The 60,948-nt window shown below is 33.9% G+C and overlaps 1 protein-coding gene and 2 pseudogenes across 1 annotated transcript; 1 reads left to right on the forward strand and 2 right to left on the reverse strand.

Moving 5' to 3' along the window:
• Window positions 1–18,695: 18,695 nt before the first annotated feature.
• Window positions 18,696–19,872, forward strand: LOC120214081 (annotated as a pseudogene).
• A 9,965-nt stretch (window positions 19,873–29,837) lies between these two features.
• On the reverse strand, window positions 29,838–30,932 carry LOC120214005 (annotated as a pseudogene).
• Window positions 30,933–41,854: 10,922 nt separating this feature from the next.
• Window positions 41,855–42,908, reverse strand: LOC120214006 (laccase-4-like). Its single transcript, XM_039212018.1, has 3 exons — window positions 42,686–42,908; window positions 41,916–42,595; window positions 41,855–41,869 (listed from the first exon to the last, which is right to left on the reverse strand). Exons 1-3 carry the CDS (start codon window positions 42,906–42,908, stop codon window positions 41,855–41,857), a joined length of 918 nt encoding a protein of 305 aa, XP_039067949.1.
• Between the last annotated feature and the right edge of the window lie 18,040 nt (window positions 42,909–60,948).

Consider the following 60,948-nt stretch of genomic DNA (forward strand, 5'->3'; position numbering starts at 1 on the left):
TCGAGTGTGGGAAATTTGTAAATACCCTTAGTGGACTAAAATTACCAAATTGCCCTTAGTTATGAACAGTGTCAAAAAAGAGATATGAAAATATCTTTGAAAGTGTAATACCTTAAGAAAATGCATAATAGATCAATGATTGCTAGTCAAACGTGATAAGAAGCTTGAAATACCCTCGAATGGGTAAATGGCCCAAATTGCCCCTAGGTCATAAAACGTGATATGAAAAGTCTGAGAACAAACAGAAAGAGCTGTTAAGACTCGGGTAATTAATTAAGTACTCCTTCCATAAGCTTTAAGCATCTAGTATACTTGTGAATAGGGTAAACTAATAGAATACCCCTAGGGTATTGAGATTTCTAAATTACCCTTATGGGCCTAAGTGAACGAAATAACCTACACAAGTAAGAATTTAGTTCCATATGGTTTTAATAATGATGTAACACATTTACAATTTCTTCATACCAGTTGTGAGTCATTAGAATGCACATAGCTAAGGAGATTGAATGGTAAAACTTAGATGAGTGTCTATGGTAAATTCATGCATATGGGTGTATTAGGCATGCTTAAAGACATGTTATGACCCTTTACTTCATACATAAGACTTTAAGAATGATTGGAGACCTTAGTAGGACTTGGGGTTGGTTTTAGAGTCTTTTTGTGTAATTCTGGGTATTAATCTTGATACCGAAAGAATAATATCGATATTGTTCTTCTGATGGGTCAAAAATTAGGGGTTATGGGGGCTATGTATCGAGACCAGCATGGTGGTCTCGAGGCTGGGGAAATTTTACAAATTTAAATAGATGATTTTGGTATCGATACTCACGGGGAGTATCGAAACCAGTATGGTGATCTCGAGACCAAGGTATCTTAGAAATTTTACAATCTTGGACAAGTTGATTATGGTGTTTAGAGATGGCATTAAAACTACAAGTAACAACATTAACTACAAGTGAGAACTAATAACGATGCTTAATTACAACTAGTAACAACATTAACTAGGGTGACATAAACTAGCCTTGGTTGATGCTCAGGAAACGACAATGACACCCGAGTTACTCTAGTTGATGATAATAGCCACGAAGTATAGTTTTCCTGGATATCTTTAGGTAGGGCGCAAGGCCCTTAGGACTAGATATGACGCAAGGCCTCGATAGCATGATGTCTACCCTAGATAATGTGCGTCTACGAGTATATTCACTTTATTCATTGCACTCGATAGCATGAGCATATGATAATATTTAGTAGCATGACGTCATGGCTAGAGAATAGTATAGGTATACTTATGGCGAGGCATTTAGTGGTAAACTAAGGAAAGCATGAGAAACATATCATTATGATAGTTGGTGTACTTGAGATAATGTTTTAGTAGAAATAATGGCATAATAGTATTACTTCTCTGATTGTACCTGTTTGCATGCTTATTATATGAATGCATGTAGTATAGTAGAGGTGTTGTGTGGCGCGGGGCTTTCGTGCTCAGCTTTTGGAATGTGTTTTCATTCGCAGTTTTCAAGTTCATGAGTGTGATGGGACAATGATATCATCAGAGGACTTTCAGTGGAGTACCAGAGTACAATGATGAAGGCTTAGAGGGCAAATAAATGTCATGTTTTGAAATGAGTCAACTTGTAACATTTTAAACATTTATCTAATTTATTGAGTTTTTAAATTTGGGACCCGTTTTTGTAAACGATTTATGGTTTTATAATTTATATAAATGTTTCAAAATGAGTATGTTTTCAATGAAAAAAGAAAAGCCACTTCGGTGACTCCATGTGATGCTGGAGTCTTTGTGATTTGGGTGTCACAGGCAAACCAATCCATGAATTTTGGGACCAAATGACCACCATCAATGACGGTAGACGATGGTTGAAATGAAAAATGAAGTGGTGGGCAATGACGGCAACCATCTACCTTATTTGCAGAGTAGAGAGAAAATGAGAAGAAAGAAGATGACTCAAAACGATATCGTTTTGGTGTATATTTGAGTTTTTCAAAACGACGTCGTTTTAATGCTTGTGCCATGTCATAACACCGTTAAAAAGTTAACGATAGAGTGAGCAAAATGATTTAATCCGTAAAATTCAATGAGTAGATTAAAAAAATTAAAAGTACGATAAGTAAAACAAGAGAGAATAAAGTTTAACGATAAAAGTTGTAATTTACCCTTGGGAAAAAGAAAAGAAGGGAAATCTTTCACTTATCTCTCCTTCAGACTTCGTACACATTTTCTGTTTTTTTCTTACATTATCTTCTCTCCCGTGTAAAAAAATTGATTAATTATTTTCTAATGAAGCACGATTTCCATTTAAATTGGGAGTAAACCGTCAACGAAATTAATTTATTCGTATTAACAAAACTCAACCTAATCTAAAACCAACCCGATTCGCACATAAGCTGGTCATAACTGTCACAAGTTGTGTGGAGTGGAGTTTCTTTGGTTTGAGTGTTGGCCACGTATGGGAATCACGTTCCCAACATGTATGGTTTTACGTTAGCAGCAGCTTGGCCCATTGCAACCCACTGAATGCGGTTTCCAAGCAGGAAAGGATTGGACCCTCACAAATCCGACAGAGACAGACGGTGTCACAGGAACACCGAATATCCAGGCATGTCGCATAGTGTTTATCTATTCTAAATTGGCTGCTGTCGACAAAACAGGCTTTTCGTTTTCCTCTCCAAATAATCCCAATAACCCAGAACTCGGTTTGATACCTAGGTTAAAGATCAAATATCCTTTTATCTTCTAGCTTGAAAAATTCTCTTTTTATCCTATTCGATGAAAATATATATTAAGCTTTTTGAGGTCTGTTTATTAAAGGGATCAAATATGCTTGTCTTCTAGTTTGTACTTTGTTTCGGTTGTAGATGGTACTCGTGTTTATTACAAGTTTAAGGATCTCTGGTAATTGCATGCTTCTTTTGACCCAATCGAATTTTGATTGTGGTTTGTTATGGTAACCACCGGCGGGATAACGGTTTTTATTTATCTATATTATTATAAAACTTAACTCGTGAACCTGTTTAAAATGATTACAATATCATTTTTTTATTAATGATAATTAATATTATTATAAATGTATTTTTAATGTTCATATTTTATATTACTTTTAAAAAGTAATTAAAATTCATTACTTAATAATCAAGATAATTATTTGATACATTGATGATAAATATTTTTTTCTCAAATATGAGAAATATTATGAAAAATGTATTAAATTATTAATATTTTCTTTCATCCATATTATAAGTGTGGCAGCTAAAAACCCAAAACAATTGAAATTTATTAAATTAGTCATATTTTTTAATTATTATTATCCTTTATACTCCTATATAATTTTTTGGATGTTCCTATATAATTTTTAAATATATACATTTGATAAAATTTATAGAGAAAATAACCTCAGTGACCAAAAATGCCTTATAATATACGATTTTAACCAACTTTTTTTGGATTTGCCAAAATGACCAACTAAATCGCAATGCGATCGATAATTCGCAACGCGATCTCCGGTATCGCAAATCAGTTTCCAGATTCGCAACGCGATTCTGACTATCGCATTGCAATTTTCCGACTATCGCAATGCGAATATGTAAATCGCAATGCGAGTATGACTATCGCAACGCGAATATGTAAATCGCAATGTGATTATGACTATCGCAATGCAATTCTGACTATCGCAACGCGATTCTGACTGTCGCAATGCGATTTTCAAAGCGCCATTATTATCGCAACGCGTATTTTTTTTCAAATTCCAAACACGAATATTAATATATCGGAACACTGAACTGTCCATAGTATATCCCTTAATCGTAACTCATAACATAAAACCCTAAATCACAACTCAGTCCCATCTCCATCTCTCACTCTCTAAGGCGACATCCGTCCCCATCTCCGACGAAATCAGTCCCCATCTCCGGCGAAATCCGTCTATCTCCATCTCTCAGAGCCACATTCACAATCATTCACGGTCAGAAATGGAAAATCAACCAAATCAACCACCGAGGGTTAGTTTTTTTTAATTATTTTTTTTTTGAAAATTTTGCACTATTATTAGGTTTTTCATATTGAAATTGATGATAAGTTTACTGGTAATTTCAATAATAGATTAACCATTTCATTTAGATTGCTTATTAAATTCATTCGATTGCTGCCAATACTGCTAAACTGTTTAGTCTTTAAACCCTGTGAATTTAGTATTTGTCTTTGTTTTGTCTTTTGGTTGAAGTAATGCAATCCATTCAAGTTTCAATTTTAGTATTTGAAACCGAGAATCGCAACGCGAAATGAAAATCGCAACGACAGAATCGCAATGTGATTTTAGTTTCGCGTTGTGATTTTTGTTTCGCGTTGCGATAGTCAAATTCGCGTTACGATAGTCATTTTCGTGTTGCGATTTTCATTTTCGTGTTGCGATTTTAAGTTTCAGAAACTATTCTTCTTCTGCAAATTGAAACTTGAATGAATTGTATTACTTCATCAAAAAAACAAAGACAAATACTAAATTCACAGTGTTGCAAATTTAAGTTTGAAGAATAAACTACTACTCTTTATGTTTATTGTTCTTGGTATATCTTCACAGTGTAGTTTTTGGTATATCTAACTTGGTATGTTTATTGTTTTTGTAGAACTTTTATTCGGCTAAATTGACCTTAAGAAATAAATTAAGCCTGGCCAAAACAATTGCGTCGAAGCTTTCACCTGCACAAAGAAAAATATTTGAGGATACTTGCTTCGGGCCATGGCTGAAAGTACAACATCCGGGTGGAGATGCTATGTTGACCCATCTGTTTCTTCAAACCATGATTAGCGATCTACCATAGACTATACAACGTCGTGATAAAGAGATATGGTTTGATTTTCCACCGGCGTATACGTGTTTTGGGCGGGAGGAGTTTTGCTTAATCACCGGTCTACGCTTCGGACACGATGATGTAGGTCGGTACACTAGACATATTACCCGCCTATCATGGTTATCTCAGGTTTTTCCTAAGCTGTCAATGGAGAAGCCGAATTTACATGTGGAAGACTTGACGAAATTATTGAATAAGAAAGATGGTTTTACTCGGATGGATGATGTCGATGTTGTCTGAGTATGCCTTCTAATACTTTTGCATGCCGGCTTTTTAGGCAGAGAGGCCAGAAAACCTATTCCTAATGATCTAATTAAATTGGTAGAGGACCTAAATGCATGGAACCTATTTCCGTGGGGTTCGTATCTATGGAAAGCTACATGGAATAAGTTGTCGTCTGCCTTTGATGATCGAAAAAGTTTGCGTGGTGATGGTTCCAAATACACTTTGTCAGGCTTTATTTGGACCTTTAAGGTAAGAATTTTTATATAATGTTTCCAAAATTATAATTAATTATTATTTAACAATTACTAATGTTTGTTATTATATTGTTTGTAGATTTGGATATTTGAGGTCTTTCCCGCCATGCAGATATATGCATTAAAAACTGCTAATGATATTCCTAGGGCTATTTCCTGGAAGAGGAAATGGACCTTACAGCAATGGGAAGATTTACTACCGTATACGACAATAAATAATGTAAGTTAACACAAATACTACCATATGTTTATAAACAAGTTATTACTAGTACACGTTTAACTTTGTTTGAGCTTTTATATTGTTAGGAGTCCTACACTCCATTACAGAGGATGACACCCACGGAAGCTGAGCTTGCCACTGATTGGTGGCAAGCTAGTAAGCGTTTTTTTGATGGCACAGATGATGAGCAGCCTCCACTTCGAGAGCCATCACCTCACTCAGAGCCATCACCTGATCGACCCGACTATACACCTCCACAACGAGAGCCATCACCTATTCTGTCATATCATCGAGCCTCTTCTCCACCATCACCTCATGATAGACGACCGGCAAAGATGCCACGACGTTTATCTCCCTGTTCTCCACCTCCACCTCCACGGGATGAGTTAGGGGAGTTACGTGATGAGGTCAATGCCTTGCGTGAGGAGGTCGGTACTTTATGCGATGACAATGGTGCATGGCGTGTTGAGGTGTCTACTTTACGTGGTGAGGTAGCCGCTCTACGTGAGATGGTAGCATCGTTGCAGAATGAGGTTCATACTCTACATAACGAGGTAAGTTTAATATTTTTCATATTTAACTTGATGATAAATTTACTCGTAATTTCACTTAGATTAACCATTTCACTTAGATTAACCATTTCACTTAGATTGCTTAGTAAATTCATTCGGTTGCTGCCAATACTGCTAAACTGTTTATTCTTTAACACTGTGAAGTTAGTATTTGTCTTTGTCTTTTGGTTGAAGTAATGCAATCCATTCAAGTTTCAATTTGCAGAAGAAGAATAGTTTACTTTCGCAACGCGGAAATGACTATCGCAATGCGAAAATGACTATCACAACGCGAATTTGACTATCGCAACAAGAGAATCGCAATGCGAAATGAAAATCACATTGCGATTCTCTCGTTGCGATAGTCAAATTCGCGTTGCGATAGTCATTTTTGCATTGCGATAGTCATTCGTGTTACGATTTTAAGTTTCAGATTCTATTCTTCTTCTGCAAATTGAAACTTGAATGAATTGCATTACTTCAACCAAAAGACAAAGACAAATACTAACTTCACAGTGTTGAAAATTTAAGTTTCAAGAATAAACTACTACTCTTTATGTTGTCATTGAACCTGCACTAAACCTATATGTTGTGCTTTTAAATGTTTATATAAGTGATTACTTCTGGAATGTTATCTGATGCATTTTGTGAACAATGATAGAATAATGACTTGGGTGAATACCGTGCAAGTTTGAAATATATTTGTCTTTGTTTTCACTGTTTAATATCATGTTTGCTTATTTACTGATTTATGTATTAATTTATTTTTAGCGGCCCGCTAAGGTGGATGCTCTATGTCGGGTTTTTCTTGCAAGACGGAGTTCACGCATCAGACGGCGTGCACGTGCCATTAAGTCTCCCTTCACCCCAATAGTGCAAAGAATCCGTAAGAAAAAGCCCGACTCACCTATCATCGTTCAAGAGGCCTCCCCTATCGTTCAAGAAGCCCCTATCATCCCTCAAGAGTCCCCTCCCACCGTTCATGAGGCCACTGTCATCGTTAAAGAGGTCCCTCCCAACATTCTAGAGCCCGATTCACACGGCATAATATATCGAATTATTGAGAAACCCCCTCACGTGCCGGACATGATGGATGACTGTTGGCTTTCGTATAAGTTACCGGCCAGTACCATTCCGGCAGATGAAGTGGAGAGGAAACAACTACCGGAAACAATTCTGGATAATACCCTTTGGGCTAAGACCGCAGTTGATTTTTATCTACATGAGCGGAGCCAAGGGTGTTACGCTGACATATACAAACTCAACGATGATATGCATTTGTTGATTGAACGGTCTTGGTGGGGTGTGTTATTAGGGGTTGAAGACAATGGCTATTTCGATGGGGGTTAAGTCTTGTATTTCTTCTTATATTTCATTTTGATTAATTTTTTTTTAAATTTATGTAATTCACTAATATATGTCTTTTTTTGTAAAACAGCATATTGATGCATGGGTGTCACGTCTTCTAATAGTAAGGGCTTTGAAGAAAAAAAAAACGTGATATACAATTATGCCGACGTCTTTTCACGTAGTTCACTTGAAGAATTAACGACAGGAATCATATGTGTTGGCTAATGGACAAGCTAAACTTTATCATGCATGGTGGGAGGTCGATAAGGTTAGTATTTATTTTTTTTAAATATTTTAAAGGTGTTCATAAATAAGTGCGCAATTTGAATTATTACTTATGATTCCAGGTGTTTGTCCCTGTTTTGGAACGTACTCATTGGCTTCTCGTCGAGCTTCAGCTCCCATCCCTGAAGACAATAGTATATGACAGCATTATAAATTACATATCATTGTCTGATTTGAGAGATATTATTAAGGGATGGAGCTCTCATTTGGCTAAATTCTTAGATGCGATTAATTATTGGACTTATTCTGGAAACAAGAAGCTAAAGAAGTTCAATGTTACAGTTATCAGAGACGAGACCGCGCCACAAAAAATGTCGAAAGCCAAAGGGGATTGTGGTCCTCTCGTATGCATGTGCTTGGAGCGTTTGACGACAAGAAGTACACAGTTTCTACCTCCCACCGATAGAGATAGAGGTGCAGTAGGCTTGTGGTTTTGGCATTTTATGGCTAGAGCGATATATTCGAGACGCTGCCTACCTGCATCCGCGTTATGAAAGTGTCTATAAACAATTTGTAAGTCAAATGCAAGTGTTGTTAAGTACCTAGAATTCAATAATAATTTTTTGTTTGTTGGTTTTAGATGTGTAGAAAGTGTTATTTAAGCAAATGTTTGGTTTCTGTAGGTTAATCCTGAAGTGTGCTGCGTGAAATTGATGAGCATAAACAACTGTCTGGGGTACACTTTTTTTTATTGTAATTGATTCTTAAAAGTCTGACTTGTTTAATTGATGAGAAAAATAATATAATAAAAGTTGATTTGTTTAATTGATGTGTAAATAATTCTTATTTGTTTAATTGATGTGTAAATAATTCTTATTTGTGCTTGTTTAATTGATTAAAAGTTGATTATTGATGTGTAAATAATTCTTATTTGTGCTTGTTTAATTGATTGAAATGTAAAAGTTGATTTGTTTATTTCAATCTGCATCATATTTGCATTGCGATAGTCTAATACACTTTGCGATTTTCTCGTTGCGATAGTCAAATTCCCGTTGTGATAATCAAATTTGCGTTGCGATAGTCAAATTCGAGTTGCGATAGTCATATTCGCGTTGCGATAGTCATTTTCGCATTGCGATAGTCATTTTTGCATTGCGATTATCCCGTTGCGATAGTCAAATTCGTGTTGCGATAGTCATTTTTGCATTGCGATTATCCCGTTGTGATATTCAAATTCATGTTGTGATAGTCATATTCGCGTTGCGATAGTCAAATGAATGTGTAATAAGTGATAACAACTGAACAAATCATAGCAATGTTCAAACTCAAGTTACTAATATACATGGGCCTAACTGAAAATGTTAAAAGTTTACAAAATAAAATACACATAATACAACGTTTGCATTTAAAAATCACCTAAGTTAATAGTCCCAAAAGGTTAAGCCGGTTGTGATTGGGATTTTGATTTTGATTGCGATTTTGATTGCCTTTTGCTTGACACCATATGAGCTTTGGATTTTGATGATGATCCATATTTTGGTAGAGGAAAAGATGATTGTGATGGCACTGGTGATCCACATGTCAACCTTGTATGACCATTTTCCTTGCACCGACTACATGTCGATCTCTTCTTCTCTTCACCCTTAGACGGTATACGATCGTGACTTTTTGGTCGGACAGGTAGCCTTCTATCCATGGCTGGTGGCAAAACTGTTTGTAAGTCATCTGGTATGTCCTCACTCAGAAGAATGTGGAATAGGGTAGATAATCTCGACATAAGTTTGTCGATATACTTCTGTAGTGTAGCAATCCATAGCATATGCGCTTGAATCATCTTGGTTTAGATGAAGATCAACTTTTATAACATGGCCACACGGATAACCAGATGTTTGACATTTCATACAACTACACGTCTTTGCATTTAGATCGACAAGCCCATTTAAGTTATTATCCAGTACTTTAAACAAAGTGTTTGAACATGGTTCAACTCTCCATGACGTTGACTTCACAACACGTTTCGTTATCTTTTTTTCAGTCCATGGTGTAACACGATGTTCCAATGTTCCTGTAAATTTAAATAAATAATACTTAGTAAAATATATGATAAGTCACGAATTTAAAGAAATAATACCTGCATGGTTTCTTTTCTTGTAGTACCACTGTTGAATATAGGCTCGAAAAAACTCCATTAACATAGTAATGGGTAATTTCCGGGAATGACGACTTAGAGCGTTGATTGATTCTGCACTATTAGACGTCATGAAACCATATCTTGCTCCAAGTTGATGTACTCTTGACCATGTTTCAAACCCGACATCTTCTAGTATTTGAGCATACTGAGGCAAAACACGTCTTAAACAATTTATATGCTTATTAAAATCCACTTCCTGATAAGCTTTTACAGCCTTCTAGTATGTCCATTTTTGATTTTTTATACCAAAAGACCTTGATTTTAGATTTCTATATAAATGAACACCACAAAGTCCATGAAAAGCATATGGGAAACACCTTCTAACAGCGTTGTCAATTGAGTTTACCCTATCGGATATGATTGTCAGATTGCTAATAGGACCTATGCAATCCCTAAGATGCCCCATAAACCATGTCCATGAATCAGAGGTTTTAGATTTGCCAACCCCGTAAGCTATTGGCAGTATCCCATTATTAGCATCCATGGCTACTGCTAATAAGTTTACTCCAAGGTATCGACCATTTAAATGTGCTCCGTCAACTATAATAACTGGGCGCATGCAAGTAATAAACGAACGAATCTACAAAATCATATACACAAGAAATATAATCATTTAAATGTGAAATGCATGTAACTAACAAAAATGAGTCAACAAAATTATATTGATTTACTAACCGCAGCACCAATGGCGATAAACAGCAACTCAAAGCGTCCATCTCTATCTGTTTTGATATGAGTTACCGACCCAGGATTTTTCAGCTTTAAATTATGACAATAAGCCGGCAGTTGGGCAAACGATGCTTCTGGCAACCCCCTCAACAATTACAAGGCATAACATTTGGCTCTCCAAGCTTGAGAATATGATATACTAATCTTGAACCGAGCATTCATGTCAGTCATAATTTCACTTCCCCGATATACCCTTCCATTCAAAAACATTAACTCAGCCAGAAAACCACCCAACACCTTTTTGTTTGCCTGTCTATGGTGAGGAAAAACTTGGGTTCTTGAACATGTATGTTTATCAATAAAAGTCCTAACTTGAAACATTTCACAATCTTTTATCCTCTTTGCAATCATACTCCACGTACAGTTTTTGTCAATCATACACCTTGTTTCGAAACGATCTTTGCTTGATTTGTTAACTTTTAGTTGATAGTCATCTTCCACACATTTTGTATACAAAGCTATCTTCAAGTCTTCCTTTGTATCAAAACAATCATCTTTCTTGATACGAATAATTTTTGTGTAACAATCAACTGTTATTTTTACCAACTCTTCTTCCGGTATCTGAAGTAATTCTGGCATATTCCAGTTATACTCCGGTGGCATTTTCTTCGGGGACTTTTCTTCGGTGATTTCTTCTTCTTCTTTTTCTTCTTTAGGGTTATATGAATTACAGAATGGATGTTCAACATGTTCATTCACAGTCGTAACTTCCTCCTCATTATCATCAACAACATCTTCCTCGGCAGCGGCTGTTTCATCATCAAAATTCGGGTATTGATCAATATCAAAATCGTTACACGCAGGGTCTGTTTCTTCTTATGAAACATCATCAAAATCCGAGTATTGACCAAGATCAAAGTCTGGGTATTGACCAAAATCAAATTTCGAATACCGACTAGTACTCACATTTTTTTCTGTTGGCCATCATCGTCTAACTGGTTAATACGAAAATCAGAATTTGGTGCTGAAAGTTGATTGGGATTTGGATTAGGGAAAGGTTGTGGGTTTTGAGATTGTGTTTGGTATTGGAAATGTGGTGAAACAAAATTTGCTTGGTGATGAAATTGTGGTGGAACCATTAAATTTTGAGCACCATAAACTGGGGTTGAAAAACTTAGTTGATTACTACCCGCTACTGACCCAACTTCACTATTCTAGGTTCAACAACATACAATGTAACATCATCTTGCGAAACACTAATGTAAGCAATGAATCGTTCAACATCTTCATTGTCGGTTAACAAATAAACTTTACCTTTTCTCTGATAAGATAGCCTAAATCCACTTAAGGGCTCTAAATTCAATTTATTTGCAACACGTAACATTAGAGTTTCATAAGTTAACTTTTTTAATGATAGTTTTAGTTGAAGATTCATGGGTAAAGGCATATATTGTAAAACACCATGAACATTCTCCCATGACCCTCCTAAACACAAATCTATCCAAACATGATCAACATTAGATGATTTCATTATTGTAAATTAATTTACTAAACAAACGAGCTGCGAAACTAAAACCTGTTGCCGGATGGGGAAGGATGTCGTTAGATATAAGAACGGATGTCGCCGGAGAAAGTGATAGATGGAGATGGAATGAGTTGCGATTTAGGAATTTAGGTTATGAGTTGCTTCTGCTGCGTAGTTATATACCCAAAACATTTGTGTTGCGAAACTAAAACCTGTTGCGAATTTGAAATTCAGCATTGCGACAGTCAGAATCGAGTTGCGATAGTCAGAATCACATTGCGATAGTCATAATCGCATTGCGATTTACATATTCGCGTTGCGATAGTCATACTCGCATTGCGATTTACATATTCGCATTGCGATAGTCGGAAAATCGCAACGCGAATTTGGAAAATCGCAATGCGATAGTCAGAATCGCGTTGCGAATCTGGAAACTGATTTGCGATACCGGAGATCGCGTTGCGAATTATCGATCGCATTGCGATTTAGTTGGTCATTTTGGCAAATCCAAAAAAAATTGGTTAAAATCGTATATTATAAGGCATTTTTGGTCACTGAGGCTATTTTTTCAAATTTATATATACATTTGATAAAATTTATATATACATTTTATAATATATACTATTTTACATAATTATATAGGAAAATTATACAATGCTCGACGAAACATTTGAGTACTACTAACGATGGACACTGTTAATTTAAAATAATGATGCTAATCGTTAGTACTTTAGTAGTACTTAGCGGTATTGGTCGAATATGACAAACTCATACAATTATATATCTTTCGCCCATACTATAAATATGACAAAATCTAGTAACTAACTAATTATTCACACCGACAAAAGGTCAAGTAGATGGACCAAATGCAAGCCTTGACACTAAGATTTAACATATTATTTTCCATGGGATTGGGCCTTTCTTTTAATAGACAAACGGAAGTAACCCATCAGGCATCATCTCCGAGCTAAAACTTTTGTGCGGAAGCGGAAGGGATGACAAACTCTAGCCATGTGATACATTTCAAATTACAAGTTTCAATTTAAGTTATTTTTATTCGTTTAGGGTTGAGTCATTTCTTGTTTAACTTATTTTGGGGTTTGAATGATTCATATTTATCGATTTATTTTTTTATAGATAAAATCATTTTGAAATCAGATCACCTCAAATTATCTGGTTGAATCATTTTAACTTTCATCTCATTCTGAATCCGTTCCGACTTTTAGATTAAAATTTGATCTCGACTAGACCTGATTTGAATATATTAATATTTTAAAATAATTAAAATGATATATTTGATAATAATATATTTATAATCATTCATTATATTTTAAATAGTTAAAATAATATATTTTATCATAATTAAACAACATATTTTAATAATATAAAAATGAAAATTCTTAAAATCTTAAATCTATTATATATATAAAAAGATAAATTAATAATTTATAACGAGTCGGGTTGGTGATTTTTACCTTAAATTCAGCTCCATCTGACTTTGAAATTATATATTATATATTTCGTCCATCCCGAACCCTAAAATTTCAACAACAACAAAAATCCTATAATACCGGATAAAACAATGAGAATGATGCTTCGGACATCGTAGTTATGTAATCTTCCTTGGCAGAACAAACCTATGTTTTCAAACATGATTTTTAGATTCGAATCTATTTTTACCAGATTTAAATTTTAATGTTAAAAATGCATGAAAGACAATCTGGAGTAAATCCGTTTAATCTTCAAGTCTCGAGACGGTATTATATATAGAAGTGTAGTGTGATGAGCTTTATCGTTTTTCTCAAGTTTTCCCTTAGAGCTAGAAACCATGACTCACCAGCATGATTATATAGGGTAAACTACTTTAAATGCCACTATCCTTTATGCTTCAGATCGTTTATGTCACTGATGTTTTAATTTTATCAATTTTAACATCAATGTTTATGTTTAAATGTAATTATGTCACTCCACAGTTAATCCATTAATGGCACGATCATATGGTATCTCTGTGCCATGACAATGATGATGTGACCCCCTTACTAAAACAACGTCGTTTTGACGCAACTGCTTTGATGTGTCTTATGAATTGCTTTACTAGGTACCCTATTCAATATGTATGTGGCATTCCTGGATGTATACATCCACAATGAAACAGGTATAGCACTATCATTCATCATACTTCTCACCATTTCCATTAATGTACGATTACGCCTTTCCACTATACCATTTTGATGTGTCGATTCGGACATTGTATAACGCACACAAATACTCTTAGACTCAAGGAGTTTTTTAAATGGGCCTGGAATTTGTCCAATTTTCGATGTCTTTCCATAATGTTCACTGACTCTATCGGAACGTATTACCTTAACCTTTCTATTTAACTGCATCTCAACCTCTGTAATGAATGTCTCAAGGACATCAACTGATTGAGTTCTTTCATATAATAAATATAGATAACAATACCTAGAGTAATCATCAATGAAGGTGATAAAATACCTCTCACCACCCTAAGACGATACATCGAAAGGACCACAAATATCTGTGTATTAAATCAAGTAATCCATTACTCCTTGTGACAGCCTGTTTTGATACATGTTTGGTTTGCTTACCCTTAACATAATCCACACAAGTATTATTCCAATCGGTAAAATCCAATTGAGATAAAACTCCACTTTTTAATTAGCCTTAAAATCCCTTATTTGGATATATGACCAAGTCCTTTATGCCACAAGTCAGCAGAAGATTCATTGAGTGTATTCCTTTTCATACCAACATCACATTCAACATCAACATTAAATAGGGAATTAATAAAGAAAATTTAGATTGAAACAATATAAAGTATCCTACAATAAATTAGTACCGCAAAGGTTTGTTCCACGATACAATGAAAAAAACCCATGTCCAATCCTAAAATCAAATCATAAAACATCCAACCTAGAAACCAAAATAAGTTTTTTAGAGCAATATGAAACATATAGACACTTCTCTAGATCAAGGCAATAGCCCGTATCTAACATAATTCTATATGTCCTTACACCTTCAATTTTAGCCTTAATCCTGTTTCCCATAAATAGAAAGCTTTCACTTTTCGACATTCGGTGGATATTTAGGTAATCTGCATAACATTAGAAACATGAGTGGTTGCACCAGTATCAAGCCACCAAGTGTAACATCCCGAAATCCGGGTCAGTGACTAAAATGAGAATTTTTGAAATTTGTGGATCAATTTAGGAAAAATTGAAAAGTTCAAAGATTTAAATAAGAATATTTTCATATTAGATTAAAGGGTAAATATGAAATGATTAAAAGGGTAGTATGGTAATTTAGCTTGGAGGATATTTTTATCTCCATATTTAGGGAGATAACACGTGGGAAAGAGGAAAAAGCTCCAGAAGCTTATCTTCTTTCTTTCTTCTTCTTCCTCTCGTGGCTCCAGCTCCCAAAGGTAAGTTGATTTTAATTGGTTAATTTCTTGAATTTATAGGTTGGGTTGGAGTAATTGGGTGTTATATAAGCTTAAGTAAAGCTTATATAAGTTTAAAACACCAAGAAGAGAGAATTGGAAAGGAATTTCTATTAAGAGTTTAGAAATGAACTTTTGATATAGAGAGGTTTTTGAAGTAATAATGATGAATTTGACTTGTCAAGGGTATAATTAAGAAGTTAGAGGTGAAAGAAATGAATTTAAAACACATGAAAATTTTGATGAAATTCTTTTATTCAAGAATTATGGTTAGTTATGAGGAATGATAAAGTGTTATAGTGTTATAAGAAGGTTTAATTATGTATAGATATGTTTTAAGGCATAAAAAGGGCTTAACCAGTAAAATTTTGGGGCAAAGTGTTAAATTTTTGGGTTGAAAATGGTCATTCTGGGCCTAATGTATCAGTACCCTTAGGAGAGGTACCGATACCTTATGAGGTGAACAGGCATAATTGTATGAGTGTGTATCGGTACACTAAGGAGTTTATCGGTACACTCAAAACATCAAATGTTATTTGTGTATCGGTACACTGAGTAGTATATCGATACCCTCAAACATCGAATGCAATTTGTGTATCGGTACATTGAGGAGTGTATCGATACATTGAGGAGTGTATCGATACCCCAGTTATGAAATGAAAAATAGGGTTCTTCCATATCAAGTTATTATGATTCAATATAATTGAGATGAGATTTATATTGATTCTAGATTGTTTGTGTAGTGATTGAACATAAGTGAATTTCCAGTTAGCTTGGTAATTCGAATATCAACATTCATTAAATTTGGTATTCGTGTAGATATCGATCGAAAGCAAAGTTCAGATAGGTCGTCAGAGTAAGATAAGCAAGAAAGAATAAGAGATTGGAAGTGATCATTGTGACCAGGTGAGTACATGATATTAAGTGTATGTTATGTTAGGGAATTAAGACTTGCGATGAGTCTAATTCCGATATTATGTGATATGAGTACTGAAGCATAAACATGTAGTGATATGATGCTAGATGTATTGTATATGAGTAAATGCATATGTCAAATTATCGAATGCATCTTTATATGTGAAAGTGATATGACTCATATGTGTTTATATTAGAATGTTACATGATATGCTATGTATATTAAATGAGTGATGTGAATACATGTTAGTGTAATAAGCTAGATTAAATGTTATAATTGAATGAAGTGGTTATATGAGAACATGTATATGTGTGAATATATGTTATGAGATAAGAATCATGACTATGAGCTATATGGAAAAGAATACAAGTAAAAGTGAAAAGCTATGTGATATGTGATAAAAATATATGAAACTCCAAGTGAGTATTACACGATATATGTGATAAGAAGCCTTGAGCTTATATATGTATAAGATATGATAATATAATAAGAATGCCCATGTTATGTGTATGAGAGCAAGGGGTATAGTTGGCATGACAAGAGTCGAGGGTTCTACGTGGTCATTCGAGACATATGTGATATGTGTTATAAGTGGTCCTTCGGGACATAGTGGTCCTACGGGACAAATTCTACGCGCCCCTAGTGGGAATTATACGAGTTGTGGTGATAGCATAGTACACAACCTCTATGTACTCACATACTTTAAGGTCCCGTTTGGTTCACGGTATAATTTATTCCTGGAGGAATGTTTTTTCCCGGAATAATATACCCACGTTTGGATGGAAGCACATTACCAAGTGCCAGGAATGAATTAAGACCAACAATGATTTTTTTATTGTTTTCCCATGAATATATATCCCTCTTCTTCCTTAGTTATTTCATTATTCCCATCTTCAATGTCTAAAATAACCTTCTCCCTACTTCATTTTGGCTATTGGGATTCTCTGAAATTGCCGCCGCGTGATTTTCGTCCGCCTTCCGTCACGGCTCCCCCTGCTTCGATCGATAGTATTTTGGTGTTAAAAGATTCGACTTTGTGTTCTCCTCTTTATATGGTTGAAGGGGATGCCAAAATATGGGCATCGTCTTTGATTTCTGTGGAAGTCGAGAACTCTCTGTCTTCAAGGGGGATTTCAACGGGAAGACCGAACCCAGTACGCGTTTGAAGATTTAATAGAAATTTCCTGATTACGAAGTACTAATAGGTCAGGTGGAATTCTCTCTTTTCATTTCCTTTGTGTTTACTTTTCTGTAGATCGTTTCAATTCTATGTTCTTTTTTCGATTATGAAGAAACGTAAATTCTTTTATTATATTATGAGATGAAGTTTGTTAGTGTTATGATTTGTTTCTGAACCTTTTTTGCTTCTTTTTCTTTAGATCTTTTTAATTATCCTATATTAGTTTATTTCGGAAGAAACATAATTTATTCTGAGAAAATTTTGTAGTTGAGGATTCTTAGTTTTAGGTTGTCATTTTTTAGGCTTAAGTTACTAACAAAGAACCATCAATTTGTCGAGAGTTTTTACTTCTGTTCGGATTTAAGGATCTAATACTGGGAAAGGTTATATATATAATTGGTTTATTTACTTTCAGTTTTGTTTGAGGATATCTTTTTGATAGTTTTATTAGATCTGGCTTTAGTTTACGTGTTTTTGACTTCGGACGTTAAAGAATTGTTTTTAAATATGCGTGTTTCAGTTTTTTCTTCGATGACCTTGAAGGAAATGAAGGAGATTAAGGAGATCTTCGCTTGCTACCTTGACTTGATTGTTTTCGAACATGTCTCCATATTTTACTGTTTCACCAGATCTTTTGCATATATTGTCATGATTTTGGTGTAAAATAATTGGTCTTTACCGCGATCAATCATTTTTTTAATCCAAAAAATTCGGCTTATCTAATTGGTAATGAATTTTGATGTTTATGAGGTATTTTGGTGGTTAGATCTGTTGGGTATAGTTTTGAAGAAAGGTTCAACTTAATTTGCCTTCTCATTAGAAACGAGATGGAGGTTTCCAAAGGAATGCTTTTGTTGTTGTGTGATGTGTCCTGGAACTAATGGTTTGTTGTTGTTATGGAGATTACGACTTTAAGGCTTCTGTTCTTGTAATTATAAAGATGAATATTTATAGAAACTTATGGGTGTTTTTGTCTATTATAACCCATGGAATTATTAATGTTATTTGAGTTTGAGTTCTGATGATTGAATTTGTTCTTTTATTTTTTGTAGTTAAATACGTCAAGATGAGTCATCCTTGGGAACCAAATCGCCCTTTCTTCCATGTTGGAAATCTTTTCCGTATGATATCGCCCAAGGGTTCTCGGTTGTCTCCAAGACTTCTTTTTTTTATTGAACACTTTTGAGGCCACCTTATCAGAGAGGCTGGAAAAACTTGTGCCTAAAGATAAGGGTGACATCCTCAACTTGTCATGGATGAAAATAACAATGTAGTTACTTTCTGAGATTCATAGCGACATAAAGAACCTGATAACTGACCTCCCTGTGACTGATTGGGATGAAAAATGGATGGATGTATACATGAATATCAGTGTGAAGCTTCTTGATATTAGTAATTCTTTTACCTCTGAGTTTACACGGCTCAACCAAGGCCATCTCATACTTCAGTATGTCTTGTATAAGTTGGAGTCCGACTCCCCAGAGCAGTTCACTCGGGCCTCTTCCTCACTTAATAACTGGAAAGAGCACATTAGCTCCAAAAACCTCATAATTGAAACTTGTCGGCCAATCTTGGACAACCTTGTGGAATCACTAAACTTGCCAAAAGTTAAGAATTCTTCAAAAGGAAATGTGTTGATGCGAGCTATGTATGGAGCTAAGGTGGCAACTACATATATATGCAGTGTCTTTGTTGCTGCTTTCTCTTGTTCTTCCAAGCATTTGGTAGACTTAATTGTCCCTAATACACTACCATGGGCACAATTTTTTCAGTTGTCCAAACTTCCTTGAATGTAGAAATTAGAAATATATTTTCTTCCAGAAAATTTATAGTTCTAATAGAAATGGAGGTCGCTGATGCATGTATCAAGAAATTGTCTCCTTTTCTCCAAATTGTAGTGGGTCCTAGTGAAAGGGAGTAATTCAAGAATTCTGTTTCGGATTTGAGAACGACTGAAGAGAAACTGAACAAGGGCTGGATAATCTTTCAAATGAAGTAGAAATCTTTTTTCAAAATAGTTTTGACAGGGCGTGATACATTGCTTTGTAATCTAAGAAAAGTCGGTGATGCTGCCCCCAATTCGATGATAGAAAAAATGTAAAAGAGCAACTTGTGAGGTGAATCATATGAATGTAATAAAGTTAAACCGTTCTATATACAGATGGTTTAGGTCTGAGGCCTTTTGTTCTCTAACCAGTCGACATATACAACCGTTGGGTTATGCTGGTATTTAGTTGTAATGTGGTGTATTATGATAGTAGTCACTTGGTTGTAAATGTATCCTTGTCGTCTTATATTATAAGTTATATAAAAGGCTCATATTTATTTGCAAATGTTCAGTACTTGCTATAAATTTCCATTCGCCTTGGATTTTTCCTATAGTTAGACATGCATATTGTATGACAATGGATAATTGTTATAAATTCTTAGTCATTTATTTATTCTCAATTTGTAATATCTATGATCCTGCCACAATTTCTTTGAATGTTTAGAACATCTACTCTCTGTATGATCAAGGGATATAATGCAGGAATGACAATACAAACAACTATGGTATGAATTTTTATATAAATAATTTTTATTTAAATAATTAGAATTTCACTTGTTAAAAAATATAGAACAATGTCACTTTGGTAAAATATACATTTCAATAATCTTTTATTCCTTCAACCAAACACAATAATCTTACATTACTGCCAAAAAACCAAAAACAGTAATGTGTTAGGTAATGTTACATTCTGGTAACCTATTCCCACTGGTAATCTTATATTTCATGAACCAAACACACCCTAAGTTCTCAGAAGTGTGCATGGGCTTTAAAAAGAATAAATAATTTGTTATGATGATATATGTGCTTCTCATGAAATGGTATATGTGATATGTGACATGTATAAGTGATAAGTTAGGATCATATGATAATAATGATAACCAATGTATATGTCTAATTGTGATATGAGATGCAATGTGTTTGGGTATGATATGTTCATGTTAAGTATATGCTTATATGATAAAAATAAATTAATGATAATAAAATAAGTAATGATAAGCATATTAATGATATATGTATATGTGTGTATTGGTTATATGAAAGGATATATGTTTTTTATATGATATGATAGTATTAATTGTTTATGCATTGACATGAGTAGAGTAATATTACATGGTTTTCATGTCTCACTAAGTCTATGACTTAGTGTGTAAGTGTCTTACACGTAGGTGTGGATAAGTTAGAAGATCAAGCTTTGGATCAGTAGAGCAGCATATCTCCGCTCAAAGTTTAGATCAGAAATATTTGTAAAGTATGTTATGTAAATTAGTATGTTGGCATGTAAACCAAGTTATTATGAATGTACGCTCTGATGGAGTTTGATAATGTTTTAAACTTATTTATGTAAAATATTAACTTTATAGAAAATAAGTTTTAATTTTTATATGGGTTTTTTTATAAAAAAACATACTTTGACTAGTCAATGTGACATCTTGAATTCGTATCCGGGTCACATAAGGGTTGGGGGTGTTACATTTAATGGTATCAGAGATAAGGTTTAGCCGATTCTAAGCTTAAACCGAAGTCAAAAGTGTTTTGAAAAAGTATACATGCCAATAAAAAGTGAAAGTTTCTGATATGATAGAGTCATGATTATGCTGTTTTCTAATAAGGTTATATGGTTATGTAATAGATGTCTGATCGTGAGAGTCCTCACAGTGAAAGGAAAAGTAATAGACCTGAGGGTAGTAGCAATTCACCTGCCCTGGCCAGGCATGGTGAAGAGCGAACACCTCCAGTAGTACCAGTGAGAGATCAAGGGTTATTTTTCAAAACGTTAAACGTTGTTTTGTCGCGTTTTCAACCCTTTGCGTCCTCAACTCCTCAAATAAATATAGCTAATGAATTGAAAGGTTTAAGAGCACCTGAGTTTAAAGGTGAAGTTGAGGAAGATCCGATTGTTGCGGATCTTTGGTTGAATGATGTCAAGATTATGTTGAATAGGCTCCACTGTTCTGATGTGGAGAAATTAGATAGAATAGTTTCTCTGTTAAGGGGTCAAGCAAGAATATGGTAGACAAATGTCACCATGAGATTAAGAAGTGATCAAGTGACCTGGTTATTCTTCTTGGAAGAATTCAAGCGTAAGTACATTGGTGATCAATATATCAAGCAAATGAAACAAGAATTTCTGAATTTAAAATAAGGGAATTATACCGTGTATGAATATGAATATGAGTTTAATAAGTTAAGTCGTTTTGCTGCTGAACTTGTTTCGACTGAGAAGGAAGTGTGTGACTGGTTTGTGGAGGGTTTACACCCTAGTCTAAGAGAGTTATTGATAGCCTTGAATTTGTCATCGTTTTAAGAAGTGGTTAATCGAGCTAAAGGTCTAGAGAGAACTCAGAACGAAAGATTTAAATAACAAAAAGCTCAAAAGTCTATGAGAATGGGTTCTTCGCCGAGTTCCTGACCATCAAAGAAAAATAGAGAATGGGGTTCTCGAACTCATGATATATTGGAATAAGATGATTTTACTGATAGAAGATCAAATCTCAGTCAAGTCAGACAATGTTCATATTATGGAAAGAATCATACAGGGGTATGTAGAGTAATTTCATGAGCCTATTTTAGATGCAGTGATGTTGGACATTTTATGTGAGATTGTCCACTTATGACTAAAGAAACAATATAGAGAGAAAGATCTATTGTGATATCTCAAAGAAATAGAGGTAGAGGTCGTAGAAGAAATCAATTGGAGTCATTCACTCCACATGAGATGCAACCAACTGTACAAGTTTATAATTTAAGGATCGATGAAGATGTTGAAGATCCAGAGATTCTTGCAGGTAAATCTCAATATTATGGTAAAGTAGTCGATTTTAATAGAGTTGAGAATCAGTATAGTATTTGGTAAGTGGCAATTAGAAAGACAATTGAAAGATTTGATTTGAAGCAATAAGTAATGAATTGTTGAGAATTAATAGAATATGGTTTCCAAATGAATAAGTTGTGTTGAGGTTGTTTATAGTATGAGTAAAAGATATATGTATTGAGTAACGAAAGGGGACTATATATAAGGTTAATAGTAAGGGTAAGCTAAGAATCGTTGAGTATTGTAAAGGATTACTTCAAGTGAAAATTCGAGGAGGAATTTTCTTAAAGGGGGAGATTTGTAACATCCCAAAATCTGGGTCAGTGACTAAAATGAGAATTTTTGAAATTTGCGGATTAATTTAGGAAAAATTGAAAAGTTTAATGATTTAAATAAGAATATTTCTATATTGGATTAAAGGGTAAATTTGAAATGATTAAAAGGGTAGTATGGTAATTTAGCTTGGAGGATATTTTTATCTCTCTATAGGGAGATAACATGTGGGAGAGAGAAAAAAGCTCCAGAAGCTTATCTTCTTTCTTGCTTCTTCTTCTTCTCGTGGCTCCAGCTCCCAAAGGTAAATTGATTTTAAATGGTTAATTTCTTGAATTTATAGGTTGGGTTGGAGTAATTGGGTGTTATATAAGCTTAAGGAAAGCTTATATAAGTTTAAAACACCAAGAAGAGAGAATTGGAAAGCTCCAGAAGCTTATCTTCTTTCTTTCTTCTTATTCTTCTCGTGGCTCCAGCTCTCAAAGGTAAGTTGATTTTAAATGAACCTCTATGTACTCGCATACCTTAAGTTCTCAGAAGTGTGCATAGGCTTTAAAAAGAATAAATAATTTGATATGATGATATGTGTGTTTCTCATGAAATGGTATATGTGATATATGACATTTATAAGTGATAAGTTATGTTCATATGATAATAATGATAACCAGTGTATATGTGTAATTGTGATATGAGATGCAATGTGTTTGGGTATGATATGTTCATGTTAAGTATATGATTATATGATAAAAAAGGAATTAATGATAATAAAATAAGTAATGATAAGCATGTTAATGATATATGTATATGTGTGTATTGGTTATATGAAATGATATATGTTTTTTATATGATATGATAGTATTAATTGTTTATGCATTGACATGAGTAGAGTAATATTACACGGTTTTCATGTCTCACTAAGTCTATGACTTAGCACGTAAGTGTCACGTAGGTGTGAATAAGTCAGAAGATCAAGCTTTGGATCAGTAGAGCAGCATATCTCCGCTTAAAGTTTAGATCAGAAATATTTGTAAAGTATGTTTTGTTATGTAAATTAGTATGTTGACATGTAAACCAAGTTATTATGAATGTACGCTCTGATAGAGTTTGATAATGTTTTAAACTTGTTTATATAAAATATTAACTTTATAGAAAGGAAGTTTTAATTTTTCTATGGTTTTTTTTATAAAAGAACATGCTTTGACTAGTTAATGTGACACATCGGATTCGTATCCGGGTCGGATACGGGTTGGGGTGTTCATTTAATGGTATCAGAGCTAAGGTTTAGCCGATTCTAGACTTAAACCGAAGTCAAAAGTGTTTTAAAAAAGTATATATGCCAACAAAAAGTGAAAGTTTCTGATCTGATAGAGTCATGAGTATGCTGTTTTCTAATAAGGTTATATGGTTATGTAATAGATGTTTGATCGTGAGAGTCCTCGCAGTGAAAGGAGAAGTAATAGACCTGATGGTAGTAGCAATTCACCTGCCCTGGCCAGGGATGATGAAGAGCGAATACCTCCAGTAGTACCAGTGAGATATCAAGGGTTATTTTTCGGAACGTTAAACGTTGTTTTGTCGCGTTTTCAACTCTTTGCTCCCTCAGCTCCTCAAATGAATATAGCTAAGGAATTGAAAGGTTTAGGAGCACATGATTTTAAAGGTGAAGTTGAGGAAGATCCGGTTACTACGGATCTTTAGTTGAATGATGTTAAGATTATGTTGAATGGGCTCCACTGTTTTGATGTGGAGAAATTAGATGGAATAGTTTCTTAGTTAAAGGGTCAAGCTAGAATATGGTGGACAAATGTCACCATGAGATTAAGAAGTGATCAAGTGACCTGGTTATTCTTCTTGGAAGAATTCAAGCGTAAGTACATTGGTGATCAATATATCAGGCAAATTAAAAAAGAATTTTTGAATTTGAAACAAGGGAATTATACAGTGTATGGATATGAATGTGAGTTTAATAAGTTAAGTCGTTTTGCTGCTGAACTTGTTCCGACTGATAAGGATGTGTGTGACTGGTTTGTGGAGGGTTTGTACCCTAGTCTAAGAGAGTTGTTGATAGCCTTGAATTTCTCATCGTTTCAAGAACTGGTTAATCGAGCTAAAGCTCTAGGGAAAGCTCATAATGAAAGATTTAAAGAATAGAAAGTTCAGAAGTCTAAGAGAATTGGTGCTTCATCGAGTTGCTGAACATCAAAGAAAAATAGAGAATGGGATTCTCCAACTCAGGATATGTTGGAATCAGATGTTTTTACTAATAGAAGATCAAATCTCAGTCAAGTCAGGCAATGTTCATATTGTGGAAAGAATCATACAGGGGTATATAGAGTAATTTCAGGAGCCTGTTTTAGATGCGGTGATGTTGGACATTTTATTCGAGAATGTCCAATTATGAATGAGGAGACAGTACAGAGAGAAAGATCTATTGTGGTATCTCAAAGAAATAGAGGTAGAGGTTGTAAAAGAAATCAATCGGAGTCATTCACTCCACATAAGATGCAACCAACTGCACAAGTTTATAATTTAAGGATCGATGAAGATCTTGAAGATCCAAAGATTCTTGCAGGTAAATCTCAATATTATGGTAAATTAGTTGATTTTAATATATTTGAGAATCAGTATAGTATTTGGTAAGTGGCAATTAGAAAGACAATTGAAAGATTTGATTTGAAGCAATAAGTAATGAATTGTTGAGAATTAATAGATTATGGTTTCCAAATGAATAAGTTGTGTTGAGGCTGTTTATAGTATGAGTAAAAGAGAGATGTATTGAGTAACGAAAGAGGACTGTATATAAGGTTAATAGTAAGGGTAAGCTAAGAATCGTTGAGTATTGAAAAGGATTGCTTCAAGTGAAAATTCGAGGATAAATTTTCTTAAAGGGGTATATTTGTAACATCCCGAAATCCAGGTCAGTGACTAAAATGAGAATTTTTGAAATTTAGGGATCAATTTAAGAAAAATTGAAAATTTCAAGGATTTAAATAGGAATATTTCCATATTGGATTAAAGGGTAAATATGAAACGATTAAAAGGGTAGTATGGTAATTTTGCTTGGAGGATATTTTTATCTCGCTATTTAGGGAGATAACACTTAAAAGAGAGAAAAAAGCTCCAGAAGCTTATCTTCTTTCTTTCTTCTTCTTCTTCTCGTGGCTCCAGCTCCCAAAGGTAAGTTGATTTTAATTGGTTAATTTCTTGAATTTATAGGTTGGGTTGGAGTAATTGGGTGTTATATTATCATAAGGAAAGCTTATATAAGTTTAAAACACCATATTTTTATTCAAAGTATATGGAAACATTATGTATACCTCTCTTTTCAAACCATAATTTTCTCTTTGGGCAATTAGTCTTCTTGTGCCCAGGTTTATTGCAAAAGAAATATTTCAGTATTTTTTCAGCCCCTCATTTCTCTTTACCGGGTTGTACCTTAAATGACTGTATTCCCTAGTTCTTTCATTTCTTACTTGGAGCTTTGCCGCCACTAGAACTAGCGTTTGAATTTCCACAATAGGAAAAGTTGGCTTAGGGAAGTTTGACCTTAAGGTCTTCCCTTTGCCTTGCCTTATCTTGCAAGAGCATGGCTTAGTATCCGAAAAAGACCATTTTTCCTTAAGTTGGTTGTATGTTCTCCGAAATTGCTTTGAATTTAGACCACAATTCAAACTATAACATATACCAAAACATTGCATTTAATTTCACCTTTGGGCTAAATCTAAACACAACCAACAATCATCAAAACATGTATCATTCTTATAACACATATAAGGTCAATCATTAAATTTACTTTAACATACAAGTCATCTTTGGATGTATCTTATATATTAATTAAACAAAATTCATAACTTACTTCAATTGTTATTAACCATGAGTAAGATCTACATTTGGGTACTCGTATAACTACATGTTCATAACTATAAATGTTTATTATTCTTAAATGTCATTTATGATGCTACATCAAATAAACATTTATAAACATAATATAAATCATTTAATGAATTTCGAGTGGGCCACTTTGGTGACTAACACACTCACTAAAATATTAAAGATTTAAATTATGATCCAAAATTGTTTGATGTGATCCTACACTTGCCTCGGCAACTTAACTTACCACGACAACTACTTTCCTCGACAACTTCACTCACCATCAAACCAGGATCATATCATTGTTCTCTATCAATTAACAATCAATCTAACGTCAATATCATAATCAATTATAAATTTGTAACTTCAATTAATCTTCAATAAGAAATACCCAAATTTCTTATGAAACCTTTAATAAGAAAAAAATATTCAAATTTCTTATGAAACCTAAATTGATGATCTAATTCCTATCAAAATCTGGCTCTGATATCAAATGTTAAAATCAAAATGATCTTGCATGCAGAAGCGATTAACACATAAGGATATTGATAGTGTAATTAAATCAACCAAATCAAGCTCATGGCATAGTTATTAAGAATTACAGTAAAAGAAATGAAGACTTACTTGATGATTCCATTATAATAGTTGAATATCCCAAAAGCAAGAAATAACAAATGTTATCCAATCCCAATACTGTATAATCCTCAATTCACCTTGTGATGATATCAAGACTTGTTCGATTCTTGATGAAAGAATAAGAACCCAAAAAATAGAGAGTGTTCTTGTTTTCTTTTAAGAGAGAAAGAGAGAGCCTTAAAAACTGTCTACTACGTTAGATTTTTAAAAAACTAACCGAAAGGAAAAATGACCGAAAGATCCCTTTACTTTTCAGTGACATATAACACCACTCAAACTTATATTTTCACGGTAAACCAAAATTCAAAATTTTCAAAATAAAGTCATAATTATTTTAAATTTAATTTATATAATGTAAAATTTTAAATTTTATGTGTTTTTTGAATTGTTGGATTAATTGGATTTAATGGTTAAAATAAAAACTTTTAAAATGAAGGTAATTCATTTTATAAAAATCTTTATTTACTAATGTTGATCTCAATCATTCATTTACTAATGTTGATCTCAATCATTCATTTTCATTCATCTAACGATTCAAAAAACGTGTACAACTTTTACTCATCTAACGACTAAAAAATTTCGTAAAACCTAATAATTTTACACCGTGCCAATGGATCTCCTCTTTCTATGAGTTATGATTCATTTACACATTATAAAAATATTTTTAAAATTTTACATAATTTTTTAAAATGTTAAATTAACTGAGTTTAATATAAAATTAAAATACTTAAATTTAAGATAATTTATTCTTTTACATAAAAATCTTCTTATTTGTTTTTATTAATTTTAACTATTTATTTTCATTGCTACAGAAATTCAAAAAATATGTAAAATTTATTGGATAAACGAATCTTACATCTCTATATATTTACATTATTATAGCAGTTATGGGCCAATAGTATTATTTATTAATTGATCGACTACGGTGGATCATTTTTCTAAATAAATGTTCACTCTATATCTTCTTTTAATATATGCTTTGTATATATGGCAACCACAAGGAAATATTCTCTAGGTATCTTTGCCCCTATAATGATAGGAGATTCTTAACAAAAATTCCTCAGTTTCTTCTTTCAAACATAAATTAAACAGAATTAGATCAGCTAGTTGGGTTGTTTAGTTCAAGTAGAAGTTTCGAGTACAAATTTGTAAGATTAACACAAATTTATTGTATTATAATCCTATTCGATTCGAATTTTTATAATTATTTTTTATAGTATAAAGCGGACAAAGTGCTTCACCTATGCAACTTGCATGAAACTAGAAAAGTAATGCTTTTCGAAAAGAAGAAAGTGCACAGTTTTGTTACTGGTAAGAGAAAAAAGCTTATTGAACTTTATATATGCACCATGTGGGTCGAATGGGGCCTCAAAACTATACGTGCATTGTTACAATCAATTTGGTGGCACCGGCCATGAAGGTTTACCGAAGCAGCATCAATAATAACAATTTAGTGACAGCAACAAGCAGCAAAGGCAACAGCCAAAGAAATGAAAACTATTAGTAATGGCACAAGGGAAAAAAAGAAGAAGAAAAAAGTATATTTGCAGAAAAAAGCATCAATGGGAACTCTTGCTTTGCTGTTCATATTTTTACCACAATTTTGAGCATTAGCAGAAGTTTTTTAGGGTTAAAGGTCATTTGAGGATTCCTCACTGCACTAACGGGGGAGATTCTTTAAGTGGGTTTAACCAAAATGAAAAGCCATGATCCTTCTACTTTTTTCAAGCCATGGAATTTACTTTATTTTTTTTTATCGAGAATATTGACCTAAAATTTAAAACAGATGATAAAATAAATAATTTGACATGTAGGAAATCACATATACTCTTTCTGATGAATTAAGAATTATTGTACTTTGTTCAAACATCCTCTCCAAATTGTGTCTCCGCTGCTGATTCTCTACTTCTTAAGACCTCTGGAGTTCCATTCAACTGCGAGGTCTATTCATTTTATTAACTTATAAATAGTTATCATCATCCTAAATCTGATACCAAGACCAAAAATATGTATATAGATCTATGTGAAGCACAGATGGGGGCTTTATCTTTTTTTTTTTGAAATTCTCTTAGAATATTATTCATCGTCTTTTTTAACTTGTTTATTCTCTCTTTCATATTTATAAAATTATCGGGACGATTCTCTATTCAATTTAAAAGATAATCTCATTTCTTATGCCAACAAGATTCTATTCCATCATGATAGTAGAAGAAGAAAGATGCCCTAATTGCCGGGGGTCAGGATTCTAAGCAAAAGCCTAAGAATAGGAAAAGGGGTAGTAAATATCAATATTTAAATCCGAACTAAGTATAACTACGTAAAATATGGCCGCATAAATCAAATTAAACACAATGTTTCAAGAATGAATTGAGAAGTACGAAGGGTGTCACATATGCTGTTCTTATGAACTAAGATCACTCAATTGTCGAGGGTCAAGAACCATACAATTTATGGGTATTGAACCAAAGAAGTATGAATTCTTGGAGTCCTTTTTATCAACCTTTTTTTTAGTTCAATGGATACAGAATGTGAATAATAAAACATAAAAACACCATTATGATCTCCTTTTAAACTAATAATAAACTATGATAGGGACATATTGCATCTTCAAGGTTATTCACGTGGCAAGGAGATGGAGGAATCCCGCAGAAAGGGGAGAAAACAATAGCTGCTCTTTCATTTCCTCGGTTCCTCTCGAAATCAAATAGCTCTTTAGTTGTTACCGGAGACAAAGGCTTGTAATGATCCAGGGAAGAAGCGGTGTATCACCGGGGATGTTAACCATCGTGATATCGTGGATGCTTGACCGTCTCTTATCCTTCCTTCCGGTGAGTTGCCTGATGAAGTATTTCTGAGCGTGACTTGCCACCTGAGTCGGTGTTCTAGATGTCACGAAATTACGTGAAATACTCCTCCAGTCCCCTCTACCATACTTTTTAAGTCCCATTAGAAATTGCCTGTCATTAATCATGCAAATGATACATCATGAGATGCCTAAAGGAGCATGAGTAAACCATTGAAAGCGCAGCGGTTACCTGTGCTCGTCTTCGGTCCATGGAACCCCTTTCTTCCTTTCTTGATCGGAAGATGGAGTCGCAGTCCCTCTTTTTCCACCTGGAGTGTAATCCAATGAAAATGAACAGCTGATATATCCAGGAACTGGTATCAGTCCTGCCTCGATATCACTGACATCCTCTTCCAATTCTCTGTACTGTTTGATTACATCCGCCACTGTTTTCCCAGGAATCATGGCGGCTACCTTAAACCACCGGTCGGGGGTGTCTTTATCGTACAAAGCCAGAGCATTTTCGAAACACTTATTCTCTTGTTGAGTCCATTTTATATCTCTGCTCTCTTGGAACAACCAGTTGGGAGCATGTAAATATGAGGCTGGTGACAGAATATGGAGTCCCCTAATCATCTGTTCAAAGAGAAAGAGAACCAAGAAAGATGGCAGAGGAATGAATGTTGTCAAAGCAATTAAATGGAACTGGAGGACCCTTGCTTTTGACCTAAGATTAAAGTGAGGAATCTTGAATGTCGTGTTTTTATTTTGTGCTCGTGAGTTTGTCCTGTGTTTGTTTAACAGTTTTTTTAGCAGTTGTGGTTGTCCTGTGTTACGGGGTTATGGCGTGTTGTTTTCGGCGTTGGTCTTCCATTAAGAAGGTTTTTAATGAGTTCCTGTCTCCCTCGTTTATCTTTAATAAAATATACTTTGCTGAGAAAAAAAAATAAACTAACCTTCCGAAACCACAGGACGGAAAAGAAATTGTTTGAGCTTAGCTTTACTGCTTATGTTGTAGGGTCACAAAGGTGCCGAGTTTTGATTGGTGAGAATAGAGATTGTGTGCACTGATGCTGCAAAAGCAAAAGCCATTCGGAATCGGCATTTGGCTTTGGTTAGTGAACGGAAGTGGGGCTGACAGTGACAGCCAGTGGCGAATGTATATGGATGTAACGTGTTCACCCTGATATTTTCTGAAATTTAAATTTTTATTTAAAATTTGAAGTTTTTTCTTTTAATATATGTGTATTTATATATCCTAAAATTTTATCGTATCTATTTAAATATAAAAATTTTATATTATTAATATATATATACTCACCTTAAAAATTTTTCTAGATCCACCTCTAATAACAGCTGTGGAGTGTTTTTGACATTTTAGTAGTGACACACGTGAGATGTTTTATCGTAAATGTTGCTTTTGTTTCTAAATAAAAACTTTATTAAATCCAAGCCTTTAGGGACAAAATTTTACCGTCCCTTGTGCATGGTGCATGCCTATTAGCATATTACATCACATCCGATTAAGCAACTTCATTGATAAAAAGAATGTTATTTTTCTTAAAAAATTTAAGCTTGAGCATCTAGGTATATAAGATGTATGTATGTTGTGACTAAGCCTCCTAGAGGATATCCTATATTCCCATTATTTAGGAAAAAAAGTAGTTTACTATGTTAAGAAAAAATGAAAAAAATTGAAATTTTTATATACCCATTATTTTTAATAAAAAGTTATTAAAATTTTAGATCCTATTCTTAAATTTTTATATCTATCACTATAAAAAACTAGAGAAAATTTAAACATGATATAGTTCAAAGATTCCTAATGTACATAAATTCATTCTTAAACTTGATTAAATCTTTAGAATTAACTAAACATAAGTTAAGTTGCTAATAAATGTAACATCATATATCCGGGTTAGACGACTGATTGGATACATAATGTCATAAAACTAAACGTTAAGCTTCAGCATACCATATCATCAACCTTGAAACTATAATTTCTATGCATAAAACAATATTAATACCAAAAGACGAATTAAAGAGTTACATGCTCGACTTAAGCAAAGAAACTTGACCAACGAGATCGTCACAAGACGGTTCATAATAAGTGAGAGGTGACGTTGAAGGGAAAACCTATTGGAAAACTAGAGCGTTAGTGTACACACGTGTTTGCTCATTTTCGCGGTGAAGTGAGAGAATTTTAGATCTTTTTTTTCTTTTACGCATTTAGAATTTTGGATGGTGAGTGTCGAAGGATGATGGTGAATTTTGAATAAAAATTTGGGATTAATTAATTGTTTGTTATTAACATTTTATTTAGTTGTTTGAAATTTAAATAAAAGCTTTCGATACATTACAAACTTTTTTATGTATGTTCATGATAAAAAATAATGATTTTAAATTAGATACCAGCTATTGATATAAGCTCATAACATCTGACATAAAATCTTATGCATGTTTCTGTTTTTATGATGATAATATTGTTTTCTTGTTTCAATTTAGATGTTTTTAATTTAAATAAAAGTTTCCGATACATTACAAAAATTTAAGAAATAGTAACAGCAGCAACAATGCTTAATCAAATGTTATTGAAACAAGCTTGAGTAAACTCTTACATTATTTACCCAAGAAACAAATTTAATCTCACCTCATCACTTTGCATGTTTAAATATCTCAGTGGCCACCTTAACATTTTGGATAATCACTTGGAGGTGGAATAAGTGACTCATTAGGTTCTTTTCCATTATCCACCAAGAATGCCATCTTCAATCCCCATGTCGTATGAATTTCCAAATGGCAATGCATGAACCAAACTCCTACAAATTTTCCAAACAAATCAACAGATTTAGTGTATTAATGAATATGGGAAAGGTTTTGTGAATTCATTGGAACATCGTTCTTTACCTCGGTTATCTGCACGGAATCTTATAGCTACCCATCCACCAGATAGTACCCCAATTGTGTTCCTTTCGACCGGATCGACGAGATTGAAGTTTGGAGGATTGGTTTTCGGATTATAGTTTAAGAGTCCCCTACCGACGGCAAAGAAATTGAATCCATGCAAGTGGATGGGGTGTGTCGTAACCGTCCTTCGTTTAGGCATCGGAATTGGGCTTTGACTTGAAAAATGTGGATTGGAGTCGCCACCGACCATTTTAAAACGAATTTAGGTGGGTCGGGCACTATCTTACCTGATCTGTGTTTTTACCAGAAATGTGTCGGGTTCGAGAGTCGGTTACGGTCTAGGAAGGATTAGCACCCTTGAACCGCCCTTTCGGTATCAATTAATTTGCCGGTTGTCTTAGTTGCGAAAATTCGAAATTAAAATTTAACAGGCCCGATTCAAATTACTTACAATTGATTGATTTGAATACCCTTAAAAGATAAAAACGTTAGATTCGTAGCGGAGTATAAAATCGAATTAGGATAGAAAGTGTGCAAACGTGAGAATAACAAATAAAACAAGAAAAAATGGAAAATAACAAAACACGTAAAAAAATAATAAAATAATAATAATAAAAATAAACAAAATGAATAAAATGTAAAAAAAAGACACATATAAAGGGGGAAAATTAATGGAGTAAAAAAAAAGTAAAAGAAATTAAAAAGGAATAAAAATAATGTGTACTATAAAATAGTATTTACTGAAACAAATAAAAATAATAAATATATAATACTAAGTAAAACAAGTAAAAAATAAAGATATACATGATATTAAGAAAAAAATAAAATAAAGTAAAAATATAATATATATAAATAAATAAAAACAAAATAGAATATTAAGAAAATATATATAAAAAACGTATAAAATATAATATTAAGAAAAAATATATATAGCAAATGGAGAAAAAATTAATACATCTATACATATATATATATATATAATGATATAAGATATATATAATAAAAATAATATAATATAAATAAATAAATAAAAGAGGAATATAATAAATAAAAAAAAATATAATTAAATATATATATATAGGAGACGAAATTAATATAAAAGTAAATTAAAGGGTAAATTTCAAGGTAAATTAAAGATTAAGATTGACTTAGGGGGAATATTAAATACTTTTAAAAAAAATGAACATGCCTCGGGAGTAGATCTAGGTTTGAAACTTCGAAACCCCACCCCTTTTTGGTCATCGGCGCAACCCACGCTTTAGGTTATTCAAACCAAATCTCAAGAAAAATAATATGCACATGCGAGAAATGAACGATTCAATGTAAAAAATGCTACCTTTATTCCTTTTCGAATCGTTTACAATAGCTTTGCCTTTGTATTTTTTCGTGCTTTTCTGTATCTTGTATGTAAATCCATGTCTTACAAATGGGGAGGATTACATGTATTTATAGTGAAAAAACTAACTATTTTTAGAATCCTATTAACAATAGAATCCTAATGCTACTAGACTTGCTCGGTTGTTGCACGTTTGTTGGTGTGGTTGTTGCTTTAAAAGATATGGTGGTGGAAAAGTCCTCTTAGAGATGAACTCTTGCTAGTTCTATCTTTTAAGAAAATGGGTGTCTACAGCTGCCCCTCTTTGTCCTTTTTCATGGAACGAAAAATAAGACAAAGATAAAAAGACACAAATTTTCGTTCAGTGGAGTTGAAGAATAACTCCCTGTCGAATTGAGTTACGGATGGCTCCTCCGTCGCGAAGTTGAGTCTATCTTGAAATGATTTGAATCAGAATGTGGCTTCTCGTTGTAGTCCACTTTGGTCTTCTTCTCGGTTTAAAGACCTTGGCTAAAAATTCGACTGGAAAGTAATCCTTTGACTCCACAATGTGGTTGATATGCTATTGAGCTGAATGAAACCGAACTCGAAAAGTCTTCGTTGACAGATAGCTTTTCTCGACTTAAGTTATGCTGACGGAAAAAAGGCTTCTTGCTACTAAGGCACAGCTAACCCAAATCTTCTTCTCGGCTTGAAAACCTCGATTACAGCCGGACAATAGTGTGATTGAGGTGTCATCGAGCTGAATGGAATCAAACTCGACAATTTTCGTTGACAGATAGCTCTTCTTGCCTTGAGCTATGCTGTAATTTTGATTTACCTCTGAGTTGAATGTAATCGAACTCGAAGGTCTTTGGTGATAGATAACCCTTCTTTGAGTTGGATATCCTTCGTCATGAAGTTAAAATCCAATCTAGAGATGGATGCTGCTTGTGTGCACGATTCCCCTTCGTCGTGAAGTTGAAACCGTGGGTGGCCCCTTCGTCATGAAGTTGATCCTGGTAATTGGATATCCTTCATCGTGAAGTTGAAATCCAAGTGGGTAGTATTGTTCCGAGTCCAATATCCTCCATCGTGAAGTTAAAATTAGCTATGGAACTGGGAAATTGTTTGTTGACCGCCAGCCGCCCCTTCGTTGTGAAGTTGAGCTTGTGTTGTCTCAAGTTCAATATCCTTCGCTGTGAAGTTGAAATTGACTCTGAATAAAACTGAAAAGTTGTTTGTTAACAATCAGTCGCCCTTTCGTTGTGAAGTTGAGCTTGTGTTATCTTGAGTCCAATATCCCTCGCTGTGAAGTTGAAATTGGCTCTGAAACTGGGAAGCCCCTTCGTCGTGAAGTTGAGCCTCAAATGGCATGATATCCTCCGTCGTGGAGTTGAAATAATGGATGTGTAGGTACGATATCCTCCGTCGTGGAGTTGAAATCGTGGATGGCTCCTTCATCGTGAAGTTGAGCCTTGACTTGAATATCCTTCGTCGTGAAGTTAAAATCCAAGTATTGTATGTTGCGGGTGGACACGATTCACTTTGCCGTGAAGTTGAAACCGTGGATGACCCCTTTATTGTGAAGTTTGGCTTCGAGTTAGATATTCTCCGTCGTGAAGTTGAAATATACTCTCGAGCAAATTGTGTCGCTTTGAGTTCAATATCCTTCGCCGTGAAGTTGAAATTAACTCTAGCTAAAACCTGAAAAAGTTATGCATATATGTGATGCTATGGATGCAATGCTCTTAGGTGTGCCTAAAATGCATATGCAACATATGTTATCTTGGGGCTCTGGAGAGAAATCTCGATCTCCGGTTACTTGTCTGGAATCTTGATTCTTGAATCTTCAAGTTCTGATCCATGATCTTGAATTCTTCAAATGTTCAAATCTGATGTGCACGTTCTATTTTTGATTTGAGAAATGCTTCTCGACCATTTCATGTATGTGTCTGAGCTGAGTGTAACGGTTCAAGTTGTTTCGAAAGAGATAGAATTCGTTTCAAGGGAAACGATCTCAAAGATATCTGTTGTTTCATGAAAACAGTCTCAAGGGAAACAAAATTTTGTTTTAAGGGAAATAAATTTGAAGATTTTGTGTTTCAAGAGAAACTGTCTCAAGAGAGACGAAATTTGTTTCAAGAGAAACTGTCTCAAGAGAGACAAAACTTAGTTCCAAAAGAAACTGTCTCAAGGGAGATGAAATTTGTTTCAAATAAAACATATTCAAATAATTTGTTTCAAGGGAAACTGTCTCAAGAGAGACAAAATTTGTTTCAAGGGAAACTGTCTTAAGAGAGACGAAATTTATTTCAAGGGAAATGTTTTCAATGTTTATATTTCAAGAGAAACTGTCTCAAGGGAGACAAAATTTTGTTTCAAGGGAAACTATCTCAAGCGAGATAAAATCTTCTTTTTAAAAACAATCTTGAGTGAAATGAAATGCCTTCTTTCGAGTGAAACAGTCTCAAATGAGACAAAGTCTGTTTTAAGAAAAGCAATCTCAAGTGAGATAATCATTTTGCATTAAATGAGACTGTCTCAAGCGAGACAAAATTTATATTGGAAATTTTGAATCTGAAGATGAATGTCGATCTTTCAATCTGTCAAGTTGGTTGAAGTGTGACTTCTTGCTGCTGCTGAGTTAAGCAACCACCATCGATTTTTACAAACTCTTTTGAATCAAGTATCTTTCGCCTTGAAGTTGAAACTTGACTATAAAGCTGCAAAACTTATGTATGTGAAAAAATGATAAATATGATGCTCTAAAATATATGCATAATGAATGAGTTCTTGTTTTATTCCTTGGACAGAATCTCATTTTTTGCCTGTTGGTTCCTACATGTGGAGGAAAAGCCTTCGGAAGATCTGATCGTTCGCATCAGGATTTTGAATCCCCGGAGATGCCCCAATATTCAATGTTGAATCTCCAAAAATGCCCCAACATTAAAAGTGCCCCTATTGTTCCTCATTTCTTGCTTCAACATTAATTCTAAGCATGAGATTACTTTCTGAGAGCCACATGTCATTTACCAAGATCCACTCTAGAGAGATTGTCTTGTTTGAAAAAATGTTTCTCTTTTATTTTCAAAGTTCTAAAAATATCAATTAAAAGAGTTTCGAAAAATGTTTAATCAGAAGTTTTGAAAATATTGCCCCTTTCACAGTTTTACAATTGAGACGAATCATAAAACTAGAGTTCATTGGATATCAAAGAATTAATTACAATGTTAATCATTCAATAAATTATAGCTATTTGACACGTGCCAAGATCAAAGCTATTTTTGGGAAATGGTTAAGTAAGGAAAGGATAAAAAGTCTCAGATTATTGTGTTTGGTCAAAGGTTTATTTTTTGTTTATTTGATGCTCAAAGATTTGATGGGGTACCTTGTATGCTCCTCTACTGGAAGTGTTCTTCGACTCCCAACTTTCATGGTCATGCTCGAATTGTGCGATGCCTTATCAAGGAATTTGTGTGATCGCCTCAGCTGCCCAATTTTTGTATTCGAGCCACTTTTTCAGATTTTCAACTCGAATCCTCCTTTGGTTTCAAGACGTCATTCGTAATTTACGTCTTAACCCCCCTTTGTTATTTTTCTCTATCATACATTAATTACACTATTTTTTGCAAATAACGATTAGTCCTGATGGGCGGGATGAAATATGAAGATAGTCTCTTCTGTTTAGAAATCCATGTATGATTAGAAGGGACTTTTAAGGCACGTAACGTAGGTCATGGTTCATGGTTATGAAAGAAATGGATAAAAGTCTCAAACAAGTGTTTAAGGGTGATTGAACCAAGGATGAATTCATTCTGATATATTCAATCATATCTTGCTCAATTTGAATCTGCTCGTATGTGTGTCTCTCTTGATACTCTATGATCTTCGAGTGGAGTGATTCAGTAATTCAGAAATGATTGTCCTTGATCAATCTCATTTGATGCTCTATGATCTTCGAGTGAAGTGGTTCAGTGATTTGATCAATCTCATAGTTTGAATCTCGATGCGTCGTTTGAATCGAGAGAATCTTTGCATATGCATATTGTCTTCTTTTTTCTTCAATTTTCCTTTTGTTTTTTCTCTTTTTATTTTCTCTTTGATTTTTTCTCTTTTTTCTCTTTTTGTTCCGATTGAATCTTTGCACTTGGAATTTGGTTCACCTTTCGGTATCTCATCTGAATCAATGTCTTCACTCATGTGAGCAAATTTTCTCCACTTTGCCCCCAGTGTGGAGGGTGATCCTTGGTTAGGGTTGAATAAGAAGAAAAATATTATAGGCTCAAAAGGGGACACAAGGGATATATATTTTCTCCTGTTGTGAAGGGATGAAGAAAGAAAGTAATCTATCATTTAATACATGGAAGTCCTCACAGAAGAGGTATCCCCAGGGAGATAGATTTTCAGGATTAATTTTATTCACATGAAAACAATGTAATTAATGCATGGTAGAATTATTTCGAGTGAATTCTTCTTTCTGCTTCTTGCCCCCAACATGTCTTAATGTTCAGGCTCCCTACGAGATGCCCCATGTTGTGTCTTATAAGAATGCTCATGTTCAAATGAACAACTCAATGCCTTGGGTTTTAATGGTATAAAAATGTCAATTTTGAGTCTAAAAAGACAATGATGTGACTTTATTGACTCAAAGAAAGGTATGGGTATATAAAAAAGATAAAGGCATTGTTAAAAAAATTCAAAGAGAGGTCATGTCAAAATTTGGTCTTTTTGGTAATGACCGTTAGTTATTTTGGGTAAAGAATCAAGGTATTTTATTTTAGGGTTTGAGACAGGATAAGAAAGGTCTAACCTTGTCATGTGTCAAAAATCCATAATTCTTGAAGAATTAAAAGAATCCTTAATTCATTTAATATTTGAAAAACTAAAGATTAAGATTTGTTCAATTGCTCCACCTTAGAATCGTTTAAAAGATTAAGTGAACATGAAAGATCAAAGACGTGTTCAAACAAAACAATCCTCTAAGTGCAAATGATATATGCAATGCCCCTTCTTCGGATGTCCGTGCCCCTGAACCCATCAGGTTTTGGATCTCGTGCTTCAGCGCCTTATAGTTCTCAAAGAAATGTTTGGAGCATCCTATGTGGCAACTGCAAACAGCTTCAACATCGTAGCCCTTAGGATATGTGGACTATTTTCTCAGATCATCTTGGCAGGCTTAGTCGTACAACCAGCTGATCGAGCTCATTCGTTATGATTTCAGTTTTTTCTTTTGATGATACAATCTTTCTTCCATGTGGCGTCATGTGGTTAAAACCACTTCATCGAATTCTCCATGAAGAAATTTCATGTTTATGAAAATGCTTAAAAATGAAATGTAGATGAAAAATGCAAAATGCATGAAATGTTCGAGGCATGATGCATATGATAATAATAATGAAAATAAAATAATGAAAATAAAAGATCCTACCCCACATGCTTTAATTCCTACCCGGACATGATCTCTATCCCGCATGCTAATTCCACACAAATCCTAACCGCATATTTGTCTAGTTTGCATGCTTTGAACAGAAAATAAAGCATGAAACAAAGCAGCCTAGGGTTTGGAATGAGATTTTGGGGTGGGCTCTAATTCTCCATAGCCTCCTAGTTTAGGTTCTAAAAAATGGGACCCGAGTTCTCCTTGCCGGTGCCCCCTTGCGCTTACCAGACCCTTAGTCTTAAGCCCATTACAAGCTTATGTGGACTAAGTTAAACTCGAGAGGAAACATTCCTTTATGCCCGCACGGTGAATAAATTCACACGAAGACATAAGGTATATGAATCTCGAAGGCTACTTGCTAGGCCTGCATGGTGAATAAATTCACATGAAGGCGTCGCTTTTACCCCCACTTAAAAGGGTTCGGAGCTCGGATATAGAGCTAGAGATGGAAACTTTTTCAAAAATCTGAAATCATTGAAAAAACGTCAGTACAACTATTTCCTTGAAAAAAGTAATCAAAGATAAATAATTGGAATCGAATAAAAAAATTAAAATTTAAACTTGTAATTTTCGCTAAAAAAACAACCAACAATTAATTTTGGCATGACTCACTTACCTGTCCCCAGTGGAGTCGCCAAGCTGTCGTAACCGTCTTTCGGTTGGGCCCCAGAATTGGGCTTCGACTTGAAAATGTGGATTGGAGTCACCACCGATCATTTTGAAACGAATTTAGGTGGGTCGGACACCATCTTACCTGATCTGCGTTTTTACCAGAAATGTGTCGGGTTCGAGAGTCGGTTACGGTCAAAGAAGGATTAGCACCCTTGAACCGCCCTTTCGGTACCAATTAATTTGTCGGTTGTCATAGTTGCTAAAATTCAAAATTAAAATTAAAATTTAACAGACCTGATTCAAATTACTTATAATTGATTGATTTGAATACCCTTAAAAGATAAAAACGTTAGATTCATAGCGGATTATAAAATCGAATTATGATAGCAAGTGTGCAAACGTGAGAATAATAAATAAAACAAGAAAAAATAGAAAATAACAAAATACGTAAAAAAAATAATAATAAAATAATAATAAAAATAAACAAAATGAATAAAATGTTAAAAAAAATACACATATAAAGGGGAAAAATTAATGGAATAAAAAAAGTAAAAGAAATTAAAAAGGAATAAAAATAATGTGTACTATAAAGTAGTATTTATTGAAACAAATAAAAATAATAAATATATAATACTAAGTAAAACAAGTAAAAAATAAAGATATACATGATATTAAGAAAAAAATAAAATAAAGTAAAAAATATATATATAAATAAAAAAATAGAATATTAAGAAAATATGTATATATAAACGTATAAAATATAATATTAAGAAAAAATATATATACATAGCAAATAGATAAAAAATAATACATCTATACATATATATATATATATATATATATATATATATATATATGATATAAGATATATAACAAAATAATATAATATACAAAAAAGAGAAATATAGTAAATAAATAAAAAATATAATTAAAAATATATATATAAGAGACGAAATTAATATAAAAGTAAAATTAAAGGGTAAATTTCAAGGTAAATTAAAGATAAAGATTGACTTAGGGGGGAATATTAAATACTTTTAAAAAAATGAACATGCCTCAGGAGTAGATCTAGGTTTGAAACTTCGAAACCCCACCCCTTTTTGGTCATCGGCACAACCCACGCTTTAGGTTATTCGAACCAAATCTCAAAAAAAATAATATGCACATGCGGGAAATGAACGATTCAATGTAAAAAAAATGCTACCTTTTATTTCTTTTTCGAATCGTTTACAATAGCTTTGCCTTTGTATTTTTTCGTGCTTTCCTCTGTATCTTGTATGTAAATCCGTGTCTTACAAATGGGGAGGATTACATGTTTTTATAGTGAAAAAAACTAACTATTTTTAGAATCCTATTAACAATAGAATCCTAATGCAACTAGACTCGTTGCTCGGTTGTTGCACGTTTGTTGGTGTGGTTGTTGCTTTAAAAGATATGGCGGTGGAAGAGTCATCTTAGGAGATGAACTCCTGCTAGTTCTATCTTTTAAGAAAATGGGTGTCTATAGGGTGGTTCTTAGGGGCTAAGATCCCGGTATCTTGCAAAACAAGTTGTACTGTCGAGTTATAAGCCAGTCTGAAGACCTTTGTTTCATTTGTGGTCTGTAGATTACTTGGTGGAGTTCCAGTGTAGTTAAACATGTGTGGCGGGTTACCGGGGAAGTCAGCGGTGAAAACACCACTGATGTTGAAGTAATGTGCTTGAAGCAAGGCCGTGGTGGGCATGATGAACGTCATGTTGTTGATAGCGGCTACTGCACGACTTCCGATACCAGCTTTGCAAGTCGGACAAGGGTTGATCCCAAGTCCAATGGTGAAGAAAAGATTGTGATCGATGGTTTGCGGGACTAATGCAGGGTATTTCTTGGAATTGAGGGCACGTAGAGAGTTTGTAAAGCTGTTGGCGATTGGTATTACGTTTTGCGGTGGCGGGGTAGTGAGAGTTGTGGAGGTGTTGGCGAGTGTGTCCGAGTAGTGCAAGGTTGCTGTTGCGGTAAAGTTATCAACTGCGATAGGAGAGTCCATAAAAGGGGAGGCTACGACCAAGTATTTACCGGACTTTTGATCGGCCGAGACAAGGACATTAGTGGTTTGGCCTGGGGCAATTATGATCGTATCAATTTTGAATGGTTTAACATATGTGGAATCGACTTCACCGACGGTGAGCTTGTCACCGGCAATCTTGAAAAAGAGTTTTTCATTGAGTGCAACATTGATGAGGCGTAGCATATAGGTCTTTCCATTTTTAACCGGCAATGTGAAGCCTCATGCATATGATCAGAATAGAGATTCACATCAGAGATCACAGTTTCAATTAATGTTTTCGGAATTACGGAAAAAGGAAAAGGGAGTACCATGGGAAGGACAATTGGAGATCAATCCGGGATGACTATTTATGGTGTGAGCATCCGAGACATTCGGTGCCAGTCCAGACTTGAGTGCTTCGTTGATGACATCTTCAGTATCGGATTTCCACCACTCACCTAGAACAACAACAACTTCGTCGTCTGGTTTCGGGAACGGATAACAATCGCCCCATGGACAGTGGAACGTAGCCAGAGAATATGCACATGCCATAACAATGTGCCTCTTTGTCCTGTGACGGTAAAGTTATACACATAACTTTGCCCTGTTTGGATTGGACATTGTGTAATATATGCCGAACCATCTGCCCATCCTGTTCGAAGCTGCCTTATACCATGCCTGCACAATTAAGTGGAAAAAAATGTAGAATGTCAATGCACCTTTCGGTGCAATTAAGGCACCGAAAGTAGGTGCATAATTTTTTATTTTTTGTATGGATAAATTACAAACTCTAGTCACTAAACTTTAGGGTATTTATAAGATTAAGTCCTTAAGATTTAGCTATAAATACCCTATCCCATTTAGCTTCAAAACCATCCCAAAGCATTCTAGCTTTCTTCCAATACTAGAGAGATTTTAGAGAGTTTCTTGAGAGTTGTTTTCTCCTTTTTATCTAGAGAGAATTATCATTGTTTTCTCCTTGGTAGATCGAGAGAGGTTGTAATTCCTATTTTCTCATAGTGAAATTCTTCTACCGTTGCCCGTGGTTTTACCCTAAATTTTTTTAGGGGTTTTCCACGTAAATTTTGTGTCTTCTTTATCTTCATTTTTATTTTCTCAAATTATCAGTTGCGATTTTGCTCTATCCGATAGCCGTCTTCCGCAACAATTGGTATCCGAGCTAGATTAGAGTGTGTAATATATGCTTATTGTCTTTATGGTTGCCACCAAAAGGTGGATCCTCGAACATAAGAAAATAAGAAGTTATTACCCATTCTTTGAAGGTTCTAGAGAACTATTCACGATAGTGAAATAGTGGGAGCTATCCGTAGAAGAAGCTATGACAATGAAATTTGATATTGAAAAATTCAATGGGAGAAATTTTTCATTGTGGAAATTGAAGATAAAGGCCATCCTAAGGAAAGACGGGTGTCTAGGGCTATCAATGAAAGGCCGGTGGATTTCGCAGATGACATCAAATGGAACGAGATGGACGGGAATGCTATGGCAAACTTTCATCTAGCATTAGCAGATGAAGTATTGTCAAGCATCGAGGAGAAGAAGACAGCTAAGGAGATATGGGATCATCTCACCAAATTGTACGAGGCCACATCGTTGCACAATAAAATTTTCCTTAAGAGGAAATTGTACACTCTCCGTATGCCAGAATCTACTTCAGTGACAGAGCACTTAAATACGTTGAACACTTTATTTTCTCAACTTACATCCTTAAGCTGTAAAATAGGAGAACAAGAACGTGCTGAACTTCTACTTCAAAGTCTACCGGATTCGTATGATCAACTCATCATCAACTTGACAAACAATAATGTCACCAGTCTAGTCTTCGATGACGTTGCAGCTGCTGTTCTACAAGAAGAAATCGGTGCAAGAAAAAGGACAGACAAGTAAATCTGCAACAAGCAGAAGCGTTGACAATGATGAGAGGGAGATCAACAGAACGTGGCCAAAGCAGTAGTCACAAACATGGTAGATCGAAGTCAAGGAGCAAGAAGAATTTAAAGTGCTACAACTGTGGAAAGAAGGGTCACTTGAAGAAGGATTGTTGGAGTCTAAATAAAAACTCCAATTCATAAGGCAATACCGCAAACACTTCAGATGATGGAGATGCTCTATGCTGTGAAACGTCAACCACCGTGGAAGGTAGAAAAAGATTTGTAGATATATGGCTCATTGATTCGGGAGCGACATATCACATGACCTCAAGAAGAGAATGGTTCCATCATTATGAACATGTCTCAGGAGGATCTGTGTATAGTTGCAATGATCATGCCTTAGAGATCATTGGTGTGGGAACCATCAAATTAAAGATGTATGATGGAACAATTAAAGTTGTTCGAGATGTGCGGCACGTGAAAGGCCTGAAGAAAAATTTATTATCCTACGGATTGTTGGATAATAATGCAAGCAAGATTGAAACACGGAAAAGAATCATGAAGGTGTTCCGTGGAGCGCTTGTGGTGCTGAAAGGCGAAAAAATAGCTGCAAACTTGTACATGCTGAAGGGAGAGACTTTGGTAGAAGCAGAAGCCTCTGTTGCCTCATGTAGTTTAGATTTGGCAATGCTATGGCATCAGAAACTTGGACACATGTCAGAACAAGGAATGAAAGTTCTTGTGGAGCAAAAGCTACTTCCAGGCTTAACAAAGGTATCAATTACTTTGTGTGAGCATTGCATAACAAGTAAGCAGCACCGATTGAAATTCAACACGTCAAATTCTAGAGGCAAAAATGTTCTAGAATTAGTTCATTCTGACGTATGGCAAACACCATTTACATTCCTAGGTGGAGCAAAATACTTTGTCTCATTTATTGATGACTACTCTAGGAGATGTTGGGTGTATCCTATTAAGAAGAAGTCAGATGTGTTTTCAACTTTCAAAATCTTCAAAGCGCGGGTGGAACTTGATTCTGGAAATAAGATCAAGTGTTTCAGAACCGATAATGGAGGAGAATACACAAGCGAAGAATTTGATGACTTTTTGCAGGATAGAAGGCATCACAAGACAGTTCACAGTGGCAAACACTCCTCAACAAAATGGAGTGGCAGAGCGGATGAACAGAACCTTGTTAGAAATAACAAGAGCAATGTTGAGGGAAGCAGGCCTAGAAAAATCATTATGGGCAGAAGCAGTCAATACCGCCTGTTATTTGGTGAATCGAGCTCCATCAACTGCAATAGAGCTGAAGACACCAATGGAGATGTGGACTGGTAAACCAGCTGATTATTCAAACCTCCATATATTTAGAAGTATTGTATACGTGATGTACAACTCCCAAGAAATCTCAAAGCTGGATCCAAAATCCAGGAAATGCAAATTCTTGGGGTATGCTGATGGAGTAAAAGGGTATCGCTTGTGGGATCCCACTGCCCGAAAAGTGATCATTAGCAGGGATGTTATCTTTGTAGAAGAAAAACTACAAAGAAAAGAAGATGATGATAGCGCTGAAAAGTCAAAGACTACGCAGATACATGTGGAAAAAGAGTTTGAACAAGGAGATTCTTCTGAAGCAGAACCAACACATGATGAACAAGAACCAGAGAGTTCTGAAGCTCCAATAAATCGTCAATCAGATCGTGTGAGAAGATGTCCCAATTGGCACTCAGATTATGTTATAGAAGGTAATATTGTATATTGTCTTTTAACAGAGGACGGTGAGCCATCAACATACCAGGAGGCAATAAACAGCTCAGATGCTTCACTATGGATGATGTCGATGCAAGAAGAAATAGAAGCCCTTCATAAAAATAATGCATGGGACCTTGTGCCACTACCACAAGGAATGAAGCCAATTGGTAACAAATGGGTCTTCAAAATCAAGCGAAATGGTGGAGATCAAGTTGAGAGGTATCGTGCAAGACTGGTGGTCAAAGGATATGCTCAGAAAGAAGGTATTGATTTCAATGAAATATTTTCTCCTGTGATTCGACTAACAACAGTTCGAGTAGTATTGGCAATGTGTGCTACATTTAATTTACATTTGGAACAGCTAGATGTTAAAACAGCTTTTCTTCATGGAAATATTGAAGAAGAGATTTATATGCTCCAGCCTGAAGGTTTTGAAGATGAAGAAAATAAGAACTTGGTTTGCAGGTTGAACAAATCTCTGTATGGTCTAAAGCAGGCGCCGAGGTGTTGATATAAGAGATTTGATTCCTTCATTATGTGCCTTGGATACAACAGACTTAATGCAGACCCTTGTGCTTATTTCAAGAGGTATGGTGATAACGATTTTGTTATATTGATGTTGTATGTGGATGACATGGTTGTTGCAGGACCCAAAAAAGATCATATTGAAGAATTGAAGGCACAACTGGCTAGGGAATTTGAAATGAAGGACTTGGGATCAGCAAACAAGATTCTAGGGATGCAAATTCACCGAGACAGAAGTAATAGGAAGATTTGGCTTTCACAAAAGAATTACTTGAAGAAAATCTTGTCACGATTTAGCATGCAAGATTGTAAGCCAATTTCTACCCCTCTTCCTATTAACTTCAAATTATCCTCCAGTATGAGTCCTAGCAGTGAAGAAGAGAGGATGAAGATGTCTCGAGTACCGTATGCATCAGCAGTGGGAAGTTTAATGTTCGCTATGATATGCACAAGACCAGACATTGCACAAGCAGTGGGAGTGGTTAGTCGGTACATGGCGAATCCAGGCAAAGAGCATTGGAATACAGTAAAGATGATCTTGAGATACATCAAAGGGACCTCAAATGTTGCATTATGTTACGGAGGATCAAACTTACTAATCAATGGGTATGTAGATTCCGACTATGCAGGGGATTTGGATAAAAGCAAATCTACTACAGGATATGTGTTCAAAGTTGCTGGTGGAGCTGTAAGCTGGGTTTCAAAATTGCAGTCAGTTATGGCTACATCCACAACAGAGGCAGAATATGTAGCAGCTACACAAGCCAGTAAAGAAGCAATTTGGTTGAAGATGCTACTGGAGGAGCTTGGGCACAATCAAGAGTATGTCTCTCTGTTTTGTGATAGTCAAAGTGCCTTGCATCTAGCAAAGAATCCAACATTTCATTCAAGGACAAAGCATATACGAGTTTAGTACCATTTCATTCGTGAAAAGGTGGAAGAAGGGACGATAGATATGAAGAAGATCCATACCAAATACAACATAGCAGATTTCATGACGAAGGCGATCAATGCCAATAAATTTACTTGGTGTCGATCCTCTTGTGGCCTGTCAGAAACGTAAGCAACATGATGGTACAAGGTAGAAAGAATGGTGTGAAGATATGATTGTTCCAATCAAATCTTCAAGTGGGAGATTGTAGAATGTCAAAGCACCTTTCGGTGCAATTAAGGCACCGAAAGTAGGTGTATAATTTTTTATTTTTTGTATGGATAAATTACAAACTCTAGTCACTAAACTTTAGGGTATTTACAAGATTAAGTCCTTAAGATTTAGCTATAAATACCCTATCCCATTTAGCTTCAAAACCATCCCAAAGTATTCTAGCTTTCTTCCAATACTAGAGAGATTTTAGAGAGTTTCTTGAGAGTTGTTTTCTCCTTTTTATCTAGAGAGAATTATCATTGTTTTCTCCTTGGTAGATCGAGAGAGGTTTTAATTCCTATTTTCTCATAGTGAAATTCTTCTACCGTTGCCCGTGGTTTTTACCCTAAATTTTTTAGGGGTTTTCCACGTAAATTTTGTGTCTTCTTTATCTTCATTTTTATTTTCTCAAATTATCAGTTGCGATTTTGCTCTATCCGATAGCCGTCTTCCGCAACAAAAAAAAGAACAAATAGTTGTGTTTAATTTATGAAATGTGATTATTTGGGTCGTAACCAATGTATAGAAACATTGTATTTGAAATGATTAACGACTTTGACAAGCACTGTATTGTCCTCTCGAGCGTATAAAGTCGATCCCGGGAATTCGTCATTGACGGTCACAATCGGTTTACTCGAACATAATCTAGTCGTATTCTTCATTTCCACCTTCGCATGTTACGTAAATTAATCATAAAATCCGAACAAACACAATTTGGTCGAAAATCAAAATATGTACTTACATTGAACTTGTAGTGTCGAACAACAGAGTCAACAAGAACAGGAAACAAGAAGGCGACAGGTACTAAAATCCGTACCCCAAGAGTTCATTGTCTCTCATTTTCTATTCTCCTCGTCCGCTCGATTTGTTTTTTCTTTTGTTATTTGTTTAATCACTCGGTTCCACTCATGAATGATTCGGCAACACACGCACGCACACCATTTTAGAGGGTGATAGAGAGCAATTGATGCCATGTCGTTTTTCTTTGGTTAGGTGGATGAATGTGCATATCCTTTAGAAACAAAGAATTGTCGAGAAATAACATGATTCCACCCATGCTTTCTTGCGATTCACATAAAACTATTTTTAGGATCAATTCTTAACTGGAAGTTAAGTCATTAAAACTCTTAATCATATTTGCCAATTACTTAGAAATCTAATAAAAAATTCGTAAAAAATCCATAAAAATATCATTTCCTTAACATTATTCCATGTACCAAGTGATCTTTTTTAATACAATTTGGAAGACTTGATAGTTCTATCAGTTACTAGTACAAGTAAGTGAATGGAACTTATTTAAAAAGTAACACTTAAATATCAGTTTTTGCTTATGGAATTTATTTTCCTAAAAGGAAAAAGGCATAGAAGAAAAGTGAATGGAAGGTATAAAGACAGAAACCTCAGTTTAATAAGTATTAAACAATATATATGATTAAAATGAAAATAGAAAAAAAAATACGCGGCCTAATGACATGTTGTTTAGAGGTTTTAGACAAGATTAAGCTCCACGAAAGTGAAAATTTATGGGAAATTAAGTTTGGTTTTGGTGGTGATATTTTTGGTTGACCATTCATGCTTTGTTGTGGCACTAGGATGGAAGTTAGGTGTAGGGTCCAAAAACACCATCAAGCACACCAATGGAGATTGTGGCATTTCAGCTGAAATCAAATTTCACCAGCCCTTGGTTGCACCCTAGAATTTAAACGTTCAAACCCTGATTGTGATTACTTTTTTACATGCTTTACACGTACTAAATTTTTAGCATTTATTAAATACGGCGTACTATTGTCAAGTCTAAAATTATCGATTTCACAGCAGTAAATTCGATAATTGGAAAGAAGGATGAATCTTGTAATGAACAAAAGAGGAACAAGAGAATCACAAGGAATTTCTTTGATTCATGGGACATCTTTGTTATTTGATGGGAATTTATTGGAATGATTTAACCTTATGTATCATGTTGATGAGATCGAATGAATTGTGACAGGTGTAAGCGGTTTATCCCTTCTGATTTGAATAAGAGTCATAATCAATAATAATCGACCGTTGGTTGGTGTCAAAGTACACCATAACCAAGAGGTACCAATAATTCTACTCATTAATATAATTATTGTTCTAGCATTGACGAAGAGTTAAATGTTGAAGATGAATCATCTTCTAAATTAGAAAAATAATAATGAACAATCATATGAAAAAGGACATATGAATCATGTTAGAAATGAAAGTTACCTCAAAAGATCGAGTGTAAAGAAATCAATAATGATAGAAGTTAAATCAATGGTCCAACCTTAGTGATCGATAAAACATGTGAGATAGATATAAAAATTAATAATTTTTTTGGACTAATCATAACTCAAAATTTTCTAGTAGTATTGTTTTTTCTGCATGAATTTGTAGATTCATTACAATAGGCTCAACTAAATCACTTCACCTATAACAATGATATTTTTATATTGACGATCATTTTCTTTCTTAAATTTTAGATTCGATGATGAATCTTTTTGAGGATTAAAAAGATTATACAAACTAAATGATCATTCGATATATTAGTGAAACAATTTATTCAAGTTAAAACATCCGAAAACTAACGACACTTCTTCAAATCATAAGCTCTATTAATATTTTTCTCTTCTTTTTCTTCCCTTTTCTTTCCACTCAATTAACTATATTTGTGGATATTTCTTTTAATGCCATTACCAGTGCATTGAACATTAACCTTTTCAAGAATCATATATTATTAATGCATCAGATATTATTGTTTCTAATATAGGAGAAGAACAAATGATAGCTTCATAGTTATGTTTGTAGAGTTTTTTTAAAAAAAAAACTATTGTTAAGACACATTATAACCTCAAGTTTTTTAACTTTATTGAAAATCAATTCTAAAGGTGCACCCACTAAATGTGACTGCATTCGGAAAAAAGACAAATCCAAGTAAAAATTGTAGATCCCTGACCAATTGACTATATAGTTTTCAAAACATGCTAATGATTAACGAAAATGGAAGAAATTCACACCAAGATGTTAGATGCGTTAGGCTCCAAATACCGATGAAATAAAAAGCATGAGAGTGGGATGATGGTATCTTATGAGGCAAGACAATAAAAGGTTGAGAAATGGCTTTCAAGATGGGAACCATACAAATTAAGTGTATAATGGCTTATTTGAAAGCCAAGACCTAAAGCAAGCAAAGATCAACTCTCATTATCCAATTTCTTCTGCCTTCCTCTCTCCTTCCGAAGCCAATTGGGTTATAAGTTGGTGGATTGCTGGTTTGATGCCAAATAGCCAATTAAAGCCAGAGGTTAGCTACCAGATTATGATCGTCTCCTTTGGCAATGAGTTCGATTCACGTTTACTTGACAAATTGCCTTCCATGCCGATTAAAGACAAGGTTGTGTAAGAGTAGCTTGCTCGGTCTATGATCATAGCATGCTATGTGCGTTAAAGAATGACTATTTGCAAATAATCTGTCAAATAGTAATAATAACTAACAAAGTGGTGACTCAAATATTTTTTGGGTGGACGTGTATATATATATATATATATATATATATATATATATATATATTAATAACATCATTTTTTATACGAATAAATACAAATAAAATCAATAAAACAAATATTTATTTGGAGAAATATTTGTATATATAATATATATAAGGCGGGAATAGTTCATACAATGTAATTTTTTTTATTCCACATCTTTTAAGATAATTATACGAGTTAAACTAGAGGATGAGATTAATAATATGAAATGAGAAGATATTCTGTGGAAAAAAGAAGAAGATAATCTTATCGTCTATTTTCACTCATCAAATATACTTAGTGTAATTTTTTTTTGTTTCTCATCTTTTTAATGTCGTTTAATGAGTGATAGATGGTTGAGATAGTCTTTTTTTTGCAGTAAATATCTTCACATTTTCTACTATTAATCCCAGTTGTCTACTTTCACTTATCTAATCATCTTTAAAAATGCTCTAAATTTCAAAGTGAAAAAATTCAACCAAACGCGGATAAATGGCGGAGTGACTATGACTCTAATAAGTTAATCAAATACATTATCATCTAATTGGTGATGCGCATGAATGGATTAACAAGATTCTCAATGTCTATGTCTACTATTCAGCAAAACCACAACCAAGAGAACGAGCTTGGCAAAATCAACAAGGAAAGAAGGCCCTGTTGAGTTTGAATCTAGTTCGACTTTGTGAAATGAATTGAGAGATGTAGGATAACTGGGAGCTCTCGGGAAAACTTGAAATACCACTACTTTTATTTATTATGTGAATCGAAAGCAAGGCACGACCCCTCTTTTTGGATCCCAAGACAGACTTCGATCGTTCGATTCGAGCGGAAGACATTGTCAAGCGAGGAATTTAGCTGCGACAACACATTTGTTAAAAGATGACACGGGTGTCCCTCAAAAACCCCTAGCCACAAGGATAACGATGGAGGAAAACTCTCCTACACGACGATGCTGGCAATTCCCTCAAAGAATGAGAAAATAACGCTGGAAACCTTCATGGAGGAAGATCTCGTATTCTAAGATGGGATGTATCCATAGACGTTAATGGATCTTACCCAAAAATTCAATTCTCAAACAGGATGCACGATATAATCAATCGGAACATGAGACAAACAGTGATAATTCGACTCTTGAGGAAAAATATTAGGTACAAAGCCCTTGTTAACAGAATCCATGTTATGTGGAACTTGATCGGAAATCTCAACCTTATCGATCTTGAAGCTAATTAATATCTAATCAAATTTGAAAATGTCGACACCGTTTTTCTCCCGGGCGGGAAAATACCGATACTGACTTGGGGTTTTCTCTTTGAAAATCGTTTCGAAATCGTGAGAAGTCGCAACCAATCATTTAAGGTGAGATTTGAACACCGTAAAAAACCGGGTGATTTAATAAAATATTTTATTTTAAATAAAATACCGATTTTTGGGATCTGCGAAAATCTAGATATTAAGTTCGGGAGTCAGTTACGCTTGGGGAATGACTAGCACTCTCACAAGCGCCCAAAAATTAGTACCTAGTTGGTTACCCTATAATTAAAATAAAAATTTTTGAGTTCAATCTTTATTTAATTTTAAAATCATTAAAGATGCAGAATTTGAAAAGAGTATTCGTTTATTGAGACCGATAGTATTCGCCCCCGAGTGTAAATGCGGAAGATCAACTATTGTGTCTAATAATCGAATATTGTCTCATTTTTAGAAAACATGATGTGATTTTGAAAAGGATGTCGACTTATTTAGGGAATTACCAGTAGTCACCCCCTGAGCACGATCGCGGATGATATACTATTAACTCCTTAATATGTGAACAATGCCTTAGATTTATAAAAACAATGTAATCAAGCAAAATTTTATTTAATCTTAATTATACTAAAAATAAATTAAGTCTTTTTTCTAACCTACGATGTCAAATTATGAGAATTAAGGAATTTATGGCTCAAATCTGAAATGTAAGTTCTAGTATTAATCCTATTTCATTTTAATTAATTATTGTATCAAATAACTGAGATGATCCCTCGAGCGTTTACGCGAGAGCTATTTCGAATTATCCCCTAAATTAAGAGACTAATTTGAAATCTAAGTAAAATGGAGGCTCTAAAATAAAATTAAAAGGAATCTAAAATAATGATCTAAAACTAAAAACCTAAAATAAAGAACTAAAATGCATAAAAACAAAATAGTAACAAATAATTCAAAGGATTAAATTATAATTAGCAACCTAATATAGGGACTAATTTAAACTACAAATTCCAACTCTAAATTAATGACTAAATTCAAATAAAGGTAAAATCAAATGTATAGAATCCTAAATGATCTAGTGGCCATAAACCAAGGTCTAATATGCAATTTCTGCTATTTAGTTTAAGTTAGAATAATATGCGAAATAACATAAATAGTACCCACATATTTGAAACAAATCAGAAAATTAAAACAAAGGACCAATTTGTGAAAATGCGCCTAAATATAGAGGACCTAAAATTAATTTACTCCTAAAATAACGGTGACTTAACATTAATTTACCGTAAAAAAGTAATATAAATTTTAATTTTAAACTAAACCTAGACTAACCTAAACCTAAACACACACAACCGCAAACTCTCCTTCTTCCCCCTTTCTTCTCCACACTCGGCCGAGACTCCAACATGGCTCTAACGCCATCGCTCCTCAGCCGTAAATCGGCCCTGCGCTCACCTCGAATTTTCTTTTCTTCCTCAAATCCCTTCCATATCTGTTTTCTTTCTCGGTTGAGAGTCCTAAAGACTCTAATATCGACGGCCACCATAGCTACTACCCCCAATCAAACTCAGACAAAGGGGCTAAACAAACCCCTCAGTTAAATCTTCAACAAAACCCCAAACTTAAACTTATTCCTCTCGGTTTCTCGATCTTCTACGCCAAAGACCGAACCCAACACCGTAAATCGGCGTCCTTTGCCTCGCCAACCACCGACGCTGCCGAGAGCCCGCACCACTAAGGTAAGAACATAAACCTTGTCTACTTCTGTTTTTTTATTTCTCAAGCTCTCTCCTAAGATTTCGAACAACGTCCATGTCCCCAGGAACCCGCTGCTCGCTAACGCTCGGCTGCTAAGGTAACCAAGCTAAACCTCTCTTTCTTTACTCACATTTCATCCTTAAGGACACACAAGCACTGTTAAAGTAAAAAACAAATTAAAATAAGAAAATACCTTAATCGATATGCTAATGCTTTCGAAAAACAAATAGTGAACGAATCCAGTTATGCACTGTTTGATTCACGAGACTGGGGAAGAAATACCCCTGTTACACTATCTTTTTCAGAGGAAGAAAATCCCTATTCCTCTCATCTCCCCCGTTACAATGAATCCCCCCTTATTGATGAAAATTTCTTCTGGTTGATTTCTGGTTGCTGGACCATCTGTTTGTTTCGGTGTTTTTTTTCCCTTTAATTCCCGAGAGCCCCCTCCGAATGGTTGCTGATGAACACCCCTCCTCTTTGCTCTTACATTCCATTCGGCTTTTATAGCCTAAATTTTCATGGGTTTAATATAAAATACAAACTAGTGGGATTATTTAATATGCATTTATCCCAGGAAACAAGGGATAGTGGTGGGTTGTATGATAAAAAATGGTTCTAGGTGGAATCATGATATAATGGTGGGGTTTGGATAGAAAATGGTGCTCACAGAAAAAGAATATGATTATGTCAAAATTCTCAGAGAAGGCCCCTGGACAATATATGACAATTACGTCGTCACGGTACAACATTGGAGTGGAAAACTCATCCTAAATTATATATAGTCTAGGTTCGTCTCCCTGACATACCTTACAGATATTACACTCATCCCATGTGAGATTCAAAATATAAAGTGTACTACCTTAATGCAAAACACACTCAACTTCCATTAACTTCCCTTTCCTCTATCACTCGAAGACTCTCACTTTTTTAATAATCAAACAAGCACTAAAATAAATTGTTAATCAAACACATAATTAAAGAGAGCAATATTTAACACAAATTTAGAACCATAAAAATACTATGGAAGAAGCTTGAAGCAACCTCGTGGGTTTAAAATCCCAAGTTAGCTTCACAACATCTTCTATGGAACATGGTAAACTTTTACTGAAGCTAGAGTTATTAATCATTAATCTTACCCTTTTTAATCTTGAATGGTTGTCTTGAATAAAATATGCTAACTTTAGTATTCTATCACTAAGGTTTGAATTAGCAAAAATAAGGAGAAACGATGAAGGGGAAAGTGGTGATATCACCAATATGATTGGTCTCCCTTTATCCTTATATTAAAACAAAGTAAATTAAGAATAAGTCATACATGTTTTTCATAAATGAGAAATTTAGTGTCCGTTTGATTTCTTGAAAATATTTTTTATTTTTATTTTCTATTTTTGTTTTCAGAAAATAGTTTTCATAAATGAGAAATTTAGTGTCCGTTTGGTTACTTGAGTTCAAAACTACAATAGTAAAAATGTACGTGGTATCTAATTTTTTTAAAATAAACAAATAGTTATTAAATAATTAAATTAAACTATAATTATTAAAAAATTCATTACATAAATTTAACATGTGAGTTATGTAAATATAAAACAATAAAATTGATAAGAAATTTCATAACGCAAAATTTATTTTAGTTTATAATAAGAATATAATTTAAAACATATTGGACATCAATTAACTTTAAAAAATACACAAAAATTTTGCTACAAGCAATAGAATACAAAAGTTTCATTAACATACAAAATATGTTTAGTGATAACTGATACCCTCAAACTTTTGAGAAAAATAATTAGTGTAGTCCCTGAATATTTTTTGTACCAAATATGATCCTTAAACTTAGAAAAAATTAAACTAATCCTTTAAAATAACGGAATCAAACATTGACTGTCATGAAGCTTATATGACAGTTCACGAACTGACATGTAAATCCAAAATATTAATGTGATAGTTCATGATACTGTTGTGGTAGTATTCGATGGACGATGATGTGATAGATGAACTTAATTGATTATTTTAGAAAATTTGAGGACTTCTTTAAATTTTAAAAAATTAAAAAGATTTATTTAGCTTAAAAATATAAACAAATTTTGAGATATTCAGTACATTAAATATAAAAATACTACAAAATTAAATTATTAAAAAAACTAATTTAAGGATTATATTGCGGGTAAAAAAAGTTTAGGGATCATATGTATTTGTTTACAAAAGTTTGGGGTTTCAATTATCATTAAATCAAAAAATTATTATTAGAATGATTTTAACTTGTGTAAGTTAAGTTAAAAATCTAGATATTATATTTCCCTATTTTTTAAAAGTTTAAAAACAATTTTAATGAAAATATTGAAAACATATTTTTTATGTTTTCATATTTTCACTTATTTTTGTTTTCATTTTCTAGAAATCATTTTTCAATTTTACATCCACACAAATTTTCTTCAACGTTTTCTATTTTTTAAAACCAAACACACCCTTATATTTCTAATCTCTCTTCTTTTAATTTCAACTTCTTCTTTTATAGTTAATTGGACTCAATTCTCAAGCGATTAGACTGAAGCCTTGAGTAATGAATCTAATCATACTTTCGAAACGGTTCAACATTCATATCTAAAAATTTAGATTGTTAAAATATATTTGTGAGAGTGAATTTAAATTAAGATATTCTCATAAAATCAATTACCAACAACGAAGAATAACTTTTTTTGCATTTGCTTAAATTTTCATCTTTAGTGTTTTTTGTTATATTTTTCATTGAATACGTGTGATCTTTCACTGTATTTTTTTCAAGTGTTCTTGTTCTTGGTTGTGAGCTTAAGTGGCGGATGTGCCTACCCTAAAATTTGATTTTTTACGATTAGTCACATATTTTATTGATGGTGTACACCTTGAAATCTGAATTTTCTTCGAAAATGACCTATTTTATTGATGGTGTTCACTCTGAAATTTTATTTATACCTATCTCGTTCAAAAATTTTATATCGTTAACATATATGTGTGAACCCTCAAAAATATTTTTGGATCACTGTACATAATGTTACATTTTGGTTTTATTTTGGTCATCTGTTGTTAAAAATTAACAAAACTATTGACGTGGTATTACCTTATAGTGATATGTCAGCATCACTGTTAATTTTTTAATGGCGAGTGACTAAATTAAAACCAAAACGTAATATCATGTATAATTTTAAAACAAAAAATAATTTAGTGACCACAACAGAATAAAAGTAATAGTTGAGATATTAAGTTTTTGATTTACTCATATAATAAATAAGTTTTGAGTATAATGGTGAGGTAGGTTGATTTTAATCTTTAAAATAATATTACATTATTTATAATCATTAATTTCAAATATGAATCATAAAATATTTTTTAAAAATAGTAAGGGGTAATTATAACGTAATATTTGTTTAAAAGTTTTTTAGTTTATTGAGAATGTACAAGATACATACACTCTGTAAAAATAATTGTTCAACCTCAAATTATAAATAGGATAATATTCTCTTTTACCACTAAAGATTTTTCCATTCCATGAGTTCAATTGTAAAATAAATTTAAACGGTATAAGAAACAAAATAATTTAATTATATTTGATTAGCAGAAAACGCTTCATTTTACAGCCAAATGCCAACCCCAATTCAATACTAATTAATATATGTTTCCTTATTTAGCTAAAAGATGAGAAAATAAATTCCAAAGATAACAAGAAAAATCAAAATGTTGAACTGGAAACAGATTCTTTCCGAAATTATTATCCTATACATAATTACAAATTTACTTTTTATTTGAAAATGCCATACACACAAATGTAACCCTTTTTTGTGTGTGGAGGTTTTGCTTAATTTTTGTGGATTATGGAAACGTTTCCACTTTTAAGATTGCCATTAACTCGTTCAGAAGGTCAACCTATATTGGGAATATTCAGGTTTAATAACCTAATTACAGGAAATGCCACCTAATTAGTATTTATTATTTTTCACATTAGTCCCTGAAGAATCTGGCTAAACTATCTGTCTAGTCCCCTATTCATTGAATTAAGCAACCAATGACCTTGGTCAATAGTTTTACAATGAAACGTTTGACCGACCATGATTTTCGATAATAAAATGATAACACATCAAGAATATAGAATTATTTAAACTAAAATATCTAAAACAAATATGAGATAAAATATAATATAATATTTAAAATAATATCCTAAAACATGAGTTTAATTTAAATCCGAATTGTAGAAATGTATTGCTGATCCATTCGTTCTTCTAGAAAACGCTGATTGAACCTTCTAGAATGTGCTAACGTCATTGCCTCGTATGATGTGTCATGTCCAAAGTCGTGCCCACTAATATAACTTTGATTCCAAAAATAAAATAAAAAACTGCAGTATTCTATCATTTTAGTGCAATTTCCAGAATCTAGTATCCTGGACAGAAAATGAATTAAAACGAACGAATAAGCTAAAAAAATCAACGATTAAGGAGCAATTTAAAAGTAAAATATTAACCAAATAAAACACTTATCAAATTCCGCTCACTTATTCAATGCTTGTACTCGAGCATTCCTCAATTAATACATCAAAATCACAGGTTGTCATCTTCAATTTTAATTTATTTCTCAAACTTCCAATCGAACTAAGTTTGTGACAATTGTCGAATTCAAGATAAAATCAAGGAAAGACACAACTAAGAAAATTTAAAGTAAGCAAGATATCTCAATTAATTGTCAACTTCAATGAAACATGACTCAATACCTCACAAAGATTCACACATATCCGCTCAAAGTGTTTGGGGTAAATGAAATCGCTCAAATCGAAACTAACCAAAATATTACCATCGGCTTGAAATCCAATCAAATCTCCACTACTAAAATTGAATATAATACAATAATCAAGGGGTCTTTAAACAATGTGTAACGGGGATTAGCCTAGAGTAGGGAAAAGGCCACGATGATCGGGTTAAGTACTAAGACAAGAGATTAATACAATTAGGAACAATCCACGAACTAACATGAAGAACAATGAAAAATAAAACATGGAAAAAGAATAAATGAAAGGCAATTGAAACAATCATTTTCCTTCTGTTTTCTTTTTCTTTTTTTTGTTTGAAATAGTGAACAATTTTTTTGACTTTTTTTTTTCGTGGAGCAAGAGTGATAGAGGATCTCAAGTCTCGGCAAGGGTGTGAAAAGAGAGGAAAAATAAAAAGAAAGGCTTAGAGTTTAATTATGAGGTGTAAAACAAAGAAAGTGAAATAAACTCAAATGTGGTTCACTAGTGGATATATAAATGGGTAGGCTTTTTGGAAAAATGGGATTATCCTAGGTGCCCCTATCACATTAAAACATTATGTCCAACATATAGTCTCGATATGCATTGTGATTACAAGTTCTAGAATATCCTAATTAGTTCGGCACACTCAAATAAAACAATGAGCAAGAAAGAAAACGTATGCTCGTTAGGCTCGAATCTCACAAGAAACGTTTATATGCACTGAGTTAAGTTCATCTCTATCAACAAAAAGCATGAAATAACTTTACTTAACAAAAAAATTCACCAGCTATAACTGTCACCATTATGCAAATTAAATTCGATTAAAACATGGTTACAATCCAAAAGGAAGTAAGAGTATAAAGTGAAGTTCAAGAATAACAACCAACGATCCCAACACATCAATATCAGAATAACTAAATTTCAAACAATCAAACAAGTCAAGGAAAAATTTGACATGTTTATCCTTTCCCCCTTCACTTAATCTGTTTTATCCCAAAACGTATATCAAATTTAATAACAAAGAAAGGGAAAATGAATGCTCCCCGATCTAGTGGCGACCGTGGCCATTGCCACGTCGAGATGAGTCCGGTTGAAGGTAAGAAAGAACCTCAAATAACTATCTTGGTTGAGCGACAGAGGAGCAACATGGTTGGCTTGGTTGCGCGTTCTCACCATCTTGGATTAAAGAAAAACAAGTAGGTCAGTGTGGAGGCAATGGCGCAACGATTCGACGACCATGACACAATTGGTGTGGGGTCCAATTGATGAAAGAAAAAGAAGAAGAATAAGTGTTGCTTGTCGTACGGCTGAGGAGGAAAAAGATGAGGGCTAAGTCACATGGGATATAAAGAAAAAGGGACTGTTTGAGTTTAAAAGAGGTTGAAAGTGATAGGTGGGTCCATGGAATGTTATAATATAGGAAAAGAATTTAAAAAGAGTTTTGGGATGATAGAAAAAATTGTCGGTCAACTAAAACAATTTGAGAATGATTTCTTTTAACAAGTGGGACCTATGAGAAGTTTTAGAAGGAAGGTGATTGGATTTGATTTAAAAATGTAATATAGAGATGATAATGTGGGTCTCGCTGCAAGTTGAAAAAGAATTTGAAAGCCACCCAAATTGGAGATGGCGGTAGAAGATGGAAAAATATGGCTATGGGATTTACTGATCTGCGCCAAATGGGGTTGGGCTATGCTAATGCGTGCCTGCTTCTTGTCTCCAGACATGAGACACTGCTCTTTCATTATACATGTCCAATACTTTACCATGATCAAAATAATATAAACTTTCTTACCATTTATCACATAAGCTAATAAACTTATTTTACCAATATACTTGTCATTATTCCTTAAGCTCGTAAGCTTATTTGCATGCTTACCATTTATTAATCAATAAACCAAAAAACCATAAACAATAACCCAATATACAACTCTGAGGACCCTGTGTATTTGAGTAATATTTGTACAGTAGTGCTACACATAAGGTCGTGTC

The sequence above is a fragment of the Hibiscus syriacus genome, unplaced genomic scaffold, assembly GCF_006381635.1.
Source record: "Hibiscus syriacus cultivar Baekdansim isolate YM2019G1 unplaced genomic scaffold, ASM638163v2 tig00110050_pilon, whole genome shotgun sequence".
NCBI classification, from domain to species: domain Eukaryota; kingdom Viridiplantae; phylum Streptophyta; class Magnoliopsida; order Malvales; family Malvaceae; genus Hibiscus; species Hibiscus syriacus.

Coding starts and splice junctions, on each gene's coding strand:
- LOC120214006 (XM_039212018.1), bottom strand. CDS start 42,908: ATGGCATGTGCATATTCTCTGGCTACGTTCCACTGTCCATGGGGCGAT. Junction 42,596..42,685: donor CTCCAATTGTCCTTCCCATG/GTACTCCCTTTT, acceptor CATATGCATGAG/GCTTCACATTGCCGGTTAAA.